The 72,089-nt window shown below is 37.4% G+C and overlaps 3 protein-coding genes across 3 annotated transcripts; all 3 read left to right on the forward strand.

Moving 5' to 3' along the window:
* Positions 1 to 13,127: 13,127 nt before the first annotated feature.
* On the forward strand, positions 13,128 to 19,658 carry SPON2 (spondin 2). Its single transcript, XM_054633450.2, has 6 exons — positions 13,128 to 13,642; positions 14,446 to 14,671; positions 15,032 to 15,255; positions 15,524 to 15,715; positions 16,677 to 16,851; positions 18,854 to 19,658. The coding sequence occupies exons 2-6, from the start codon at positions 14,449 to 14,451 to the stop codon at positions 19,030 to 19,032; spliced, it is 993 nt and encodes a 330-aa protein (XP_054489425.2). The 5' UTR covers positions 13,128 to 13,642; positions 14,446 to 14,448; the 3' UTR covers positions 19,033 to 19,658.
* A 2,106-nt stretch (positions 19,659 to 21,764) lies between these two features.
* Positions 21,765 to 30,743, forward strand: LOC129120999 (transmembrane emp24 domain-containing protein 11-like). The gene is made up of 5 exons (XM_077176606.1): positions 21,765 to 24,251; positions 25,110 to 25,210; positions 25,921 to 26,046; positions 28,139 to 28,285; positions 29,157 to 30,743. Exons 1-5 carry the CDS (start codon positions 24,122 to 24,124, stop codon positions 29,304 to 29,306), a joined length of 654 nt encoding a protein of 217 aa, XP_077032721.1. The 5' UTR covers positions 21,765 to 24,121; the 3' UTR covers positions 29,307 to 30,743.
* A 1,217-nt stretch (positions 30,744 to 31,960) lies between these two features.
* On the forward strand, positions 31,961 to 48,771 carry RNF212 (ring finger protein 212). Its single transcript, XM_054633941.2, has 12 exons — positions 31,961 to 32,072; positions 33,510 to 33,571; positions 36,187 to 36,261; positions 38,999 to 39,055; positions 41,631 to 41,689; positions 43,093 to 43,154; positions 43,248 to 43,317; positions 44,128 to 44,173; positions 44,918 to 44,981; positions 46,534 to 46,606; positions 47,330 to 47,520; positions 48,734 to 48,771. The coding sequence occupies exons 1-12, from the start codon at positions 31,961 to 31,963 to the stop codon at positions 48,769 to 48,771; spliced, it is 909 nt and encodes a 302-aa protein (XP_054489916.2).
* The last annotated feature ends 23,318 nt before the right edge of the window (positions 48,772 to 72,089 follow it).

Genomic DNA, 72,089 nt, shown 5'->3' on the forward strand with positions numbered 1-72,089 from the left:
GCCAAGTTTATGAGAGAAAGCAATAATTTTCCATCTACTGCACTGCTCTCACACTTTAATGAATTTTCCATATTATGAGAAAATGGAAGAAGAAATGCATCATTTCAATGTTATTAAGTATATCAGTAAAACAAAATTAAACTTTCATGCAATAAGATGAAAGGAGATTAATATTTCAAAGAAAAAAAATGATTGAGAGCTTCATTCATTCTTTTGACTAAATTAATTTTGTGACTCTTACACATTCCAGAGGAATATCATGGGCATATGAGAGGTGCTCTGTAACTGGATATTTCTAACTTAAATATTTTATTTTTTCCAAAATATGAGATGTTGTGCCTGTATATGCAAAAAAAACCCCCAAAAACAAACAAACCATAGCAAACAGTTCTTTTGGCAACTGCATATGAGCAGCATTTCCTAAGCTATAGAGATCTCCTCCCTTCTTGTGCTTTGGTAAGGCTGACATACTTAAATAATAAACACACATGAGCAATACTCAAGAGGGGTCAGCAAAAGGATGCTGGAAAAGAAGGAAAGTTCATTGTTACCACAATGGCCTTTTCATGCTCTGAAATATTACATCAGAGTTAAAAATGCAGGATGTAAACAACAGCTATTGAAAACACCCAAATGAACTGAATAGGGTCAGATGCTAGTAACTCAATATAAAAATCTATAAGACAATAAAAAATACTTCTTTTTATCTGAATTTTATGTACTTATGTGTGCTCTTTTTTTTTTTTTTTTATTTTCTAGGACTCCAGTAATGAGGTAACTACAATAAGTTTCCAGGCTTTTCTTGGCATGTTCCCAAATGAAGAGATGTCTTAATCCACATCCTTTCCCTACCTTTATGTTTGAGTGAAAACGAGAGCCTTCAGGACTTGTACCAAACACTGTGGATGGCTCAAGAGAGTATTTTTTCACTCTAGAAAATGAAGCTCCTTCTAGAGATTTTCCATATGTCACTACCAAAAGGATTTGTGATATCCTAATATGCCTGATCACACTCTTCTAGTCTGATGGATAAATTGAAGGAGGTAGGTTTATAGAACTATACCATTCTCCTTTTCTTTCAGTACTGTGTATGCAGATACCTTGGCTGCCTTTTTAGTATGTCTGTGCTAATAATGCATATTCATGTACATTGTTAGTATAGCTTGGTAGATAATTGACAGGGTCCAAACCTAAAATTCCACATTACTCTGCCTTAAAAAGTACTTTGAAAAAATATATCTGTAGTTTTGATTTAAAACTAGTGAGAATACTCACAGTTTAATTAGCTAATTTTATAAGATTTCCTAGAAATTTTTCTCATGGGGTCTCTTTCCCTCCAGTTTTAAATCTGTGAGGGCTTTCAGACTTGGGGGCAAGATTAAGATATTTTTAACCACAGCTGTTTGATTTCTTTGTGTTGCCTCTGCTGCTATGCAGAAAAGAGGATCTCTAGACATCATGGAAATAGAAGGTCACTTAAAAAGAAAGAAGTTTCCTAGTATGCTGATCTATATACTTGTTATCTTGGAAGCTACTTAAAAATTTAAAATTTTAAAGAGAAAATATAATTTTTTTTATTCTTTTACCACAGGCTTTTATTGTAATTTCTCTAGAGAAATCCTGTCTCCCTTTATTGAATACTAACAGGTGGGACATATTCTATATTCTCCAGTTTGATCTCTGAAGCCTCTGTCTTGGATTTCTCTTGAGGAATGGGAAGACTGGGAAGTGAAATGAACATGTCTACAGATCCTGGAAACATCTACCTATGGAGTTTTAATTTTATTTTTTGATAAAAGATCCTTATCCTCTCAGAAAGGTATGAAGTTTATGAACAGCTGTTAAAAAGCAAAGGGTGGATTTGGAAATCTGTTTCATTAAAGGCTGATAGAAGCTGATAAATATCCTAAATGCTCTCAATGGCTCCAGAATGGCAGTACCACAGTGGGTTTTAGTGAAAAATCACACATGTGGCATATGGAAATTCTCTGTAGAAAAATACATTAATCTTTGACATTTTGGGCATGAATGACTTGGTGTCTGCCAAGATATTTGCTACAATGGATTAAAAATACTAGGTCTGAATGGATCTTAAAGGTCAGTTCAGAAAGAATTTACAATGTACCTGAAGGAAACATGAACAAGGAAAAAACCCTTTCCACCAGAAAGGCTGTAAAGACATGATGTGTCTGCTTTGTGTGTTGAGTGCCTAAGATAACAACAGACAGGAACCTGAAGCAGTGAGGAGTAGGGATGGACCAGCTTCACTCAGGCCATGGTGAATCCCAGCACAGGAAAGATCTCTCATGTTAATCAAAGCTGAAGCTGATAAACTACAGAAAATGGGATTTGGAATTCCTCAGTTTTGTGCAGATTATCCTAACTGATACAGTTCTGGAAATCTTACAGAGACCATGGAGGCTTTTGAGCTTACAAAAAAGATAAGGGATGCTTATATAACAGAGCCATTCTTATTACCAAAAGGCTTCAACTCCTGTTCTTTTTCATTTTCTCTCCCAACATCCAACAAATTTTTCTGGCACATCCCAGACATTGTTCCTGCTGCAGGTGAGAACTTTAACTCAAAATTCCTTCATTCCTTCAAAATGCTATACATTTGGTAATAGCCACCTCTTTCACTGAGTTTTTCTGAAGTAGAAACTTTCTGAAGTTTGTTTTCCATGTGCACAGATTAGACTCAATCTCGTATTTCATTATTTTAGGAGGCAGTCAGATGCCATGACAACAGGTAGTGCCTTGAGCTGGACAGAAAATTAGTCAATAGCTGTGAGAGGTGACTAAAAGATCAGACAAGAGGTAGGCATATTTTAATTATTTTGTAAGATCTATCCATCTGCTCTTTTCTGTACTGCCTAATACCAATTGTCATATCCTTATTCTGGACTATGACAGTGCAATCCACACTCTGAAAGATGAGGATGAGCAGAAGCCTGAACCACTCTGGCTCCTGTATTTGCATCCTGTCTCCCCAGAAAGCAGGGCCTAGGGAGGGTTCATCAATCCAGGTCTCACCTCAGGTCTTACTCAAGGTAGGAAAATGAAAAGGATGCACATCTGAGCCAGAGAACCAGGAAAGACTTTGCAGTTTGGGTGGAAGCACTATAGACTGCCTCCAATTTTGACTGCTTTTTGCTTGATAGATGAAAAAAATGAGGTTTTTTTTTCTTTTCTTTCTTCTTTGTGGTTGTTGGGGTTTTTTTTCTTCTTGCTTTGTTTGAAAGGGTGTGACAGAACAGCAGAAGGGCTGCCTCTGCTTTTCCTGGCTGTGGCAGCTTGGGTCAGGTGGACTGTGGGGAGGAACAGGAGGAGATTACAGTGTCTGCACACACATGGAAAGACTCCTGACAAAGCACATGTCTTGCCTGTTGCAAAGGAGCAGATCCAGGGCCAAGCCCCAGAGGTCAAGGAGAGGATACATTCCTAGAGACCCAGAGGGAGACTCTGAAGGTTGCTGCAACCCAGGAAGCAGTGCAAGCTGCTGGGCTCCAGAGCATCTGGAAGGAGAGCTCATTCTGAAAGGAAATGGAATGCAGGGGGAAGATTTGTTTTCCCAACTTTTGTTTATTGCATCATAAGACCTGCATTTGGTGTATTTATTAATGGGATGTCTGTGCTGTAACAAAACATCAAAGTTAGAATTACTTTAGTGGTTTGGGGGTGTTCATTCTGCAGATAAAATTGGTCCTACCTCAAGGTTCAGACCTCCTCAGAGTCCCATCAAAACCCCATCACGGCAAAAGTTTTTATATTTGCTTTCTGGGACTGAGGGCCTCTCTTCCTAATTCAGAAAAGACTAAAGAAACATTAGTAAATTACGGCTGGTGTAATTTATTTGGCCAGTCCTGCTGGTAGAAGGAGACAAATAGCTGTTATAATGGACTAGACACCATGGAAAAATAAGCTTGGTGTTTAATCTCTTGAAGCTGATCTAATTAGTGATGACAATTTGTCTTAGCTAGTACAAGAGATTTAAGAGCTGTGTGTAATGCTGGTTTTGTTTCCTTCAATTTTTGACTGCTTTTCTATCTCTAGATGCTGAATTCAAACATTTCAGTTTTCCTAAAAAGCATTTATCATATAATACACACTGTAAACAACATATATTTTCTATTCTATTTAAAATGTAATTTATCAATAAAATATGTGGTTCAAAATTCCAAACTCAAGGATATGTGGGGTCCCATACAGTTAACCAAGTTCTCTGCTGTCCTATATATCCTCAAGCTATCCTAGTGCAATCCAGGAAGATAAATGCATAAACTATAGGACCAAACCATCAACAAAAAATATGATCCCCCTGTAAACTGAGCATAAAGAATTATGCTTTTTTTTTACCCTCTTGATTTCCTGTTTTGGTATAATTTTAGTGTCACTGAACGTGACTTGAAATCCAAATATCAAATACTTTGTACAAGCAAACCTAAATCCTGTCTGCATCACCTTTATAGAGCAAATCTTAACCATACTTTGCTTTGGTTATATCTGTTGGATTACATTATCTAGCTGAGGAGCTAATGGATTGGGGTAAGAGATTAATGGTTGGCAACAAGTATAACTCCAAGGGCCTGATTTGCTGTATGTGATGGGACTTTCTTGATATATTCAACCAAGAAGGTGTGCAAAGAATTTGATACTGTGAAATGATGGGATTCCTGTGATAATAATCTGAGATTTGTGATGTAATGTGCATATAACATAACATTACCTTCAGAAATCACTATGAATTTTGGAGAAGATTTTACAAACTATTGTTTTGAGAAATATATTATATTATTTTATTTTATTTTATTTTATTTTATTTTATTTTATTTTATTTTATTTTATTATTGTGGGGAAAAGCCATGCACTGCTTTTACCATTGCAAACATTTGTAAAAGTAGCACCTCATAATAAGAATCAGGAAAGATCTACTTGCCTGCAGATGCAATGAAATGACTGCTTGTATTTATATCAGTTCTTATAAGACTGGGATAATTATTAAAGGAAAAATATCTGTATTTTTTCTGGGGATGATCAAAGTCTTCCAAATAGTGAACATGAAAATGAGGAGATGTGACAGAAAAGAAATATGCTAAACAGAGTATTGGTAACTATCAAAGTCTGGTTGAAAGAAATCATAGAGAAAGAATTCAGGACTTTGGGAAAAGGCAGAGGATCCACACTTGAAAAAGGTAAAAGCCTTTTCTTTATATCATAACTACAGAGTGCTATAAACATATTGCACTTGATGAAACAGGGTGCTGTTGGCAAATTTCTGACAATATTTACTCTGGAGTGGCCAACAAGGCAAACAAGGACTCGGTACTGGCAGGTGATGTAGGGGGTGGGAAGAGCCATGGATGCACCTTGGGAGGTGCAGACTGCCAAGGAGGAAGAGTCCAGCATGGAATGTGGTGTGGCACTGGAGCTGGTTACCCAGGGAGCTGGTGGCAACCTCCACCCTTGGTGCTTTCCATGAGCTGCAAAGCCCTGACCCAGCCAGACACAGGCTCAGCTGGCCTGCCCCACTTAGGTGACAGCTCTGCTTTGCATAAGAGCCTGCACAACAGATCCCAGAGGTCCCTACCAACAGGTGTTTCTACAGTTCTAGAAAAGAAATTGATCTATATTATTGAATATGTGTTGAATGGAATTCAATGCATATTCAATAATATAAAATATTCACAAAATATTTAGGAATCAATTCACTCCTTACGGAGTATTGGGCCTGATGTTTAGCTGAGTAAATCAATGCTTTTAGTTTTCTGGTTTTGATTCTTCTCGCTTTTTCTATTTCAGCAATTCTAGAGAAAGTTAGGAATATGAAAAGTGTTGTATAGGGCTATTACTGCACATATAGAACACTAAATGTGAGGGCTGGGAAAGAAAAGTGTGAAGAAGATTGCTGAAGTCCTTCCCCAGTTCTGTGCTAGTTTACCCTTAGTTTTAATGGAAACTGTAACATTTTAATGTATTTTCCCCTTTTTTCTAATCATCCATTTTATTCATAATTATGAAATGTTGTCCAAACAACTCCTAGAACAGTTCCTTAGAATCCATAACTAATAATATATCAGCAAACTGCACTGTCACTTTGAAGGACAGCTTAGGACAAGAAGTGAAGAATAATATCTTTCCTTAATTGAATCTGTAAAGGGAATTCATTGTGGTTAATTAAAATGTGGTCTGGGCAATGACTTTTCTGTTGACAAAAGGAATTACAATATGAGCTTTACATCTTTTAAAAGAATAGGTCAGATGCAGATTATGTTCACATTGACATAATTGTAGAGCATTTCTATTGATGCTAATTCATATTTATACCAGTGCTTCAGGATTAAAAATCCATTCAAGCACTTCTAGCAATACAGTGTGTCCTAGAATGGTGCTTGACACTGATTTAGTTTTAGGAGCAAAAGAAGTAAATGAGCAGCAAAGCTTCCTGAGATATAAATTGATATCAATTTATCCCAAATTTGCAGTTAAGGCAGAATACAATGGAGAAAACTTAAACTTATCATCTTGTTGTAAAGTACATTTTTCATGGTAATAATTGATAAATAAAATTCACACTCAGGCAATTAGAATAATTAATAATGCAGAGATTTGAAACAGCAGTAAAAATTGCAAGAAATCATAACCCATCATTTAACCAGATGCTTTCTTCAGTTTCAAAACAGCAAACTCTTTTTTTTTTTTTAATATAATTTCACTTTCTTCAGTTCTGGCAAAATACTGATTTAGAAAATATTTGTTCTTACAGTTTGTGTTCCCCTGAGTTTTGTTGAGAACCAAAGGGCAAATAGAACATTTTATTTCGTTCAATATTTCTGGGGAAGAGCAAGTTTTTGGTTGTAGACAAGTGATATTGGCCTGTGGTAAGAAGCAATAATGTCTTACATTTAATAGTCTTGCTTCTTCTGCTCTGCAATACTTTTAATACTTTTTGTGCTCTTGGGTATGTATGCCCTGAAAGCTGCTTCTTTCCTGTTAGAGTTGGTAATTCTTTTGAAAGTTTCTTTCTGTGCATTGGGGCATATGTATAGACAAGTAAAAAACCCATTTCTATATGCAGTACAATGTATCTATGAAAACCTCCCAGCCCAAAGGGTTTACATGAGGATGGCTGGCAGCATAATGATAGGAGGATTGTTAATTAAGAACATCCATTTGATATGAATTGGTTTCACACCATTTATAAAAGATTGAAATAAACCAGCCTGGTTACTTTTTGTGAGGAGGTCACAAAAGACTTGAGGTTTCCCATAATAAACTTGTGCTTTGGCATGCATTTAGTTCTCTACACTCATATTTGTGCTTCAGCCAGAGACCCTCCACAAGCACATCATCACCTCTATGGAAGCTGCTGTCATAGAACAATGTGCATACGAAGGGGTTTTCCCCGGAACCCAAAGAAACACAAGTGTGTTTTATCACCCTGTTTGTGAATGCAAATATACCACTTCTCAGTCAATTAATTCTCTCCATATTCTCCATGCTCATTTAACTTCAGTATGTTGAGTATTGGTTTGTTCTACTTCAGGGAATTCTGCACTGTCACAGTCATATTTTCTGGAAAAATCCCTTTGCCCAGGATTCTTCTCCTGGAAAGCTGAGAAGCCTCAGAGAAAAAAAGAAAACAATAATTATCTGATTTGCTTCTCCTGTGTTTGCTCCTTTGGAATGTGTTTGGAGATTGTTTACCAACAGGTGGTTGTTTCATTGGTTTCATGTGAATTGTTTTGACCAATCAGTGCCAAGCTGTGTTGAGACTCTGGAAAGAGTCTCGAGTTTTCATTATTATATTTTTAGCCTTCTGTAAGTATCCTTTCTGTATTCTTTAGTATAGTTTAGTATAGTATTCTCTAATATAATATAGTATAATAAAATAATAAATTAGCCTTCTAAGAACATGGAGTCAGATTCATCATTCCTTCCTGCCACGGGGCACCCTGCAAATACAATACTGCACTGAATTCCATTCTGTGGGGTAGAGAATCCCTATCATCAGCCCTACATCCTCTTCCTTTACAAACCTTAGTTTTACAATTACATTCTCTTTATTAGGAAAGATAAATCTCATATGTGGAGAGAACCTTTGAAATTATTAGACAGGTGAGAATTTCTTGCCACTACCTGAAGCATTGAAGTGATATCAGAAAGAAATTTTCTTCAAAATATAAGATCATAGGATAGTTCAGGTTACAAGGGACTTCAGGAGGTGTCTCATCCAATCTCCTGCTCAAAGCAGGGTCAGCTTTGAGACTCGATCAGGCTGCTCATGGCTTTGTCCTGTCCCACCTTAAAGCCCCCAAGGAGGGAGACTGCCCTGCATCCTTGGGCCAACTGCTCCACCACTTGACCGCTTGATGTTACAATGGTGAAAACATTTTTCCTTACATCCAGTTTGAACCTCTCTTGCCTCAATATATGCCAATTGTCCCTTAGCCTCCCAATGTCCACCACTGTGAAGCATCCAGGCAGCAACTGACAGTACAAGAGGACACAGCCTTAGGCTGTGAAAAGGGAAATTTAGGTTGAATGTTAGGAAAAAGTTTTTACTGAAAGAGTGATAAAGTACTGGAATTGTCTACCCAGTGAGATGGTGGAGTCACCATCCCTGGAAGTTTTTAAAAAAAGATTGGATGTGGCACTCACTAAATGTTTTAGTTGAGGTGTTAGGACATGGGTTGGATTCAATGATCTTAAAGGTCTCTTCCAGTGATTCTGTGATCGTGATGACCTCCTTAGAGGCACTGGGAGGCTACTATCAGGCTGCCTTGATCACCTCTTCTCCAGGCTGAATAAAATTTCCTGTGAGCTGACTCGAGTTTATCAATATCTGTCTTGTCTGGAGGTTAGGTGAGGTCACAAAACAGGATAAAACACTCTAGATGAGGTCTCATGCAACACTGCAAATGCTTGCAGTCTCTACTATAAGATATTCTAATGCCCTTGAATGACATAACCTATTATATACAAGCTGTCATTAAATTGGAAATTCCTAGTTTTTCTTAGTGTCATTAGATCCTATTCATAACCAAGCTAAGGAATGAAGACAGAATTATACATGTAAGCAGAAGGTTTTACTGATTTTCCTATACAATTTCCATGGCAGAAGGTAAATTATTACACCTTGGTCCCAAAAATATGGTACCACTCTGACAGTGGATACAACTCCTCATTCCAATGCCACCCTTATTCTGCACTGACTCCTCACAAGTCTTGGGGTGGGAAAAAGATACTGTGCTGTGGTGGCAATTAATGGATCTTTTACTGAACTAGACCTGTGTGCAAACTGTGATGTATAGATGAGTTCCCAGAAAAGACCAATTCATTTTATTCAGTACCCCATTATTCATATGAATTAAAGATGTAACCCTAATAACTCCACAGCTATCATTCAGTAGAGTTAAGATCTTTGAAAAAAAAATACGAGATAAATCATCAAAACTGACTGTGAAGCAGGACATACTATAAGAAAGAGTGGCATTGATGGTGGTTACTTTAGAAATATAATTTGGTGGCCTTCTACAATATTGCTACAGAGATAAAACACTGACATTTCTACAAGTCAAAGAAAGCATCAAATTGGTCTTAGAAGGTCAACACCTTGAAAAGTAGCTTTGTAAGGTTTAAATATTTTTCCAGTGGAAATTCAACAGCAAACAAGAAGTGCAAATGTTAATGGCACAAGCTCATTTCGCTTTAGAAATGAATTGAAAGATAATAGGATTGGACTTGCTGGAAGATGTAATCCACATTTTTCACAAAATGAGAATTAATTTTTATTATTTTGATTATGCTGCTGTAGTTTTGCCCTGTTCTCCATAGCCAGTTTTCAGTTCTCTTAAACCTTTGCATTTACAGCTCCTATTTAATGCTTTCTTTTGTAAAAGCTCCCAAACACCACAATTTCTCCATCATAAAACATTCTGCTGCTTGCCACTCTGCTCCTGAGGTTTTACAACTTAGAGCTCAGAGGGTTTTGACTGAATGCAAACCTTTGGCATTGCTGAGTGTCCATAATTATATGTGTCTCCATGGTAACCACAGGAGAGAAAGTATAGCTGTATAATCCTTCTTAAGTAATACACTGTTATGTTTTTCTTGGTAGACAAAGAGATTCTAGCTAGTCATAAGCATGTTAAGCAGTCTGTGAATATCAAAGTTGCACATATATTCCTTATCAGCAGAATGGAAATTGTTTTAGCAAAACTGTGAAATGTGTGTTGATACCTTAGGAATATAAGCACAAAATTTTAGGAGCTTCTGTTTTGAGTAAATCTGGGCAAACTAACTTCAGATTAATCATTTTGGTAAATTTTCCTTCCTCCTAATCTCATAGTTTAATAGAAAAGTCATAACTAATCATGGCAATCTGGTTGCTTGCCAGAAAAGGGGCTAAATTATTCCCTGACTAATCAAAATGGAATTTACATTCTTTTAATGTGCTATATTCCTGTGTGATAGCCTGAACTTGCTCATTTAAATGTTTCAGTACAGTGTAAATGATTCCAGAGCCAACATGAAATTGATGATACTGCTTTATTTTTAAGTAGTTTTTTTTTTTGTTTCTCATTTCTTTAATTATTTTTGGTTAAAAAAAATACAGACTATTTTGGACAACGTAATGACTGACATTTAAAAACCAAAAGTATCTAAACACCATTTTTGTTTTATACTTTCCAGCTTTCATCCTCTGAAACTGGGTAAAGACCGCAGGAACTGTAAAACTGTTGTCATATTGACAAGAAACAGCAGAAGTTGCACACTTCTGCAAGCAAAATTTAACCCAAGGCACACTTTGGAACTAATAATAAAATGCTTAAATAAAACAAGTTTTGTATGACTAATCCCTCCAGCATTCAGGGTCTGTAGAGGTACCTATGTGGATAGAAAATAGGTGTACCAGAAGAGACACAAACTTGAAGAAAAATAGATATTTTGTTGAAAAAGAAAAGAACACATTTATGATACAGGCAATTTTTTTCTAAAGGGAAACTCTTTTTCCAGTTTTCCATGAGTTCTCAGCATATTCCTAATGGAACATAAAAACTGAAGAAGGAATGCAAGCATAGGTTATGATCCCACAGCATTTTTTTCTCCTACTGCTGGCCCACAGAAATTTTTCATCTGTGGTTCCCAGCCATGAAAGTAATCCATTGAGTGGAAATTTTCTTTTTTTCTGTTCTTTGTTTTCCTTCCCATCTATGAGACACATTTGGTGTTTTGATGTCCTTCACAATGTCAGAGACTGATTATGCTTAGCACAGTTTCTATTTAAAAAAATAGGACAGTGAGTCTTCAAGTTAGGATTTTCTGACAACATTACTCTGCATGTTTTTTTCTTCTTTTTTTTCCTCTCTTCACTCAGCCTTAGGGGGTGGGGGGTAGGGAGACAAGATAATTAAATAAATTAACAGTATTTTCCCCAATGATTTCATTATGAATTCAACAAGGATAAGAATGAGGCTCTAGGTCCTGAAGAACTTAATCATGAGAAATCTGTCATACTAAAACTCTCATTGTAAACAGGGAAAGGTCCAGTGCCAAGTTCTGCAGCCTGCAAGTATTGTCCCATTCCTGGGTACATTCACAACACGTAGTCATGGAACCAGAATAATCTAGGCTGTGATGTGCCTTTTGCCAGCAATTTATCTTTGGAAGGAAGAGGCTATTTTGATAAATTAAATATTGCTGTGCCAGACGCAGAGCTAGTTGCTTTGTTCTCATTTTGTGTTGTCCTGGCAGTGCCACAGTAGGTTTCAGTATGTGAACTTCACTGGCTCAGTAATTGTGATGACAGACAACAAAACCTACTGAAGTTTAAGGCTATTTAATAATAAATAGCAAGCCTTGAGTAGTTTTAACAATACACTTAGCAATATACTTTCAAATTTGTGGGAAATTTGTGCAGTTCTAGCAGGCTGCATGGGCTGGATGTCATTAAATTAAAATCTCTAAGAAACCTGTGGATCTGGAATTCTGTGCGTAGGAGGGAGTGAGCTGGATGTAATTCAAGTATCATTCTTCAACAAATACTCAAAGAACGTGTACAAAAGTATCTATGAAGGCTCTGTGCTCTTTTTCTTAGTGGAGTCTAGCTCCTGGAAGAGAAATCAAGTATGGAAAACACACCATTAACATAGGATGGAGGAAGAGACCTTGGGAATAAAGGGCATGTCCATGCCCAGATGCCTTAACCTGCTACAGGATTCCCACATCTACCCAGACACAGAAGAATTGTGGCTATGGGTGCTGTAGCCATCTATGCTGAAACTTGCAATAGATTCCATGTTTTCAGCAGAATAATTGATAGAAATTCCATCCAGACATCCCAGTTTATTCACCTCCTGGCTTGGATTTACCACGGGGTGGGAGGGAAGTTTCCAGTTAAAGTGCCACAAAGCTCAGACATGTTTGGTGGACAAGAGTGTGTCACTAGAGCTGTGTGGTGTGTGCTTAACCTGTGATGCCCTGGGAGCTGCATCTGGAAAATAACTGGGTTTGTTTGGGTCTTTTCCCATATGCTGCACCATCATGTTAGAGATCTGGGGAAGTACTTAAGTGACATTCCTCACAATTTCTAAAGAAAACTCTATGAAATATTATTTTCATGGTTCACTGTAAGATTTACAATTGCTGATTAGCCATAATAGCATTTGTTAACATTACAGGTTTGGCACAAAGCCCTCTGTTTTCCCTTATTTGAAAAGTGGCTGGGAAAGTAAATAAAGATTAAACATTATTTTTTAATTGGGTCACTCTATGATGCTTATTTTTTCATAAACAATTTAAAAGTTTTTAATGATGTAGGTATATGTACTGTACTATAGAGGATGTATGATCTAACTGTAATAATGAGATTTTTATTTGGGGTTTTTTACTCTGAAGACAGCTAAGAAAAATCTCCGAGCTTCCCAAAACCACTCTTTCCAAAGAAACCACAATGTTACAGAGCCCTTTCATCATCCAGCATACAGTACTGTACACACAAAAATATACACTGTACTACTTTAAATTAATTCATATTTGCAGGAGACACAGTCTGTGTGAGTATGTGCAATTATGAAATGTAACTTTTTTTTCCTCTTGACATTTTTAGCTGCCTCACCCCTTTTATTTGAACACATACATATGGTGTGTGAGAGTGAGCAAGCTCTCTGTAAATGTTTGGAAGGAGCATCTGTCAGACAATAAAACTTACAAGAAAACATGTTTCTCATTTAAAGAGTATTCACTAGAACTATTTCAGTGTTGGAATCAGTTCATTTGTATAGCTTGGAGGCATTAATAAGAGCAAAGAACTGCAAAGGCACCAGAAAACTCAAACTGTTACTAAGAATCCAAGGTATTTTTAAAAAGCATTTTGTCTTTTTGGCATCTCTGTCTTCTGATAAGGAATCTGAACCAGCTGACAGACAGGAAACCTCTGCTAGTCCATCCAGAGGGATTGCAAACAAGAAGATGGCACGATTTTTGCAAACCTGGAAAGTCTAAAGATTGCAATAATTGTTGGACCGAAGGGACCCTCTTCAGGCATAAATAGCAAGACTCCTACTGTCTTCTCTTGCAGACCAACTCAGCTGCCAGCAAAAGCAGGTGCTCTCCCCCTACCAGTGCTCCAGAGGAATATTTAGTGAGTATTCAGAGATATTTTTACAAACTAATGTATTACTAGTGATTTACTTAAGATTGTATAGTTTTCTCAAAGGACAAAGACATTTAAAAATAAGTTTTAAGGCTGTTATTTTAAACAATTGGTGGAGTTCAACAGTCTGATGCAATTACTATGTTAATTTAAAAACAAAATTTGCACAACCTATGACAGTAACTGTAAAAAAAAACCTGATTTTTTAAAACTGTGTAGTTTAAACAATCTAAAGGAATTACAATGTTTTGTATTGACATTATGACAGCAAAGTAATTTATATAAATATGAAATCTATTTGACTTTAAATGTTATGCTATAAAACAGCCTTTGTAGAACACAAATTTAAAATAAATCATTTCTTTTGGCAAAGTAACCTGCAATTTAATCTTTAGAAGAATAAATATACCACTAATGTTTTCCACAGAAACAGTTGCTACTCTAATTAAATCAAGATGTGACTCTAATCAGATTTCAAAAGAAAATCAGAAACAGATTTTTCTCTGAGGTAGTACTATGGACAAGGATAAGATATTTTTATTTTCATTTTCATTAGAAACAATTGTCCCAGGTAAAGTTACAGGTTTGTAGTATATACCATGGAAATAACAAATCTGAAAGCATTATAGTAATGTTTTCAGAAGCATAGCAATTTTTAGTGTTCCAGATATCTGCTTTCTCTTTGGCTACAACTTATGCCACATTACATTTTATTAGGTAACTGCTATTAATTTTTGAGTTTAGAGTGACTAATATGGCTAACACTTTTTTTCTTTCTTTTCGTGTGGAAGGGAATGGAAAACCTGATGTTTGTCTACTGGTCCTGTAAAGTGATCTGGACAGTTCTTGTAACAATACTGGGCTATGCCAGCAGCCTGCCGGTGGGGGAGGATGCTCTTTGCACAGCAGAGGAACTTGCTAAGTACAGGATAATCTTCACAGGGAAATGGAGTCAGACTGCTTTCCCTAAGCAGTATCCACTCTACAGGCCCCCAGCACAGTGGTCATCCTTGCTAGGTAAGTGAAGTATGCACAGTACTAAGAGCAGATAAACCTCTTGACCTCTGTGGTCTCTTTTTCCTTAATAGTTATGTAAGATAAGTAATGAAAAAGGGAAAAAAAAAAAAAGCCAAAGTTATTAACAATGAAATGCAGATATTGAAGTATCCACAATGTTCTCAAAAATCTCCAACTGTTTTCAATTGACTTCTGTTTTCAATTGGCTGCAGCTGAAAGAAGCAGTGATAAGCCAAATGTTTTAGTGTTCACTCAATTTTATACACATTTTTTTAACCTCAGAAATAAAACAGAGAAAATGAAGAAATAGGGACATTCTAAATCAGACTTTTATGTCATGCCATGTATTCACTCAAATAGGTGTTACTCATAGTTCTGACTACAGCATGTGGAAAAAAAATGAATATGCCAGCAATGGTGTACGTGATTTTGCTGAAAAGGGTGAAGCATGGGCATTAATGAAAGAAATAGAAGAAGCTGGAGAGAAAATTCAGAGTGTACATGGAATCTTCTCTGCTCCTGCAATTTCCAGTGGTACAGGACAAACCTCAACTGAATTAGAAGCGCATCCAAGACATCCCTTAGTAAGTAAATGTACATAGTCATTTCAAAAGTTTATTTTATGCTACCAACAACCAAAATTAAATATTTGAGTTCTCACTTGTAGAAACAATATCATGAAAAAGAATTACTAAAAAGCATGTCAAATTGCAGGGAGCACTGTACAGCTTCTATGAAATAGAAGAGCAAAATGACATTATTTCAGAAACTTTGAGTGAAAATTACTAAAAGCAGGACTGAAGCATTCCAAAGCAAGTGATGCAATCCTGATGGATCATTTTGTTTCATTAGGTTTCATTCGTTGTACGAATTGTTCCCAGCCCTGACTGGTTTGTGGGCATTGACAGCCTAAATCTCTGTGAAGGAGACCACTGGATGGATGAAGTGTCAGTAGATCTATTCCCATATGATGCTGGAACTGACAGTGGATTCACATTTTCCTCCCCAAACTTTGCCACTATTCCACAGGACACAGTTACAGAGGTAGGTGCATGGACATAGTTTAGCACTTCATACTGAAACGTTTTGAGTCTTCCCTTCAAAAGATAACTCATCTAAAATAGTGAAACTGATTTCAGTATTTGAGAGAGCTGATGCTCTCTATATGTGGATTTATTACACAGCTGATAAACCTACTGCTTTTGTTTACATTCTGAATCTTTGAAATTTATTAGGTAAATGTAAATGGTTTATGAGAATTTGTCTTTACATTTTCTGGAAAAGCTGACAATTTTTGTAGATGATATTTAACAATCCTTAAAGTGCCAGGAAAATGAAAATACCAAAGTCCTGACATCACCAAATGTGAATCTAACCAGGAAAATTCTTAGTAGTGAATACTGCTGTGAGGAGGAGTTTTCAGTTGAAAGCACTGCTGAAACCTGAAACTGCAACATTTGAGGGAAAGGACCTAAAGGAAAGCAGAGAACTTCACTGTGGTGACATGGCTTTCAATCTCTATTGCTTATTTCATCCTCTCTATGCCCCATACTTTGCTTTCGCCATTTAAGAGAGGTGGTAAATGAAGGATTTTGATTCAAATTGTTTGAATACTATAAGTATTCATTTAATCCTTTCTTAAAGGTGAGTTTTTCTAGCAACAAATGCTGTGCTGATGAGTAATGAAGAAAGGAAGAGAGAAGCATTTGGCCTCTAATATCCATATGACAGCTCCTGTAGCACACCTAATATTATTGTTTAATACTCATGTATTCTTCTTGTAATAACATCCAGTTCCTTCTGTCAAAACTTTTCACACATTACTGGACCTCCTACCACAGTCCTGTATCCAGTCAAGTACCCTGCATTAAAAATTCTGGGCTGACCAGCATAGTTATGTGAACTATGTGTTCATAGAAACTGGTTGTATGCAAATTGTGATTTACAAACACGATTTTACAGTTACCTTCTTAGTTTTTTTAATGTTCCCCTTTTTATTTCACAGATTACTTGTTCCTCTCCAAGTCACCCAGCAAACTCATTTTATTATCCCAAACTCAAAATTTTGCCACCAATTGCTCAAGTAACAATGGTGAAAATAAAGAAAACCCAGCTAGGTCTTTCTGCACCTTTTATTAATCTTCCAGCTAAAAGCAATGAAATAATAGACACTGTCTCAGGTAAGTGATTAGTAGATGTTCTCAATTCTGTTATTTCCATTCACTCAGAAGTATGTGAAATCTGGCAGGTGATGTGGATGAAACAGGTGATCAGACAGAATATTCTGCTATCTGCATAGGAATAGTTCCAGACTCACAAATGGGAAATAAAACAAGCCAGTCAACATAAAAGAGAATTCCTGAAAGAATAAGTAGGGGATTGCATATTTCAGCTGTGGTTCAAAGGACTGGGCTATATCCAGAGTAAGAGCTACCCAAGCCTTTGTATCAGTGTAGCTCAGTGAATTTTATAAGAAACAAATGACACTCAATCAGAATCAGCATTCCCAAACTCTTTGCAAGTTTGACGTAAATATTCATCCTTAAGGTTTTACATGACAATGAAGCCAAGAACCACTATTGTTGTCTCTTTCTGGGTCAGAGCTTGGCAGTTATGTGCAATAAAATTTATATAATTCGATTTATTTGGACATATTTTCAATAGAAACCTAAATCCTGAAATAAAAAGAAAGTTCTCTCTCATTTTCATTTTCTCAAAAATATTAGCTAATAATCTTGAATAGATAGGAAGACATGCAAACTACTTACTCAAGTCAATCATAAGGGTGATTTTCAAATCTCTGAATTAAAATACATATATTGTTAGCAAAATATTTGCTCCAAGGGACCAATGTATTCCCAAAAGAGTTGCCATGTTCCAGAAGCTTCTCCAGACTGTCTGGAGATGGCACATCTCTAGCACTCTGCTGGTCACCTTACAACCACTAAAATACAGCTTATTCTCTGCTCAGTTCATGTGTTATTTGTAATTTAATAAATGTACTTATCAATTTATAGTGGTTTAATGTATCCCTATTAGTAAACAATACATATGCAAAGTGGGTGTTACACATCTCATTTACAGTTATATGTTCTTCCCAAAAGATTTGAAAGGAATATTTGGCACTATTCATGATATAAATTTAACACTGCCTTTAAACTATAGTATTTAAAATATAATTTTTAATCACAAATCCCACTTTCTTGTGTATGAACCAGTATATTGAACCAGTTTAAAAACTTATTCAATCAAAAGGGCAGATTTAATTACCAGAGGCCAAGCAGTGTCCCTCATTCCCTCTAGAGACATAAGAATGAGTGATGGCAGCAGAACTGGTGAGTTCCCTGTGATGCCAGAAATTTATACCAGGTGTCACACATTTAGTGTGGCATTAAAGGATGGGCTTGTGCACACCTCTTTTACCCACAAATGCTGTAACAGGCAGTTTGGATGAGACTTCCTGTGACAAGCAGTATTTTAATTTTTATGATTTTTACTTTAGATGGAAGCATACATTATGGATAGCACTTCAGAGTTTCTAACTTCTTTTCTTGCACTTAATGAAAATTATATTGAAATGCTTTCAGCATTAGAAAGCTTCTCCTTATTGGCAAAGGGAAGAATAGTGTACATACCAAAAATTAGCAAGATGATTTAATGATAAAAAATGGGACTTTATTTCTGAAGCAAATTGGAACAAAAGTAAAATGGAGTTTGATATGAACAACTCTAGGAACAATAGCTGCCTGCAAAGAAATATAAATATACCTAAATATACCAGAGAAAAGCTTTAATCTCAGTGTTTTAGTTAGTCAAGAAAAGGAAAATTAGTTATAAAAATTGACAGTAATGTTTTTGTAATTCAATGTTTTGAGTACAATCATGTTAAGCATAATTTTATTTTAAGGAATTCTGTATTTTTATTCAAGACATAATATGCTTCAGAACTGATATAATACGTCAGACAGGCTCTAGACTGCAATAACAGTAACACCAATAAGTTTAGGAGCTGAAACCAGATTTTTTTTAAATTTATGAGACAACACTGATTTGATGGATATCACATGTATTTTGCATCAGAAAGGATGCTGTTTGATGATCATTCCTTAATGCTTTTCCAACTGTGTATTTGACTTAAGTACAACTTGATGTAAAGTGCACTCTTTGCTGTGTGTGTTGCAGAAACACCCCTGGACTGTGAGGTTTCACAATGGTCCTCCTGGGGGCTCTGCAGAGGGGTCTGCAGAGAAACAGGGACCAAGATCAGAACTCGTTTTGTACTTCTTCAGCCTGCCAATAATGGAATGCCTTGTCCAAACCTGGATGAAGAAACAGGATGTGAACCAGAAAATTGTGTCTGAAATAAAGAAAAGATAATAATTAAGATAATTTAAAAGTAGGATAAGTTTAAATCTAAACTACATGTCAATCAATGTTCTTTATCATTTGGATACGCTGCACTATTTTGCTGAAAAGCTGCATTAGAGTGGGTTTGAAAGTTATTATTTAATATCAAGATTTTGGGGGGTTAAATTCCTAAGATTTAGTAGGACGACAGTACTGGATAATTTAAAGAACAAAAACCCCCAAATAAATCCTTCCTCCAAATACACTGTAAGTTCTTGGAGTACCCTCTAGTGGCAGAAAAGAAGCAATTTGGAAAGATCGTACTTCACATTTTTACTTCACAGTAAAAATCTTTCAATCACGAAGTCTAAACTAATAACCTCCTTAAATATTGTAATTTGTTTATCTACACCTATTTATACCTAGAAAATAGTTTTTCCTTCTAAATTATGTTTTTATAATTTATTGGCATTTTTGTCATCTTTCTAACCTTGCTTAATGTGCATTTCCTCAGAAACTACTTACAAAAGTCAGAGTGACCAGATGTTTGCAGTGTGGTTAAGACAATAATGGAACTGAGTAAACTTGTCTTGAGACTTTTGAATATATGAAAATGTCTTTTTATTTTTCTTTCTCAAAGAAGAGAGAAGAGAGAAGAATAACTGCCATGAGGACACTCAGCCAACAAAATTACTAGGAAAAAATCTGAAGTGTGGATAGTAGTAGAAAACATCTGAGCTGAATTAAAAGTGTTAGCTGAGATTCAAAAACTGATTGTTGGTGTGTGTCCCTCATTAGACAACTTTAATCTCAAAGTTAGCACTGTTGAGCATAACATAAATTATATAATTAACCTTATATATGCAGTAAATGTGTCCATGTTTCTTTATATGTGTTTGCTGCTATTTGTGTATATATTACCTAAAATTGAGGTATGCACAACTCTAACAAAACACATGTCAGAAACTGTTCCTGACTGCAAGTTTTAATGCTCAAATAACTTATAAAATGAATGCAACATCTGCCTTATGAAGAGCTGTGACTACCAAGTAGGAAAAGAATTTTGGAATAATACTTATTCAATAAAATAAGTTTTAAGTCAGCTCACAAAACTTTTACAGCACACTGCAATTTTACAAATACACAGCACAGGTATTGAACAGGAGAGTTGATTTGAATAGGTTCCTTCTGGAATATACCAAATACAAGATGATTTCTCTTGTCCTTAAAGGAGCACACTGTATTCTCCATAGGGTTAAACATTTCTCTGTATTTTTTTTTCCAGGAGAGATATCTTGCAAAGATACAAATAAATTTGAAACTTTATCAGACTAAACTTCACTGGTCCTGCAAATGCTGATAAATACACAATTGTTAGAACTAACTCTAGGAATTTCTGATCTTCTCTCATTCTTCAGATTCCCACTGTTTGTTCAAAATTGTTCACTTACACAAGTTGTTCAATCACAAAATTGCACACTTGCTATTTTTTTAAGTTCCCTCTATTTCCACTCTATAATGGGAGTACTGTTACTACACTATTCTGTGTTTAGTTAAAGGTTAGTATTTTTCTTTCTTCTTTTTATTAGTTGTAACCATTCTGTGTTTTCTGTTACACTTATTTACTACCTGTTTACACATTTATCATCATATCAGAAAACATAAGCATATATTGTAGTATATATTTAAATATTCTCAGAGGGTAGGAGTTTATTTCAAATTGATCGTCAAGAGACAAATTAAGCTCAATAAAGTTTTTGGGCAGATATCAGATGCAATTCTAAATTATGCCTTAGGAAAAACAAGCTCAAAACCTACAAGGTATCCTTTGAGGTACTTTCCTGGAAATTCTCTAAACACTACAGTTTTTCTTCTTCACATGCCCAGAATAAATACAGGCCCAGACCCAGTAAAAGAATACCTGCATTTGTATTAACACACATGCCATGAACCTGGGATTTCACTCCTACAGGATTTAATTTGAGTGGAGGATTCCCAGTGTTTGCTCAAACTCCTGGAGACCAAAGTTTTCCAAAGTACACTGAAGGAGAAAGGATTAGAAAAGGACAAGGAGGAGAAAGAGAATATGTAACCAGCACACCTCAGAAAACTCCAGTCAGTGATACATAAATTTACTATTTTAGGGTGTTTACATACATGAATATTCACTGCATCTTCCTTCAAGAACAGAAGCTTCCTATGCAGCCAGTTACCTGGATATGGGGATTTTTGTGAGCTGTAAATTCAGGAGACCTTGGTAAATATATTCTTTAAGGATGCCCCTGTGCATTGCTTGGCCATAAATATAATTCCAGGTATTCCCTTTGGAAACCACAGGGATGGAGCCATTACTTGGCAAGACTGTGGATTCAGTGAATGAAATGCATTCTAGTGATGGAGCACATTTCTGATAGCATTTATCTATTAAACTGATTCATGAGGAACATTATCCCTGCACAGATATTGCTAGGACTTCGTAGCTTCAGCAGCCTTGGAATTCCCTTAAAGATTTTGGGACCAGGAAGAAACACAGAGAAGCTCTTCCTTCCTTTTCCCTTGTATCTCATGTTACAGATGGTTGGCAACCAAGATGCTGAGGTCCAAAATACATGAGATTTAAGGAAGGAAATAGGCAAATTAATTTCTGGGTTAAGCTAATCTCAGAAAGCACTTTGGAAAGAAGCTTGAAATGGATTTGTAAAGACAATTCTTTTCAAGAATATCTCACAGAAAAAATCAGCTTTGATGCCTTGGCAGATGTTCTTGCAGAATGAAAGATGTGGTTAATGTTAAAATGTAGCCACAAAAAAGTCACCACAGAATTAAACTGCGGTCCTACAAAAATAAGCAACACGAAATTAAATTCCTATAATGGAATAAGTGTGAAAACAAAGTATCTGAGACTACCTGATGCTATTTAAGGCAAAAAGCTTCATTTCATTATATTCCCAGTCCCATTTAATTGAAGTACATTGGGAATAACTGATCTGTCATGAATGATCCAACATAATAAAGTAACTCAGACTATTCCATGACAATATTTAACACTCCCAAGAAATAAATCTAACACTCAATACAGCAATTCTGGTATCAGCCAGATGTTGTTCAATGGGATTTTTGCAGTATGCAGAAGTTCTGTCTGTGACAATTTACAGAACTTTGAATGCCTGAGACAAATTACAGCATTTTTACAGAATGCCTGAGACAAATTTACAGAACTCTGAATGCCTGAGACAAAAGAAAGCTCTCAGTATGCTGCACAACAACCTGATTACTTGGAGACTAAATTATTTTTGTTTGCTTGAAGTCCAGCAGCCCTACTGGACTGCTGGACTTCAAGCAAACAAAAATAAGTACAGCAAGTACAGAAGCACTAGCCAGCATTCACCAGCCAAAAGTACAGAAGAAATGTGTCCCTTCCAATGGGTGTGGGCAGAGTCAAGGATTAAGTGGTGTCACCTTGTATATCTTGTGTTCTACCACTGGAACTCAGAACTTCAGAAGCCACAAGTACTCAACAAAAAGCTAAAAAGATGATAGGTCAAGTAGCTCACAGCCTACAGACAAACCAATATTTCCTGCAGGTATGAGTATGGCATGGGAATTTATGCAGGTGCATGACAGTCAACACCACCTGTAGTAGAGGGGCAAAAGTCCAATATTATGAGATGAGATCCTGTATAACCAAAAATTATTTCTGATGCATAAGTGCTGAAGTAGTAAAGGAGCCCTAACATCCCCCCTGACATTCCTAAGGATTCAACAGCCATGAGATGCAATTTTTATCCCTCTATCCATATGGGGTCAAAGCAGTAATGTGTAAGGAATCAGTTCTCTTTGCCTGAGAACCTTTCAATATGGGGATGCTGATGGGTGATTTTTGGAAGTGAACTAATACTTGTGCTAAAACTTCCATGAAGATTCTGCATGCTGTGAAATGGAGTGAACCCAGGATGGTCCTAAGCCTGTGCCAGTGCTACACAGACATTCCTTTATTGAGACAACTTCATAGATGGCAGGTGCAGTGAAGGGTAATAAACATGAATCACTCCTCCTTTTGCAGATGTGAAATAACCCAGTAGGAGTTTACCCCAAAATTTTTATTTAGGTTACAGATATTGAAGATGAAGGGTTGTGCACCCTTCTTCCTTGACACAAGAAAAATATGTGCTCTTGTGCAATTGGGATAACATCAATTTTATGAGGAAAGATGGGTCCTCCTGACTGGAAATTATTCCAGAGGTGGGTCCTCCCTGCTGGAAATGACCATTCAGACCCACCTTTCAGCCAGAGTGATCTCCATTTATCGGACAAGGAACGTTTAAGTGATAAATGAGTTTGCCATCAGACATACACATTGGCCAATATTAGTACAAAGAATAAAAATAAGAACCTCAATGACTGTTTGATTTACAGCATAACTTTCTTCAGAGAAGGTATTAGGAAGTATCTAAGAAATAGTCATTCCTATATTAAAAATCTTATTCTGAAAATGTTCATGTTGTTATTTTCCCCTGCAATAACATTTTCACTGATGTTATTTGATTATTTAATGGATTATTTGATTATTCAAGTTCTTTCAACTTCTTTAGAGTTCTCTTATGTAGTGCCAGTCGGTTTTAATCAGGTGCCTACATTTGTACAATGATTTAGGATGGAAATTAAAAGTTTGCTTAATAAAAGAGGAGTGAAGCTCTGGAATAATCACCCAGAATTGATGGGAAATAAAACTTCATTTAAGTGGAAAACGAGCAGTTTATGGAAAGAGGTAGCCAGTGTAGTTGCCTACAGTAATCTAGGGAACTGATCTCAAGCACCTGAGAGGCCCTTTCAGCTTCATGCTCTTCTAAATATATAAAATAAATTTTAATCTAGATGCTGGGAAAGAAGAAAGAATTTTAAAGGTGTCTTTTCTGTGTTATCTCATTCTCCAGAACATGCTGTAGTTATTTATAAATGTGTAACCACCAGCTGCCTTTTCTCACAGTTTTTTTTTCCTCTCAAAAATACTCTGATAAGCAGCAAACAAGGAACAACCACAGGACTACAGGCATTTGTATGTAACTATCTTCAAAAGCAGTACAGCAGGGATATATAAAAAACATGAAAAGCAAATTAATAGGATTTCTTATGAACTTCTGGATTTCTTTTTCACTTGCTTTGTATTTTCACATTGGAGAAAGAGAAGAGAAATGCATAATTGAAGATATTCCCAGTGACACCCTGGTAGTTGGTAGGTACCTGTCAATGCTTTATGATGATCTAACCCAGGCAGTAACAAAGATAACTGGAAATGTAACAGCAATTTCTGTGACTGATGAATATGGTAAAAAACCAGAAAAGGGCACTCTGAAAAGAACTCCCTGCAGCAGGGATTAGGTTTAAAGTCCTCAAACATTGTGTGTATACATCACACAAAGAAAAGCAGGTTTTCAGAGTGCTTTACTGACTAAACAGAGAAAAAGAATGTTTTTTAATTCTACAGCTGTGGAATTGCTGCTTCCATGTGTGCTTCTGCATGTTCTGACTGATGTACTCATTCATATCAGGATTTCTGTAATATGGTTTTCCCCATATGAATGGGAAAGTTACTTTTTTGATAAGTGCTGGTCTGAAAAGAGACAATTCACGATGCACTGAAGTTTCATTTCTCCTCTGATACAAGAAGCACATTAAATTAATCGACAAGACTGTAAATGTAAGATTTCAAGGGGATAGTAAAAAAATAATACAAATGAATCTTTTTTTTTTAAATAATATGATAAGAATGAAAGACAATCCATAAAATGTAATTTGAGTACAGCACATTATGCTTTTGGAGGTCTCAGTGTGCCTTCTAGAGGCTAATCTTCCCAGAGCATTAGGAGTAATTAGAAAGTTTTTCTTGTTAATTAACCCTTTTTTGTAGTACTTTAGAACATTTTCTACTGTAGTAAAAATTTATTGCATTTCACTCTGTTATGAAGTACCCCTGAACAATATTAATCATAAACACATTAAATACATACATACATTTTTCCTGAAAAAGCATCAAAGATGTTTAATGTTAAGCTCTGTTTTACGTAACAGATTTATCTCTGTTTTTATTCAGGGAATCACAAAGTACAACGCTGGGATTTACATATGCGTGACTTTCTTGATTCTGCTCCTGGTTTGGGAATGTTTGTGACTGTCACAAGCCCTACTAGTGAGGTAAAAATGCTTTATGAAAATTTCTCTACAATTTATGACTTGACTTCTGGCACTGGCAGGCAGCACTATCTAAAAATAAAAGACACTTCTGAGGCAGAAGTAAATCTACAATCTACCAGCTAGTTCAGCATTTTGGTGCTGAAAGATAAAAGTAAAAATAATTACAATAGTTGATAAATATGTATAAGGACAATTTTTGAATTACTACCAGATTTGGGAAACAGTGTCAATAAGAAGAATTAGTGACAACTGAGAAAACAAGTTAAATGAAAAATAAAACCCCAAAATTGACTAATGAAGTAAGCTGGTACAGAATCCACGTGAGCAGCAGGAAGGTGTGCTGATGACAAACAAAACCCAAAGTCAAGGTCACCAAGGCTGCTCTAGCCCTCATGCAGAGCAGCTGCCTGAAGTGTGAGCTTTTTCAGCAGTGGACAACTTATTTCCCTGCCTAGGCAAGGTGTCAGTTTTCAGACTTTGAATGCTTTAGAGAGCATTGGCTTTTGTACATTGCAAAATTCTGTATTATTTTCATGTTCACTGTGAGGTAAAATTGTTTCGTTTTCTTTAAATGAGTTCTGAAATTTGGATGAATTTAATGATGTCAGCAGCTTAACTGATTCCTTTTTGCATTCAATTCACAGTACTTTTTTTGATTTATTTATTGGTAGTTATAAGTTACAAACCCAATGCATATATCTAAATTGCAGGTACTGTTGTCAAAACTGTATGGGCCACAAGGGACCTTTACATTTACATCCTTCATCTCTGGGGAGCATATCATCTGTTTCCAGTCTAACTCCACAAGATTTGCAGTGATTGCAGGAAGTAAACTGGTAGGTGTATTTCCTAAACAGTCTTTGTTGTAACAGTATAAATCATTACCAATAGCTGGATTAGAAGTTGGTCTAACTTCTACCAGATAATTCAATGTTTTTTAGAGATTAAGGAAAGCAAACATAGAATTATGCAGATAAAAAGACAAAAAGACTCTTCTCATATTTAAAAAGTCAGCATTTAAGAGGCAGGACTAAGGATAGAGAGATTTAATGTTTGTAATGTGCTTTGAATGCTAAAGATTCTGATCATTAAGAACAACTAATTTGGATCAAAAAGACAAATATGTAAGATTGACTAACACAATCATTTGACATAAAGATATTTCATGTATTCACTAACTTAGATTGGATGGCCAATGAAAATGTGACATTTTAGTTTTTGAAAGATATTCAAATGAAGAATATGTCAGCATATTTGTTATTGTCTACTCCCAGAAAAGTTGGTTTTAATGCAGATTTGTGGGGGAAAAAAAGACATCAGAGGTGATAGCATGGCTCTAAAAATTTTTTTCTTGCAGCAAAATAAAATTTATAAATACTGTTTTGAAATTTTATCAATTTGCTGCTTCCCAAAACCAGGGGAGAATTACTCTCTAGAACAGTTTGGGGCTTTTTCTCTTCAGCTGACAGCAAAAGTGTTAAATAACCAGTTAAATAACCAAATATCATCTTCTAAATGAGTTAAGGTAAGCTAAATCTCATCCTAGCTGTGCACTTCAGAAACATGTAGATAACACAGAAATAACAATACTGGAGTAGGATTATTACACTGGAATAACAAGATGTTCTTACAGACCGATTTATAGAAATTAATGGAAATTTAATCATATACATTGCAAAAGCAATTAGCTCTAATCATCAAAAAAATTGTGGAGCTTATCAACTAGAGAGAGTTAGGGGGATAAAGCTTTGGTTGGTCACAGTTAACTGTGCACCATGAATGTGATTCTGAGGATGTGCAGGTATTTTATCTGGAGTAAATGGGGGTGTATTAGCATTATTTTACATGATACATGCACCATGTAGAGTTCTGACCATCCTATATAAAAGATACCAAGAGATGCAGGGAAGGAGAACATTAATATCACAAATATTAAATAATGTTTGTTTGAGAACACAGAGATAAAAAAGGAACATACTGTCCTTTTTAATTATATCTGGAGGAAAAAAGGTCACAAAAGGAAAAACATTCTTTAGTGAAGATAAATCTTTAACTGTTCTTTGTAAGAATCATATGGTTATCTGAACTCTTTCAAACAAAAGTAAAGAAATTAATGGACCACAAGGTTGTGAGATGGATTTCTACCTTCTTTCAAGACAACTGAAAGAAAATACACTCTTCATTTATGGCTGATCTCTGAGCAGACCTAACTTCTATTATGGTAATATCAGTTTCTAGGGTTTTGAAGATTATTTGTTTGGCTAAAACCTTTTTATTTTCTCTTAGGCATTAACTGGCTTCTAGGAGAAGTTTCCCCCACTAGTTTTAGTAGAATTTTTCATGCATGCCAAAATAAGTTGCATAACATTGCAAATTCCATTCTTCTCTCTTCTTTCCATGGTACTATTGCTTGGCTGGCTTGAGGCATTTTTGCTATACATCATACAACAGCCTGAAGGATATTAGGAGACATTCCAACTTGGATAAATAATGTGAAGAAAACAGTTATGTGAGGGAACCTAGAACTGTATTTGTAAAAAGACTCCAACAGTACTATTAAAAATAGTAATTTCTGCAATATCAGGATGAACAGGATGAAATGTGAAATATAATGAGCAGTCTTTTTTTTTAAACTACTTTGGACAAAGGCAACATTTTAATGCTGGTTGAATCAAAACTAGCATAAAATAGTGCCCGAAAATTAGTAAAGATTGTAAATTTGTATAATTAATTTAAAAATAAAATTAAGAAACACTTCAAATTTTCCACCTGACTCCAAATTTAGGAGGAATTCTAATTTTTATAAGCAATTAAAACTATTTTCCTGCAATGATCTTAAGGGGAAATTTTCCATTGTTTAATTTTTATTCTAAGGAACTTTGAAAAAACAGAAGATACATTAATGAGAACATTTTTTTCTTTTTGCAGCGCATCCATTTGGACATCAGAGTTGGAGAACATTTTTTGGATGAATCTGGTATTCAAGCCAAAGACAAAGTGAATGAAGTTAATATCAGACTAGAGAATCTAATTGAGCAAATTCATCATGTAACCAGAGAACAAGAGTATGAAAGAGTATGTATGTCCCCTAATGTAAATGTTAAAAAATATTGTACATTGGCTTATTGATTTATGAAGTATTATGAGGTTTATTATCCAATTGCAGGGCTGTTTTTAACTAACTCATAAAAATCTATAGATATTTAACCAAAATAGTCTCCATTACCTTGCAAAATATTTTTAAGTGGTTACATAAGACTATTAATCACTGTGGGCTCATGCTTGCAGCAGCAGGTGTTATTTTCTAGCAGCAGGTGTTATTTTAAAGCAGGAATTTCCAAGCAGAGTTTTCTTGGTCAGACTCAGCCACAGCAGCCGAGCTTTTGGTAGGTACCATTGTGGGTGATGCTGTTATTTCCACACTGCCCTGGGCACACAAACTCCATTGAGTGGGAAGGAAATGACTGAGTGTGTATTTATATATCCCCATGAAGTGTACATTTATGTATCCCTTCTTCAAACACGTGTACACCCAGTCACTTTTCTATATGCACACAGATAGACTGAGAAATGTATCAACTCGTTACCCAGTTTGAAATGGATCAACTTGTCACCCAAAACCAGAAATTTGGCTGCAAAAGGGCTCTTGACAGCAAATTATATAAACCTAAACAGGTTAAAATCTGTACTGATGGAACATGTTTAGCACAATGCATCTTCTGTGAACAGGGCAAGCTCTGTTTACCTTCCTGCTTCAGGATGCAGTGTGCCTGCTTCTCAGTTTTGATTTGTGCAATATCCACCATACAGATAAGTACAAACCTTCATTTTTATCCACATGGAAAAATGTTTTTGTTCACCACTATGCAGAAGAGGGATGCCTTTCTGGTTACCATGAAACACAGATGGAAAAAGGTAATAATTATGCTTTTCCTTTATTCTCTAGGAGCGTGAAGAAAAATTTCGGAAAACAAGTGAAGAAACCAACAGCAATATTTTGTGGTGGGCTATAGTACAAACACTAATCCTCATCTCTGTTGGAATCTGGCAAATCAAATCTCTCAGAGATTTCTTCATATCTAAGAAGCTTGTTTAAGTTCTATAAAGTCAATGCACAGATTCAAAAATTGCTCACCATGTTAACACTGAACATCCAAAGAAAAAGAAACCCTGCACCTATGAGAAAATTGCTTGTATAGAACTCTCAACCTTCTTTCATCTTCTGCTCTAACTCTGGTTTCTCCAGCAAGGTCACAACCTCTGGCATCCCCTCACGTTTTGCTCCTTGAATCCCATCTTTTGTCATTTTCTTTCCCCATCTGTGGATGTAAAGCTAAATATAGAAGAGTCAGTGACTAAGGCAGAATTTAAGTTCAGTATTTAATGAAGGATATTTAATTTAGGTTAAATCTAAAAGAAAGTTTCCTAAGATTTTAAATTACTCTGCTTGCTGAGTAATCTTATTTGGCACTACCATGAACAGATCAGCACTTCAGACTGACTAGGATTCAGATAGTAAACAGAGAAATAATTACATCCCTGTGGTGCTTAATTGGGTGAGAGTGTCTTGAACTCAATCTATGTGTGTGTAACACCTAAATATAATTGTGAATGCTTTCTCGTAAAATATTCAGAGTTTGAACCGATCAGTGGTGGCAGCAATTATCATAGAAGAGAGAGACCCAGACAAGCAATTTGGAATTATACTTACTTTTTCTTCCAGAAAAGTCCTTAACATTAGGTTATGGAATTGATGATGATCAGATGCCTCCCACAGTTGTTTATATAAATTACAGTCTTTATGAAATATGCCAAAGAAACCCAAATTATTGGGTTTCTTGGTAAACAATGCCAATTTTATTTTAACTCATTCCTGCACTAAATGTTTCTGTGTTGAGAATTTTTATAATTTTAATTATTTAGCAACTTTATTATGACTGCCTACAGAAATTACCATTTCTTGACTTAATTTTCCATTACTTATTGCAGCTTGGTTGCATATACCTTTATGCCCTAATTTAGCGAGTTTATGTACAAATAGCAGTGTAACTACAGTATCATACAATGACAAGTCAAAGGCTGTGGTTAAAATTCCAGATAATTAGTTTGACAAAGCAGCAGTAGTAGAAGGAGTTGGAGGTGATTACATACAAAGACATGGAAGTTTCTAGAGCACTGTGATAGCAGAATATTGTGGTTTGTTTTCCTACCCATCTTTTCAGACCCTTTGCTGGTTTAAAAGGTAGTGAAAGGTGAAATATCTGTAGACCAGTTACTGTTCTAAAGGCACGGCTTTCTTTCTTTTTTCTATCTTCTCACCTGTTGTTTTCTTTAGCAAGGAAATAACATTTTCCTTTAAGTCTACTTATATTTCCAGCATGGGAGTTAAAAGACAGCTGGTAGTATGTGAAAATCAATAAAATTGATATAAAGTACAGACAAAAAGCAATGTTCCAGGGACCAAATCAATCCAAATAAAATCTCATAAAACTACTCACTGCATTGTGCCCTATATTTAAAAATTTGGATACTTCAGAGGTGCCACTTGGAATGACCAGTAAGTAAGTGTTATTAAATTAACTTCTCTAGAGCACTCACTCACAACATGTCTTGTAATAACATCTCTGGTGGTGGGTAAGAAGGAAATATGTGTTAAAACCATATGGTATATGAAATCCAAGAAGAAAGTAATAAAGTGTTGTGACAAGGTTGTGGTTCAGACTTTAGCTGATATTTAGTGTAAGGCTCCTAACCACATCCCAGTGACAAACATAACTCATTTCACTTACAATACACTCCAGCTGGTAATCCAGGACAAGCAACATTTCAGAATTCATAAAAGAGCTGATCATGTTTCATCATATTAATTAGGTCTATACTAAAAGAGTATAGACTTGGGAGTCTTGAATATAACTTGTGACTGCTTAGTTCTTTACTACTACTATTGGTACTATTATTAAAAATAATAATCATCATCATCATATTATCATCATCATCTTTGCTTTTAGGAAATGTTTTCAGTCTTCTTCAAGATTTTTAATTAACTTCATAACGCACGAGCTGACTCACAGCTCTTTTGGGAAGCACTTTGGGGGCAGAAGCCTTTGTGACATTAAAAGCTTCCTCTGCAGTTTGTGGCTCTGTCATATCCAGAGCTATAGCCTGCACTGCAACTAAGTTAGTAGGGGACTTCCTGCCTAAAATTTTCATCACTGGACACTAGCAATCCATGGGGTCATTTTTGTCTAAGAAATGAACATTAAATCTCCTCCCTTGCTCTTATTCCACAACAGAAGATGCCACGGCAAACCTGTGACAGCGAATTAACAAACTTCTTGGATTCTTGCATTTAAAAGAGTGAAATCCACAATTATTTTCTCTGCTTTTCTTTTTTTCCCCTCCATCCGCTGGCCCGAGAGGAGCGAGCAGGGCGGGGCTCCTGCTGAAGGTCCTGCCCGGAGCTCTGTGGGTGCAGCTCTGTTTCCCACGTCGGGGGACGGGAGGGCGAATCTCTCAGAGCACCGTCTGTTCGGCACCGCTCCACTTTGATAGTGAGAGGCCAGAAAAAACAAATTTTATTGGAGTGCGCGTGAGGACCAAGCTCTGCCGCCCCGAGGCCCCGCGGCGGGAAGGGCGCGGGCCACGCTGCCCTCAGGGCCGCCTCAGCGGGCGGGACATGGTGGGGACGCCCCCGGGGGTCGGCCTGAGGACGAGCGGCGGTGCCGCCGGCCCGTCCCGCCCCGCTGCGCCATGGCCGTGCGCATCTTCTGCAACTCCTGCCTGTGCGAGCCCCGCAGCCCCACGCCGCGGTTCTGCCTCACCAACTGCGGCCACGTTTTCTGTGAGGTTTGCCTGCAGAAAGGTAATAATGGCTGCTGGGGCGCGCCCGGCGGGGCGGGCTGTGCTGCCTGTACGCATCCGCTCAAACATAGCTATTTCTCACCCGCCGTGGAAAAAAAAACCCAAACCCTGAGCACTTCTTCGAATGTTACTGATAAGCCTTTCCAGTCCTTGCTGTTGATTCGCTTTGAGCAGTAATACTGTGTCCACCTCCAGGTGGATGTGGCTTTGAGAGCAAGCCTTGGGCACACGACAGCGATGGAGGCTCTAATAAAACTGGATTCTGGATGCTTATGATCCATAATTTTGTAAAAAAATACCCCCACAAATAGATGGCCTTCTGTTCTGACTCATTTGGGAAAAATAGTGGTTTTTCCTTAATGAAAGAGCAATTGAAAAAACGTAGGATTTGTTTAGGGTAGGTTTTGGAAGTAGTTTTAATAAGTTTTGAGGATCAGTATTGTTCCTGAAGACGTTCAGCAGCATGAGGGAAGATTGGAGATGATGTTTTGAAGCTCTTGTGTTATGTACAATTCCAGAGTTCTATTCTGGGACTCACGTGAAGCTTGGTTTTTGTAAGGGCACATGGAAGAAATGATCAATCTGTATTCCATAACTAAAAGCTTTTGACTAGATGTTTTCACAGTGTTGCTACTAAGGATAGAGGATCATAAACTGCAGCCTTTGCAGCTTGCAGGCCCCTAGAACAGGAACAACATTTTTCCTCTCTGCTCTTAATATTGTTTAGCAGAAAAACATATGAGGGATTGTGTATCTTTTTGCTGTGAATTCAGTAGTAAGGAGGTTTAAAATGTATTTAAAGATGTTTAGAAACACTGATCCTTAGAATCTTCAGAAAGGTAGTAGCTAGTGGAATTATAAATTATAAATATTGAAATAATGTGCATTTGCTATAGATATTTGCTAATATGTTTGCAGATAAAGAGTCTAAAAGTCATAAAGTTTTTTTAAAGTGATTTTATTGTTTTCTCACTGGAGGAATTCAAAAGGCAAAATTACTAATTTCTTGACATTTGGGTTTCACATATTTTGTTGGGACAACCCAACTGTGCCCCAGTCTAAAAAGCCATATATCAGATTGACTGTAAGTCATTAGTGCACTTAAGCATACATTTAATTAAACCAAGCAAGTAGTCCTATTTAAATCAAGGAAACTAAAAGTCACCTGCATTCTGTGACACTAATGATATTCATAAAATCATTTACATGAATGCTTATTTAGAGGAGTAAGACCTGATGACATTCACATATATTTTTCCTGCACAACTCAGTGTAATGGTTATAGAATCAAATTCTTTATTCATGTTTATTCATAATTCTTGTGTAACCTGCAGATTTCTTCCACAAGCTCAAGAGGTTTAGGCATCACATTATATTTACAATGTATTCAATATATTTTCAGTTTGATCTATATTTTAAATGTGTCTTTACCTTACAGGCAAAAAAGATGAATGTCTGGTCTGTAGGAGGGCTTGTCGTACCTTAGTCCTTTCAAAAGAGGTAAATCAAGGTTTACTTTTGTTGCATTACATTAATCTGTGTTTTCCTTAACAGCTAAACTATTTGCATTAAAAAGTGCTTCCTTTTTTGATTTTGCCAATTGTGACATGAATATTTACTGATAATAGGTTGCTAAACTAAGATACTTAGGCACTAGACAGCTCTATTTTTTGTTGTAAACATTCCTGTAAATTAAAGCCTATGGAAACGTTGGTTTTCAGGTACTGCTAGACTGTAAACCATTCTAAACTTCTCAAGAAATATGGCTGGTTACTGTGTAGCATCAGTGACTACTTTCAAAATGGGGAAAAATTGTTATTGATTTTGGCATTCGTACATCACAGAAAATGAACTGTAATGAATTATTTCATGCAATGGACTGAAAGCCTGCCTGATGGCTCAGCTGTGTTTTCAAGTGGATTAGGTTTTTTCCCCATTTTCTCTTAACTGTTTTCCTTGTGGCTGTGTGATTAAGAAATCTTGTTGGGAATTTTGTTATTCACTGGAGAATTAAGAGCTTTTAATTCCCTTTCTTGATTAATCATTAGGAATCTTTAATTTTGCATTTCTCCCAGGAGCAATCTTCTCTTTAGCTGATTTCATAAATAGGTTGTGAAAACATTCATATTTTTGTAGACTGATGCCTACCTAAGAGCCAATGCCTTATAAGGATAAAAGAGAAACACTAAAAACATTTAATAAAATTCAGTACAGCTAAACATGAAGGCCTCCTAGGAATCTTGCACATTGAAGAAGACAATGTTGCTAAGAAAAATTGTAACAAAACAACAAAATGCAATTATAATACAAAGGAACAATGCACACAGTAAACAAATATGAAAAAAAAAGACCAGAAAGCCCTTCATAAAAATTCTAAAGGGCATATTTTAATATGCTTTCAATATCAACATATTCATGCTGCAAACATTGTTATTAATTTCAGTCAAAGAATAATTTAAGTTGTTGAGGACCTCTGAAGGTCATCTTGTTCAACACCTTGCTCCAAACAATGTTGATTTTTAAGTTACATCTGTCTTAAATTGCACCATTTCAGCAGAACTTGATAATTTACTTCAAAAGCACAGAAGGAATATAAAAATGCAATGATTGGGATACTAACAAAAATATTAGATGTTTCATTAGAACCTGCCACTGCTCTGGAGGGCTGGAGGGAAGCAAATTACCATATTCTTTAAAAAAGACATTAATGATGATTGCTTATCCTTGATTAAGAACAGATAAAATGATTGGAATGATAATTAAAGATGCATATAAAAAAGTCATGGCTCTATAATTCAGGAACCTGAGTGGAAATATACCTGGTAAGCTTTATGAGCTTGATGCTATGGAAGAATTCCCAATGAGAGGAGGTCCTATAAATGTGTTAGAAGCCCTAATTAAATTGTATGTTGGGGTAATCAGCATGTACACATTAAATATTCTCATCTTTACAGTAATGCATTCTTGTCACCTTTATGTCTTCCTTCTGTGTCTCATGATCCCCACTTGCTCTTCCCCAGAGGATGGTTAAGTGTTACAATAAATCAGGTTCTGGCTGTTCAGTATTTCAGAATATCAAAGGAACATCTGCTACTCCTCCATGCAGCAGATAAAATATAAACAGAGTTACACAAATCTTTATTTGAAAGAGTTTTTATATCAACATGAAGCTGGTTGGGTTTTATTTTTTTCAAATCTGATAAGTACTTAAACCAAGATCATTGCTTTGATAGAACCCTAAATGGATTGCAAGAGCTTGGTTCCTATGAATGTATTTCATTTAAAGAAGCTGAATATATTTTTATTAATATCTTAAGTTTTCAAGATGGAATATTATTGTATTGCTTATATTTTCTTTACTGAAATACAATAGGTAGATTAACTGTGCTGTCTGCATTTCTCCATCTGTCAGCTGGAAGTTTTTGAATCTTTAGCTACTGTCAACCAAATTCAAAATTACAGAGGAAGTCCCAAATACAATTACTTACCTTCTGTGAGTTCTGTAAGAGTTAGTAGCTGGGGAAAGCAAGAAAAAGCAGTTTTCCTAAAGCATGCACAGCTCTGATTAAAAGACACAAGTCATAAAATATTTTAAAAATTCAACAATTAGGTAAAGGCTCTTTCCTTATTCTGGGATAATATTCTGCTGCCCAGTGGGCAGGGAGAGACAAAGGGATCCCAGTCAGCATTGGAACTCTTCTGAAAAAAGGACTTTGAAACAAAACTGATTGTGGGGTGCATCCCAGGTGGCTGGGAATGGTAAGAGCAAAAAAGCCTGGAAAGGGGCTGCCAGAAACGTGGCTGTTGGTGTGAATGCAATGCCTGTTGCAAGGGCCACAGATCCTCCTTGAATGTCCTCTGGACACTGGTACTATCTTAATCACTATAAGTATATATGTGGGTAATATATTTAAACAAAATCCCAGTGTTTTCCAGATGGTTGATAAGGCCATTAAAGAAAACTAGGCTTATTTTCAATTTCTGCATTATCCTTCTCTAATCTGTCAATTTTTTAATTTATATTCATCAGTCAATTTAAGAAACACTTTACAAAAGACTTTAATATGACTTGCTAATAAAAATGCTAACCTTGGTATATTTTCATTTCTTCATAGACAAGTGCTGATATTCAATCACTGTTCATGCCAGTAGACGTGTTAAGCAAGAAATATTCAAAAGAAATATCACAGGTGAATCTGCCTTTAAACTTTTTAACTCTATAAAATAATCAGCAGCTCCTACTGATTTTTATGTGAATGGGAAAAGTGAATGAGTGAATGCTTGAAAAATTAATGTATGCCCATTACCATCTTTACTTCCTTAATTCCACAGTTTCTGAGTTCTTAAGGAGACATAAATTATTCATTATGGTCACTGCTTATGTTTTCAAACTCTCTCTAAGGACCACTAGTCTGGTTATTTTAATGGTGTAAAATCACTTTCAATGCCATGCAGTGAAAAATTAGATCTTCCAGAAGCTCAAACGTGCCCAGATAGTGTGCCTTAATTATAGCAATAAAAAGTTACACAGTGAAAACCTGAGCTGGACACAGTCCTGAGCTGACTGTGCTCTCTCTCCCTTCTAATTTTTTTTTTTTTTTTGACAAAACACACCTCTTTTTTTTCCTTCCCCAGATAGATGCAGTAAATGATTCCAAGGTCATTTTCATTCCTGCTTTTTGGGAATTCCAGATAGGATTACTTTTGTCAGGCTTAGTTTCAAGTCAAGAACTTCAGTAGCTGTCTGGGTTAAATGAATGCATAAAAATTCCCTTTTTGCCTTAATTTTCTGCATCTCTTCAGCTTGGCTTTGGGACTCTGTGTCCTTGTCCCTCTCCCTGTGCATTTCAGTGGCAGTTTCAGCCTCTCCAGCAGTACATTTGTCCCTGGGCCCAGCCACAGCCCTCGCTGGCTGTTCTCATCTCCTTGGGCTGGGACTTGCTGACCTTTGGGTGATCTTCCTGATCCAGCAGAACAATAACCCAGGGGTTAAACACTAAACAATACAACAATAACCTGCTTTCTTCAGCAATGGTCATGGATTCACATTTGTGCTACCCCAGGCTTCACAGACTTTTCCAAAGCTGAGCTTGGCCATTTCCTGAGCAGTGTTCCTCCTCAGATGTAGAAGGTACACAAGGTAAAGATGAGCCCTTCCTCTGTCCTTCCATACCCACATTTTAACAGCAGGATCAGCAGTTAGTCCATAAACTGAACAAATGCAGGGAACCTGCACACCTCCAATCACATGGGAATGCAAACTTCCATAATGTGCCAAAGGAAGGCAAAAAGAGGGCTCAATCTTTCCAGGCTGAGGTAGGTTTTCTGTAGCCTGAGATAACCTGTTGGGAACATATTGAAGTGTAGTGAAGGCATTGGGGTATGTTCAGAACTTGTCCCAGTATCAAAAGATGTAAGAGCAATTTATCTAATCTCTTATCTAATCTAATATCTTGTCACTTTGGTGGGTGCTAGGAAAGCATGAGAGCAAAGCTGGATGTAGTGATACATCCTCAGAGGAGCCTCCCAGCTTTCCACAAGTCATGGCACAGGGATTTCTCAAAGTGGGATTGGTCTTCTGCGTTCAGAAGCTTTGGTGGATATTTTTCCCCACATAATTGCAAGGTTGTTTCCTGAATTTTAGCATCTACCTCATATTATGGAAGGGTGATCCACAGGTTTTTCACTGGATGATGATTATTTCATTTTTCAGGTTTTAACCTCTTAGTTTCATTTCTTACTCTTGAATTTGATTCTTGAGGAAAAAGTATCCATTCTCATGCACTATGTCTATGCTAATCAGTAGTTTTAGACTGCTGATGCATCCCTTTTTCAACTGTTTTTCAGCCATGAAGATTCATATTCTATGTGGTCATTCTTTTACTGAAGTTCTTGCATACCTCTCATTAATCTGAACTGTTTTCAGACCTACTCTGTCCTTTCTGAGATGTTTAGCAGACTCAGGATATAGGAACATGCATTTTTTAAAGGGGAATGATGATGTCCCCTATTCCATTTTAAACTACTGGTAAGATCTGATTTACTTTTTGACTGGTACTGAGCACTAAACTGACAAATTCAGGTTTCTCCTAGACCCAAGAACTCATTTCTGCATGAGTGGAGACAGCTCAGAGCCATCATTTTCTAAGTGAACATTTCTTCCATCAGTTCTTCCAAAGACACGCTGATCCTTTGATGAGTGTTCATGGGAATCTCCCAGGTCCTTCCACAGGGAATAAAATAACCATTTAACTTGGATACTCCTCTATGGGTTTATATTCTCAGAGTGTTTCTTCTTGGTTGTCTGAATTCCTACAGATTTTCTGGCAGTTTTCTTACATGTGGGAAGAAAGATTTATTAGAAGTTACTGCCTATGTTAATTTGTTCCTCAAGCTCTTGTCTTGCCTACCTTGTCATTTTTACTTTTAACTTGTCATGGTTTATGATCCTCATGTGGACACAAGAAGTGCTTACACATCACCAGACAGTGTGTCTAACAATTATTTTTTAATTAACAGGGTATTTTTACAAGGCATATTATAATTGCCAGTAAGACAGATTACTTTTTATGTTGCCATTAATTTTATGTGTTTGCTTAGCACTGATGAATAAGAAACACTGCAGCTAAACTGGCTTTCTAATGTCTTTACCTTTTTATTGAACATAGTGTTACTTAAGTGAAATAAATCTACCAGCTCTTCTGTAGGTCATATTGGATTAAATTAACTTTATAAGATTTTGTCTATCAGTGATAATAACTTACATTACTTTGGGATTTTTTTTAAAGAGGATTAAAAAAAGATATGTTAACTGCCTATAAAAGACAGAAAACTTTGAATACTGTGAAGTAGTTATTTTCCATCACTTCTTTGCTGAGGTGCATAAATGGATTATGTGCAGCTTGATATAACTGTATTTATTTTTAGGTATCAGAATTTCAAGAAAAATATCGTAAGCGTTTATTAAAACACCAGAAACAAAAGGTAACCCTAATTGTGATTTTCTAGATTTTTGTTTATGTTTGCCTTGTTACTTTGGTTTATTTTTAGAAACAATAGTAATCTATTATGGGAATACTTAGAATAATTTATCAGGATTGACTCATTACTATCATTATAAATGATAGTATATACCAGTTCTTAATTGTTTAAAGTCTGTGAGGACTCTATTAATTCTGCTTACTGTTTCTAATAAAATGTTCTAGTTGTGAGGTGGTTAAGATTAAATGGAGAATCAAAGGACAGGGAGGAAACCAATTCACTGTCTGGAGGGGAAAGTGGAACAGGTGGGGAGAGAGAGGTGCTAGAAGATAAGCACAGAGGAAAAGAAGACTAGGGGTGACAAGATAAATGAGAAGCTTGAGCAATGGGGAACAAGACTAAGGGCTAATACCCTGAATTTGGGATAGCTCAGTGTGAAGGACAGGATTAATTATTCTGTGGAGAGCAGGTACTGTATTTGTGGCTGTGCTTCTTCCTTTGTAGGTTGGAAAGCAGATTCTTTTTCATTTTTCAGCTACTTCTAAATATTTTATTAAATAGTTGGATATTTCTTTTATTTCTAAGGACATGGGATGTTGCTTAAAGCTACTTGGCAGTATTGGTGACTTGACCTGTTAGTGGGTGCCCCATGTATGAAGTGACAGAGAAAAAGCTCATGTAGATGCCCAGCTGGCATTTCATGTGTGAGGAGAGTTTCTGGTATGATTGCCATGGATAGAAAGCTTGGAAATTAGGTGTTCTGTGGCCCATTCTTTCTTCTTCTCCATGAATGCATTTTGGGATCACTCACAGTGTGCTGTGTTTTGTGTAGGTCTTTTAGGGTCCTGTCCTGCTTTCAAAGCCAGACCAGGGAGGAATCCTGATTTCATCCCCCTTCTAATCTATTGTACCAACTTCAGATGGTAAAACTGAAACCTGTAGACAAAGTAAAGCAAATATCTTAATAGAATTCAGCATAAATTGAGATGTTATCTCCAAAGAAGCTGTGGAGAGTTTTGATACTTTGTGATGGTAATTTTTTAAGTTTACTGCTGAGACATTCACTCAGCAGTGTTTGTGAAGTATTCAGGGATGGTGCTTGACCTAAGGAAGGTGTCCAGGTGACAGTACCAAAACAGTTGAAAACACAGTTGGTTGCTGCTTCAATGGCACACTGTTTTGGGTGGGTTTGTTGTTGTTTTGCCCATTCTGTGGATTGTTAGTATGTTAAAACTGCTTGCATTGGATCAGGGTCAGGAGAGGCTGGTTGTATTAAACACCATTCCAGTTTCTCATGCTTGGCTGTCTTGTTGCAGGTCCCTTTCCTTATTTCTAGTTTGTCATCTTTGTCACTGTCAACCAACAAGGTCCCATGGTCTTCATTAATCTGCTTGGCTGTTTCTGTGAGTTGTGCAAGGTATTAGGGTGCAGGTGGTGGTGGCCACTTGCTGTCCATGTTCCTGGCAGGTCGAGATGTCCTGTTATGCTAGGATCCCAAAATACTGAAAATCAAATAGTTGCTCATGTTCTTTAAGGTACTTTGGTCTTAAAATTACCCAGTCCTACAGAGCAACAGAGTAAAGTACATTCTTCCTGACTGGTTCCTTTCTTAATCAAACCTAGCTCTCATTAGGAAGGAAGAAAAAAACAGAATACCAAAAACCAGATCTTACATAAATTACATTTTTTCTCTAATCTGTTTTGCAGAGTTTTTCATCTGCAAAAAGAGCATAATATCTCCCACAAACAGTATGATTTTATAAATCAGGTAATTTTATTAAAGGATTCAAATAATAGTTTGAGAAGCATGAAAAATTAACAAGCAAATTCATAATTTGCCTTCAAATCAAAATATGAACAGTGTGAAGGATTAAGGTCACATAATGGAAATTAGGGATAAAACATAGATGCAGTATTGAGGCTATTGAGTAAATTTTTACATCCTTCATAAAATATAATATATGTTCACATAATGAAAGACTGTAAAAAATACACCTACTAGGGAGCTGCCCTAGTCTTCTTGACCTTAATATTCTTCCATTTTGCCAGCTCATAACATTTTTAATGGAGATATTTCTGGTTGTGTCTCTTAACAGAGTAGAAAAAACTTTTCACTTAGGCTTACTACAAATAGATACTGAAGTGAGCTGAATACATTTTGAATCTGAAATGAGAAATATGAGAACAATGTATTTTGTACATTTATTGGTAGCTTTTTTAGATAACTCTATATTAATCATAACAAAGCTTTTATATCAGATATGAAAAATAGGAAGCAAAAGAAAACTGTTTTTAAGCACTTTTCCTAGTATTCATTTATCCAGTATTACCAGCATACTTAAGAAAAGGTAATCAAACAAAGTCTTTAACTGCCAAAAAAGCAGATCTCTTCCAGACTGACTGTTTAATGGGTCCATAACACAGCCATAACAGCTCCAATAAATCTGAAATTGCAGTGATGTCTTAAGATTAAAACCAATAGAAAGCAGCCTTTCAACACTTTAGAATACTAGCTGGATGAAAATGAAGCTGTATATCACACAAACAGACTTTGTTTAAATCTCTGATTATCTCACAGATAGCAAAGCTGGAAGAGTCTCTCAAGAAAGTAACACAACAAATTCAACAGTTACAATGGTAAGAGGTTTAATGCAGAAAAAGTAAATGTAATCAGACAACAGTAATTTTAATTTATAAAGGAATAAAAATTCATGTTTTGTTTGCCTTCCTCGTGTTTTTACAGAAATAAATGTATAGTGATTTCTGACATCAGATCCATTTTATTCACAGTAATCAATCCTGTCAGGAAGAAATCCTTTTATTTTACAACACAATTCCATAGTTAACTCTAAAAATGAACTTTTATTAAAGTCTGTCATACAGATATTCAGTTTTAATTTTTTATTTGCAGTTACATAACCATGTTTGTGTATTTTGCAATGGACTTAATAGCATCAGCCTGGAAAATACTATGATGCCTTTCCTGGTATCTTAGCCCATTTATAAAGTTACCAGAGTTTTGTAACATGGTTCTCATTGTTTCTATTTCCAGTAAAAATTAAATTCTTGTCTCATCTTGAATTACTCTCTTTTCTCAATGTTTCAAAGTGGTAGCCAAGAGGTCACTCATCCCTCTGCTAAATGACTGATATATCTTCATCTTTTCATCTTACTTACTTCCAACATAAAGCCAAAATTGTTATTTAAATATCCTTAATAAGCCAGTTCCTGAAACCAGCATTTTAGTTACACAGATTTGATCTTTAATTGATCTTTATTCCTTTTCTGTGTTTTTTAGTACAGACTTTTCCTTGACTCTTAAATGCACATAATACTGTATTTTGCTCTCCCAGGCTGCTTGGTGTAATGTAACAAAAAGAAAAAGCCAGTATAAAGGAAACTCTGTATCTGGTGGATTATTGCAGTTTATATATTTTTATTGATTTTATGCCTCCATTTTCTTGTCTGCATCTCAAATGAATAGCATCTTGGTTATATCAATTACAAAGTTCTTACTGAATTTTAGATATTTTTTTTGAGTTCTACCTAGAGAGAAGTGTCCTAGGGCCTCTTTTTGCATGCCTAGTAAACATATTCCTCCTATTTATGATTCTTGCCAAAGGTACCAGATTTGCAAAGTTATTGTTGAATAGCATGAAAATGCCGATATTTCATTTGATAACTAGATTTCTTAAAGTTTGGTAAATACATAATTTCATGAAATTAAATGAATTTTGTGCTTAGTTATAGTTAAGAGTTGTATTTTAACATCTGTTGTTCTCCAAAGTACTCTGCCATAATATTGTGCTAAATTTGATATTGTTGGGTATATAATGAGCACTGCAAATCTTATGATGTAAAGATCAAGTTCATAGATTTACCAAATAAATTCTTACTTTGCTTCATGGCAAATAGTGTCATGTTAAAACCTGCTCCTGATGGATAAATGCTTTGATTTTTTCCTTTATTGACCAGTTAGACATGTTAACTAATCAAACCAGCTTTCAGGTTATATCTGTTGTTTCTTCTTTCCCCTGTAGTATGAAACCTCCTGAAAACACCACAGCACTGCCATTTGCCAGTACGAGCAGAAATCCATCCAGTAAGAAGTGTTGGTTTAAAATGCTAACTATAGAATAGCTGTCACTGGACAGGTATAGCTGTGTTCTAATATTAAATTTCTTAATGACTTCAGTTCCTTCAAGAAAACAGAATGTTTATTCTTCATATTCTCTTCATTCGAGTCGTCCTTCCACTTCTGAAACGTGGGTACAAACTTGTTAATTTTCAATGAAAACCTTAACTAAAATTTATACAGAAAGTAAACTTTTTGTAGTGATTTTAAAATATTTTTTTGATTTTTTTGTGTGTTTTGTTTTTGCAAACTGTTGAAATATGAAAGAACTGAGGAAAGTCTTACATGTTCAAGTGTCCATTACAGTTGTATGGATGGTGGTTACTGGAAAGAAATCTAAGGCATGATGCACCTTATTCCAAAGAACTTTGGGATGCATAGCTACATAGATGAATGCACAAATAGACAGATTAGTGAGACACTCTCCATTTACCATAGAGAAAATCTAAATTTATTGTACAGACACCTATATGTACACTGTAGTGATCTCAGGATAGATGGGATGAGCCACTCCACTAAGGCTCATTTAATTTTAAGTAAAATGAATATACAGTTTGCTGAAGCTAAAATATTTCTCTGCCTTTGACTGTGACTTCCTTTTCTACAAAAAAAACCCAGAGATTCAGACTGCCCTTGTTGTGGATACAAATGAAAAATACATAAATATGCATATTTATTCAGACAAATAGAAGAATAACAATGCTAATCATAAAATAACTTACTCTGTAAATGTCTAAACCAAAGCTCAGAATCAGTGAATAGATTTTTCTTACTGCTAGTGAGTTCTGGAATAAGTCCTAAATACTTATGTGTCTTATGCATTATGTATTATGCTTTTCCATTACTGGTCAAATTTAACATTAGAATCTAACATGATTTCAGTCTTTACAATGAAAATGTTATTTTTATTACAATGTCACACTTTGACCTTTCTTGCAAGGATGGAGGCAATGGAGATTGATCCTGTACCTTCACCAATGAGGAAAGTAAGTGTTTTTTTTTTAAAACTTGTTTATGTATAGTTACACACATATATCCTTTTGATTTCTCTTACTCTGTTAATGCTGCAAAAAATAGGATTCATCCCCCATCCCATTCAAAACCATTCTGATGTGCATGATGATTTCAGATATGCTTGATGCAGGATAGAAATCAGATGCACCCCAAAAGAAACCAAAATCAAATAAATCACAACATTAATTTCTGGAATTATATTCTCCACTAAACTTGTGATGCCAAAGTAAATGGCAAATTCTTAAAATCCCAATATTACACAAATGTCAGTGGTCTGAAAGCACCATTCAGATACCTGAGTACTCTGATACCTGAGTAGGGAATTGCAGGTTTTGAGGATACTGCTAACATGAGAATGAAGGCAGGAGCTTTTCATGGTGTTGATATCCTGGTTAGGAGAGGTAACATCCAGGAGCAGCTGCTAGCTTGCAAATGGAATGTCAGTACAGAAAACAGTGAGAGTGTCTGATAACACTTTTTATCTGAATGTGATAGGTTATATAATAAAGCTAAAATACAAATATTTCCCAACTGCCCATAGATCTTTAAAAATAGTAAAAACCTAATTCTTAGGTTTTGCATTTTAGTGCTATGACCAAAACTGACAGCAGAGAGTTCTGAAATCTGCAGGCTCTGTAGACCTTAAAAATATCTTAAAATGTCTTAGTAATTAATATGCTTATTACACTGTGGTTAATGACTTGCTGTTCATTTAGCTGGAGACACCAACTGGTCCAACAAGATTATCAGTAATAACTCCTCCACAGGGTGGACGTATGGGTGAGTAAAAGTAAACTTTGTAACTGAGTAACATTTCTGTTGTATTAGGAGGATGAATAAATTAAAATCCATACCTTAGCAATTTACTAAAAAAATTTGAATTGTGTTGAGGTGTGAGGAATTTACCATGTGGACTTCAATCCAGCAGCTGGGAAATGGTTAAAATGAAGTATGAAATGTTTTTCTAGTACATACCTCTTCTGCTCAGTAAATAATTACTTGTAACCAAACCAATTTTTGCTGAAACAACAGTTTCAAAGAAAACACTATAACTACATGTGTGATTGAACAGAACAGAAATACTTGCAATATGCATTGTTGACCCTCTGTTAAGCTTCATAATTTTGTCTATTTGGGGTTAACAGAGAGTAACATTGTCCACAATGTCATATTAAATATTACATGAAGAAAAGGGGAGAAACTTAATAGAAGTTAAAAAAATATTTAATAACAGAAGTCAGGTAGTTGAGATCAAGAATTTCTTCAAAAAGGTGATAATTTTTTTCACCTTATCACTGTTACAGGGTATAAGACATTTTACCTGCCACTACTTTTTTCCATTCCTTCATACCTTGAGCTTGGGTAACACTCAGATGTAAATAAGACATGAGTAAAAGCCTACTGGAACTGGTGCAGCCTCTTGAGAACTGTTTACTTGTGGGGACTTCCCCAGAATTCCTGATGCTTTGCAGGCCTACTGTCTGTGTGTCTCTCCCATTTTTGGTTTTACATTCAGCATGTTTCTGCAGCAGTGTGTGCTCAGGCAGGCTTTCACCTGGCTTCAGCAGTTCATAGACTCCATCTGCAGCCACATAAAGAACTTTTAGCACTCTTGTGTTTTTGCATGCTGTAAGTGTCCCAAAACAAAGACAAATGCAATTGCAATGGAAGAGGAAAAATTGCTTTTTCTATGTTATGTCTGATTTATATGCTCAGATCCTTCCTAAATCCATGGTTGCCTATAAATTTAAGCATAACAAGATAAAGAGAGCTGAGGTTAACTGGTTTTTTTTATTGTGTCTAAATATAAATAGATATTTATTAGACAGTAAAATTTTATGTAGAACAGTTATGTGTTCAGCAGATTTCAGAACTTTCACATAAAGTTTTGCAGTGGACAAGGCTGAGGGAATCAAAGTTTATGTGCAAAAGTAAGGGTAAGTGGAAACAATGATTGAATGGTGCACTAAGGAAAGTTTCCTTCTCAGAGGTGGAGGGGGCAAAAAAAGATCAGCTGAAGAACTGGGGCACTTCAGCACAGCTGTCTTGATAGTCTAATAATAGTCTAATAAATGAAAGAAGGTGAAAGAAACCACCATGTGTTTAACTGGAACAAGATTTGCAGGGATGGTGCAATATGATGTTTTTGTGACAGCTGAGCTCTCTCACTGACTATTGTAATTGTGCACCATTTTTAGTTCTTGAATGAATCAATCATGAATTTCTCCCAAATCATGCAATAAAAGTACTAATCTTTGTTTCCAAAGTTATCTCTTTTAAGTAAAATGTGTAATTCATGTTGGTCCTGTTTTCAAAAATCTGATTCCAACAGGGAGTGTATCCTACAGGACTTCTCAGATAGCTCTAATAAAGCCAAGGCAGAGTAGTGGAACAGGATCTACAAGGTAATTCAATACTTTTTCAAGAGGTTACCATCTCCTGCAAGAGAGTGAAATGTCCCCTCTGGCCTTTATTAATCTGTTTGTTCAGAGGTTATATTCTAGATCTGAAGAAGTGTTACTGTGCAGCCTGGCTATCATCTACATGAATGTTTGATTTTGGGGGAAAGTTTTATTTTGAAATCACATTTTTCAAAACTGTGCAGTTATAATCTGTGCTTCTGTAGCTATTGGCATCTGCAGTCATGGTATTCCTATAAAAAGGGGTAATTTTATAATGAAGAAGTTTAACAATGTCTCTGCTGTATCATTCTTATAAAAATCAGAGATGAAAGCACAATATCTGCACAAGGGCTGTTCTCTGAATAACCTGAACTTTTCATGCAGCCTGCAACAGGTGTTTCTGGTTTTTTATTTAAACATTGAAAATGTCTTAAACTGTGAGAATTACTAACATCAATAACTTTAAATTGTTCCAAAAAATTAAACTCTTGTTCTTTATAATCATTAAGCCAAATATATCTTCCTAGCAGAAATTTAAATATGTGTAACAAAGCACTTCTTTTCCACTTCTGATTCTATAATTGTTTTGTCAGTCTGCTTTTTGAAATATGTAAAAATATTCAGTAAGTAAAAATACCTAGACAGCAAATTGAAGTAATTTTGAAATCTTTTGTATTGTTACAGAAGTAGCCTCAAATCACATGCATGAATTAATTTCATTAACAGATCCACCCCTGTGGTGAGATTACCACATAGTTCTTGTCCATCATCATCTGGATCCCAAAGCAGTCAAAGGGGATCGTGGGCTAATTCTGATTTCAGAACCCCTCAGCTGTATCCATTTACATCACCTTCCCCACAGCTGCCTCTGTCCAGGCAGCCAATCACCATCTCTGGACTTCTGCAAAGACAACAAGGCAAGTATATTTATAAACTAGCATTTAATGCTTCCTGAAAAAAATTTTAACATAGCAGCTTAAAGAAATGAACCAAAATAAAAATGGTATTTCAGAATTGGAAATAGGCTTTCAGCAAAATATGAAAGATGTTGGTGTTTATGATTGTATTTTGCCTTGGTTTTATGTGTGGGAGGGTATCTGCTGTGAAAATGTGTTCTTGCTTCCCTTCAGAATTAGATTTTAACAGAGATTTAAATCTGATAATGTCCAAGTTTTCTGTCTCAGCTGCACATTTCTTAAAGATCTGCCTATCAAGACATCCATGTAAATGTCCACAGATCACAGTAAAAAGGGATATAGTCCAGGGTGTTATTGTTGAGTGCAACATAAAACTAGAAAAAGCAGCTGCATAAACATGAGCCCAAGGCGGGGTGGATCTGGGTAGATCACTGGGGCAGATTAATTAATAAAATCACAGAATCAGAATCATGGAATCATAGAACAGCCCTGGTCAGAAGGCACTTTGAATGGTCCAGCCCTTTTTGGGGAAGAGAAACTAGATGAGATCAGGTAGCACCCTGACCAATCACATCTTGCAAACCTAATTCTCCTTATTGTTGAGTTTGCATCACCATTGAAGTATTTTTTTAACTTATATTAAAAAGATAATTCATCTCTAAAGCACCTTTAGTCCATACTAATAAATGTGACCTTCCTACATATCCAAAGTAGTTTTGAGTTCATGAAACCAAAATAAAAATATTTTAAGAAATGAAGGCTTATAGCTTGCAAAAGCTTACATCACAATTGTTTTAATTGTGAGATTTCTGGAGGGTAATACAGTATGTGAAATAATGCATGAACCTGATAGGATCTCTAGATAATCTAGGAGAAATTAATGTTATAAAAAAGTAGCTGTATTGAACATTAGTCATAGATGCCATTTGGCTATATGATTGCAATTAACTTCAGTTCATATACAGAATAATGCTTTGGAGATTCACTTGTGTAGCTAAAATTGGAATATGGCAAAAATGCTTTTATGGAAATCCGGAGGAGCACATTTACATTCATGAAAATGGCAATGGAATAGTTTTCATCAGTTGTGTAGGTTGTTTTTTTAATTTTTGATTTACTTTTCCTTATATAAATTCCCCAAATAATTTACAAGAATGAAGCTTTACTTTAGTTTTACCATTTTTTTTCATTTGTACCTGTATTTTTATTCTAGGATCAACTAATTTAGGAGGACGTTCAGCAGAGAGATGAGCAAATATCTGTGAATTGTTTTGGTTAAGAAGCATTTGGAGAGGCACTGCATAGTCTCTGGATATCAAAGTATTTGTAACTTCCATAATATGTCAAATTGGCATAAACCAGCAAATTGTTTCAGCATGAATACTGTATTTAAAATATCACTGATCTTTCTGATTAATATCTACTGAAATTTTAGATGGGAGTACAAAATTTTCTTGTTTTTTGAAATTCTGACCTCAAATACATTGCATAAATGAAAGTCCTTCATTACCTAAGTGTTAACACAAAATCTGATGATATTTTGAATGAGCATTTTTTGCTGTGAGTGCATTGAGCTGCAGGATAAATAATTGTGCCTGTACAGTATTATAGATAGACTTCAATCCTAAAAAAAAGAAATTTCTTTATGGATTTTTGATTACAGAATTCCAAAGTTTGGTTCATACTCAATGCATCTCCTTTTGTTTGCACTCTTGAAAATGGGTGAGTTTTGAGGGATATAACATTTTAGCTGTGCTAAATGTTATATCCCTCAAAACTGCTGAGCTCAGAACACAGTGTCTGTTCCATGCTTGTGAAAGTTACTTGATTTAGGTAGCAAGGATTTCTTCCCAAAATGGAATTAAGTGGGGGAACTGGAATGAAGAGACAAAACACAGTGAAGACTGCGTTTACTTTTACACAGGAATAGCAACTGGAGACTCTGAATGAAGGGTGCCAGAATTTTCTTTTCTGAGAATAACTCTGAAATTCATATGCCCTCCATATGTGGCACAATTTTGGTTATGACTGAGTCATCAAATTCCTTTGTTTTGTTTTGACCCTAACTTTACCTGGACTATTTTAAGTATAATAAAACTAGAAGCTGGTGTGTTTTTTTGAGATAAAGTTCCCTGAATATATGATAAATTTATTTTGAGTTGAAATGTTTTACTTTTCATATCACAAGTGGATGTGAGAGAGAAAACTTAAAGTTCAGGAGTTGAGATGAGAACTGGAAGAGATCATTCACCAAATACCATCATGGGCAAACCACGTTCAACTTGAGGATATTAATTGAATTTATTACTAAGAAAATCACAGCAGGATAGTGAGAAGTAAAATAAATCTTAAGAAAACTTTTCCCCCCACCCTTCTCTCCTTCCTGAGAAGTGCATGGAATCAGAGATAGGGAGTTACAATCAGTTCATCACAGGTTTCTTCCACTGCTCAGGGAGAAGGGTCCTTGCCCTGCTCCAGCATGGGAATTTTCAATTCACATTTGCCTTATTTCAATGTATAGCTACCTTTACTTTTTTTTTACCATGGGAAACTTGGTGGGTCTTCTCCTTCTCAGTATTCTTATACTTCAGAGTTTAGCTGAGATCTCAAAGTCAACTTCCTTCCAAACAAAGTTCCAGTCAAAAGATTTAATTTTACAGTGCCACAGACATGTTCAAGTAAAGGTGTGTAGTGAAACACTTAAAGAAATTCAACTCTCCTTTAGTTCCAGATGAGCTTCAATAGCTTGAAAAGTGAGACTGATAAAAAATTATTGCAAGATTCAACATTATTTGTGCGCCAGTGGTTTTCTGTTTGTTTGCATCCCAAGAAGGGATTCTCTCTAATCTCTGTTTCCTCACACTGCAGAGTTGTCATCCAAGTCTGTGAAGTCATACTGTAGCTTTTACAATTGCTGGAAGATACATTCTGCAGTCAGGTGGATACTTTGCTTTTATTGGTTTTGTTTCTCTTCCATCCCACTCCACAAAACCTCATTAATTGCAGAATTGAGCTTCATGAAGCTGAAAATTTGTGTGTATAAATGGGCCCTGTCTGAAAGAATTTGTGTAGGAAAGAGTCATATATGCTAGATCTACAACAGTCAATAACAAAGAATCACCCTGTCACTCAGAGATGTGAATATTCATAGAGAACAGAATGATTCTTGTTTCTTGCTCACCACAGTGGTTTCCACTCAAATTCAGTAACCATCTTCATGGTTCAGGTAATCATCAGTTTACCTTTTCTGTGGTGAAAGCTGGATAAAGACAGACTGTGTTTTGTAGCTGTAGGCTGAGAACTTGGAATGTCATATCAATAAAGAAAAGAAATGTAGTATGGAAATAGATATTTATTTTACTGCTGCTTTGAACTACGTGGTAGTGTCTGGTAGTATCTTCTACTTAACATGTATTACCTAATCTATTTGAGCCCAAAGTCTAATCCTGAAGAAAAAAAAATCTAGCAACCTCATTTTCAGAAATATTACAACTTCACAATATTACAATCCTGTATCACTCTCTTAGCATCTCTCTTCACAGACTTTTTCTTGCTTTTGCGAGGAATTGGTCCTTATGTGGAAGGAAATTTGCAGTTCGCTGAGGATACAGCAGAGGGTGCTGGGCTCCCTCTAAAGAAATTCACTCATCACTGCTCTTTGGCTAAGGGGACTGCAATCCAGTCTGTGGCCTTTCCGGGATGGAACTTCCATGGAAAGCTGCAGATGGTGACAGACGGGAAGAGCGAGGCTGTGGTGTAGAGTCCGAATGTGAAACATCGGAAAAGCACCCGGAGTGAACAGCAAATGTGAGGGACTACATAAGGTCACTGGAAGTTAAAACTAGCTCAGATACAGGAGTCTTCAGGGATGTGAAAGGTGAAAATGGAAGCAGGGCTCAGTCATGCTAGGGAGGGTAAGCAGTAGTGGTCTGAAGGAGTAAATTATTTATTAATTTTGTAAATTTCTGAACAGAGGACCTTGGCAATGCACAGTGGATATTCAAGACTTCAGCGTTAAGAAGCAGCAGTTGAAGCTATGCTGTGTAACTTTGAGAAACAGCCTGAACTGACCTCCAGTTCTTAGTTTCTCTCTGCAGCTTTCTGGCCTTAAGGCATAAGAGGGCACTAATTTATCTTTTTCAGTTTTCTGGGAGAGAACACGAGTATATATTTCACTACAAGGGTGTTTTATGCACACACCAACAATAGCAGAGGATTTTATTACGAGACAGAATCGTGCTATTCATGCAATGGGGTCAGCACTCAGGCTGAAGGTATCCTCTTGTTTGCATTATCATTGCCAACTTCAGCTTCATTTCACAGTCATCACATCTCCCTCACAAGGTGATGCTTATGCCATATAAGGCAGCATCATGTCTATTTATTCCTGTGTGACACAAAGGAAGTCTGTTACAGACAAATGCTTGGTCTGTTAGACATAATACCTGATACTTGCCAAGGAGCATTTTCTACAATTGTGCCAATTAAAATGTGAAATTGCTACCACTTATTTTTGAACTCTCTTGTTCTGGCAGTCAGGAAAGAATGCCATAACTCATCAAGATGCAGCACTGTTGGTTTATCTATGATAGCCCTATTTTCCCTCTAGAATTTAACCTGCTCCTGACCTGAGGAAATGCAATTTGATAATTCTCTCCTTCTGTGGTCTCTGTGTCAAAAATGCCAACATGCTTCAGTCTGGAGATCAGCTTTGTGTGCCTTTGGAGCACATGCTGTTTCTCATGGTCCATTGTACCAGAGTCCTTCTGCAAATCTCTTTTGTGCAGATAAAAACTGCTTTGCAAATAGGAGGACACTGCTCATGTCCACTGTAGTGTTTGGGATTCTTCCACATTGTGCCTTTAGGATTGCTGGGTATCCCACCAACTCCAGAAAGACTTAGCACTGCTGTGATCTGCATCACAGGAACCACTGACTGCTACCGCATGTTGCAGGGAAACCTGCCTTTTGTAACAACAGGATTGACTTGCTGAGTGTCTCCATGAGAAGGTTCTGCCCTGAGGATCCTTTGTCTCATGTGTCATGTGAGCTTTGGGCAACTCTTCCCTTGGTTATGTCTAAAGCTCTGATAATCTTTCCCTAGAAGTGGTATTAAATATTTGTCCTGAACTTTAATACTAAAGTAGTGCCAGGGACTAGTGTGCCAGCTGGGTGTCTGGTATCTGGAGGGATGGGGAAAGAACATTTTTGGAACAAAATGGAAAATTTGTGTGGTGACAAGGTGGGGAAGGACATGACTCTGAGTGTGAAATGTGAAAAGCTTTTCAGTGTTAGGAGTCAGTGAGAAATCTCTGTTAGCAAGTCACTCAGTTTGCCACCAGCAAAACAGGAAAAATCTTTCTTTTCTGCAAGTGGAGAGGGTTGCTTTCCTTTTTGACACATGGGACATGGGGAAGGTCCCTTGCAGCCCTCTGACCTTGCTGCCATAGAACTATTCAGAAGCCACCAAATCTAGAAATGATTGACTGTTCTACATCATGGTCCACCTTGAAAAAATCTAAAACTGGTGCTGTCAAGGCCCACATGTAAAAATACTCTGCAGAAATTGAGCAATGCTGAGAGGTTCCAGGTTCCTCCTTGCACTCTGGAGGATCACCCCACACTGGCAATATTTTGTCCTAACCAACCCAGGGCCTCCCAGATAAAGGCACACAACACATTTCTGATCGGGGCAGTCTCCACAACAAGATCAAGGGCTGTCTATCCCCATGTTAAGGCATCTGGAGGAAAAAACACAAAAGAGAGGAGGAAATCAGTCCCACTAGACATTCCTAAAAGCTTTTTCTGGCCCCTGCCTTAACCGAGCACACATTTTAGCCATGTTTCACATCCTTGCCTAGCTCAGTGTTGAGCCAAACAGAAGCTGACTTTGGAGATGGTCTAAGTACATCTGTGTCTTTATGCATTTGGCTGTGCAGAACACGGTAAAACAAATAATATTTCAGCAATCTCCAGCTCCTCTGAGCTCAACCACTTTGAAACAGGCAGGACAGAGCTCCAAGAATTATTGTGGGTGACGACAGGCAAGGCTTGGTGTGATGGGAGTGAGGAACAGATGGGCCATTCGGGATTACCCAGACTAGTTTCAACTATGTTCTTGACCTAGGTCTGCACACAGGACCCAGGCTGGGAGGAGTCAGCTCTTAGGAGGTCACCTCCTGTTATGCTGTCACCTGTAACATGGGAACATTATAAATCAGGATGGTGCAGGGGAGAGGAAGAAAAACCTGGCTAAGAGATGGAGGACAGGATAAAGGAAGGAAGAACAAGAGTAGCCAAGCCAGGAGTATCAAGGAATGTTTTCAATGTAAACTACATCCTTCTAGTCTTGCTCCTTGCGTGTACTCAGATGTTCTTTTGTGTTCTCCTTTTTGCTGTTGCCCATACAATATTAGCAGTAGAAGGTGTTTAAAGCAGAGAGAGACTGGAATGCCTAAATAAGAGTTGTTTAAATGCCCCTGGTCAAGACTTTGTTATTCTGTGTTCTGGTATCATTCTTGGCATAGATATGCAGACCTGGTTTGCCTTACTCATTGCTTTCATTTAAGCTCTGAAATGGGCATTTTTATGTATTTGTGTATCTTTCTATTAGAACCTCTGCAGTTCTAATAGAAACTTCTAATCTTTCTATTAGAACCTCTGCAGTTCCTAGTAATATTAGGTCATTTAGAAATGATGCAGTTTTTCTAAGAAATAAATAGATAAATGAATAAGAAACAAGGCAAATAACCTTTATAATGTAGAGGACTTGAATTTTCCATAAGTGCACTACAGTTACTGTTTCTACTGACAGCATTTCACAGCTTACCAGTAGAGTCTATGGGGTGTGTGGGTAAAAATAACAGAGCCTAGCCATGTTACAGCCCCACACATTAAATCTTTGAATAAAAAAAATAAAAATAGACCTCTAGTTTGCCTGTGTGAAATTACCAAGTTGCATTACTAGCGTGAATGTTAAAAGCTTCTAGCCCAGCATACGGTAAATACATTAGTGCTATATTCCAGAAATCATCATTTTCCCAAGCTATAGTTCTTGCTGACATATGTGGTAGAAAGGCTACTTCTGCCAACTGTCTGCTTCCTTCATATCCTCTGATTTTGGTGCAAGTTTAAAGCAATATTCTTAATAGCTTCAGTGTAGTACTTTGAAAAATTGCAATGCCATCTATCTGTGTGGAAAGTCACATATCAATGACATTTGGTTGGCACAGTGGGTTTGGAGAAAAATGGCAAAGAAAACAGTTGGCACTGAGTTTTGAGGGAAAAAAATCAGAAAATGTGAGTCTGTATGCCATAAACTCAAGTTTTATTTGCTCATATATCACTTTGTCAGGGTTTTCAATGGTTCTTGTGGAAAATGTGTTACTGAAATACAAAGAAGCTTTTACGTATAATAAGGATTTTCCCTTTAACCTAATTGGTGTTTTCCCAACCTATGCCATACCCAATATGCTGGGTAGTACAACATCACCCTCCTAAAAGAACTACATGAGCCCTCAAAAGTAATTTTTTCTGATAAAAAGACCATCCATGCACATTTTGCACAATTGTGTGAGACAGGAGGAGGTATGTTTGCACAGGTTGGATGACTGCTACTCTGCCATGGGTGCACAGGGAGCTGTATCTTCATGTGTTCTTGTCAAAATTGATACCATGGTTGTAGATTTAGGGGAAAGCTGCTGTATATTTCCAGTTTAACTCAACTGGAAACTGGCAAACCACAGTCCCTCCCTTTCACACCATAAATCAGAGACAGCTAATAATAATTTATGCTAAGGCATCAGTCTGCTGAAGCCTTTTTGCACACTGGAAGGGGCAGCAGCCTCTTGGGGTTCAGAAATGAGCTCAGAGTGTCTGCTGGGCTGGAATTGGCAGCTGCTGGCAGCCTCTGTAGGAGGGTGTGGAGGGGACAGAAAGTCGCCTCTGTGCTGACTGGGGAAGCCTCTTTGGAGTCCTTGCACGGTGGTGGCCCTGCAGTTCCCTTGCAGAACACTCAGAGTGGCTTTCCTACAGGCTGTGATTAATCATTGTAACACTTCAGCAGTGAAATCTCTTCCTTGCATCCTGGCTCTGTAGCTCAGACCAAGGAGTGATTTCATAGGTATTTTTCATGTGTGCAAACATTTTATTGCCTCCTTCAAGCCCTTTTTCTTGGAGGCAATCTTGGTTTCAAACTACTGTTCCCTTAAAACTCTTACCTTGGTTGTTGATGATGGGGCTGCAAATATTACCACTAAAGAGAGAAGCTGTAAAATAAATGTCACCAACAGACACAGGCTGTGTGTAAAGCATACACACATTGAAAACCTTCCTGTTGTTTGCAATGGTTAATGCCTGCAGTGTTCCTTGAGAATCAGTTTGAGAAAGATATAAATCAGAAAGTAGCTCCTGACAATATGATGGGGTAAGTGAAAATTTTCAACATGGATTGTTAATATGGCAACAGAATGTTTGAAGGGACAAAAACATGTTTGAGGGAAGGGAATAGCTCCTGTAAGACTCAGCTGTGCCTGTCAGAACGTTAAAAGAGTCTCAGTTTTTGTTAGGCAGTAAACTGGAATCCCCGCTGTGCTTCACTTAGTTTCCAAAATTCATAATTGCAGCCTGTTTCCAAAAAATTAATTAGCTTATGAGTAAGAAAAAAAAAAGCACAGAGATTTGCATGGAATGCTTTAGAGCTTTCTTGGGGTATGCTAATATATGTTTTATTTTACCTAATTGCTGTTCACCAGTTCTGAACTTTTTGAATACACCATATGTGATGGGACATACTGCATAGTCACATTTAATGAAATATTGCTGTACTAGCTATATTTTCCCCAACTTTATGAAGTGTTTAATCCACATTCTTTATACCCTAAGATAGTGAAAACTGTGACTCTCCAGAGAATACAAATATGTTACATCTTTCTTTTAAGCAGTGATAAGCAGATCCTGAAGGAACACATCAAGCACACATAAAGGAACACATCAAGCACACACAGCACACATAAAGCCAGGTCAGTGGGCACAGGGCAGATTTTGTTATCACAGAGCATCCAGCAGTGAATTCACTCCAGCAGAGACAGCAAACAGTTTGTGAGCCACTGGTCTCCCACTCACAGCCCAAAACCACAGCCAAGCAGGGCAGAAGAGACTCGTGAGCCCAACCATCTGAGCCAAGATGGGAATTTTATTTTTTTTAATATTCCCAAGTGGGAATTTTATTCTTTGGGAAGCCTTTTGGGCAGGGGAGCCTTGGATACAACTATTTGCTGCCAACAGTCACTTTTAAAATGGAGAGACAAGTCTCTTTTATACTGAAGGGTGAGAAAACATTTCTGTGGAAGTCAGGCAGGGGTGAAAAGCTGCCAGCCACACTCAGAGTTCCTGCCCACATCCAGGTTTTGGTGATGTAAAAAAAGGGATACATGCACGTGTTTTGCAACACATTTCCTAAGTAGCCAGACTTCTCACAATCAGGTCATTATAACTGGGAAGGCAACAAATACAAAGGTTTTCTCAGCAATTAGTATGGGTTATGTGTGAATTCCTTTCTGTAAACCAGATAGTATTTCTTTGGCAATACCAAATGTATCTTTGACTTCTGATTATTTAACCTAATAATTATTTTTTAAGAGAACAAAAATAATACGACTCACTTTAACGTTACAATTTATTTAGAGAGGTCATACCAAAAATAGGCCATACTAAATATGTGCTATTTGCTAAACTATGTAAATACATAGTAGCTGCATATACCCATTCTTGGGGTCCCAGTTATGCCTTGTTATGCTGCTCTGACATAAATATTTATGTGACGTGTAACTCTGATATTTTTAACAGAGGTCTCCATGATTTTTCAGTAAACATTATGTACAAACTGGGAGGAGAGGAACAGCACTTATTATTTCACCAGTGATGGAGAAACACCAGCTGGATGCAACAGTGTTCAGGCATGTAAAAATCCACACACACCAGTGCAGCTCAGTCATATCAGACCCGCAAGAATCCACTTCACCATCAAGGCTCCTTTGCTGTGAGCGGCCTGAGACCTCTAATTAGCTGTGAACTCTCTCTGAACTTTTCCTTGAGCTTAGTGCTACATTGTGTAGCCTTCCTAGTGTCTAATAAGGGTGAAATCACGCTGCAGCACTAATCTAATTCAGGTAAAAACAAACAAAGCATGAGATGGTCGCCTGCTGGAGGCCAGCCTTTTATTAGTTGCTGTGCTCAAAGTGGTGCTTTGTCCCTTTAATCCAAAATAGCCCTTTTTCTCCAGCACTTGGTTTAAAAACAAGCAGCAAATGATTTGTGGTAGTGATCTGGGACATTAGATGTGTGCAGGCCCCATGCCTAGAACCAGCCCTGCTCCAGAGGGTTTTCAGCAGGAGAACTGGTTTGCAGTGAAAAGAAGTGAGTTTTTCTAAGATTGATGATTTTCTTAACATTCATATCCATTGAAAAATATATAAATATATGTAGGTTTTTATATTTTTTCTTTGTTAAAAAACCCAAAAAACAACAACAAAAAAAACACCAAAAAAACTGTCACAAACCCAAAATGTTTTACCTGAAATAATAGATTCTTATTCAGAGGACAGGTAAATAAGTATCCTTGTTGCCTCCTCTCTTATCCCTTTCTTTGTGGGAGAGCAAGTGGAGCTAAAAGAGCCAGGATGTGACATAGCAAAACCTGGGCAAAGAGCTATTCAGCCTGCTGCAGGGTCCTAAGCAGGGTCAATGCAGGCACACCTGCTCTCCCAGTTTCCAGGGACCTGAGGTGGCATTTTCTCATCTGGTGGAGTTCTCTTTTCCTTCTAAGGATGTTCATATAACATAAATAGGGAAATGGATCCAACCATTTGTTTTCAGAGGCAAAGAAAAACATGTTGCTTCTACATCCAAGAAACCGTGGTAGGATCAAAATAAACCAACATAAGTGAAAAATAAAAATAGGTTTTTATTAATATAAATCTGTTTTCTAGACTAATCTTTATATATAATCAGGTGTTAAACTTACCCAATCCATGGGCCTGTTTCTGTGCACCACAATGTGAGTTCTTAGGATCTGAAGTGGAATAACCAAGGAATTTACTTAATTTTCATTGCTAATGAATGAATGAATGAATAAATGAATGAATGAATGAATGAAATCCTGTGAAACTTCCAATATCCAGTACAGCAGAACAGAACCAGTGTGAAACCAGGTTACCAAAATCCTCCCCAAAATCCTTTACACAGCACAAAAGATGAATGTGTAGCCTGGTGCAAATCTGAATACAGCTTGGAAAGCCTGCAATGAATGGGAACAGCATTTCCTTGTGGCAGTGGGAGAGATAACAGGATTGAGTGGATGTGGAAGCAAAAGGCACTCTGAGTAATGAACTGCTGAATGAGAGTGGAGTCCAGATTGCAGTCCATACCTTATGGCTATCAGCAAGCAATACAGTGAGTGGAAATGGGCTCTGAAAAACATATTCAATCAGGGAAATTGCCCCGCCTGCAGCTCATTAACAGGATTAAGTCCTGATACAAAGTGACAGTCAGTATTATTTGTGTAGGCAAAAAGCTTGCTCCCCTTTGTAGTTTTTGGCATATCCAGCTGGCTTTAACAATATGGATCTGAGACAGCTAGTGTAGCTTTAATGTTAAATTAGCCAGGGTTAAAAGCTTGCCAAGGCCAGGCAGGAACAAAGTGTTCTTTTTTGCAAAGCTGGCACATGGGGCCAGTTTCATTTCAGTAGCACCCAGGTGGTAGCTACTCCATTTCCCACATCCAGCCTTTCTCCAGGTATTGGATGTCATTCTGTCACCAGAGCTCCACATTGCTGCACCATGAGGAAGATCAGGCTCCCTGGGATGAGCAAACCCTGAACCCAAAAAGATCAACTCATTGTCTAGAGCAGACTCACTCTGCTGAAACCTGATGTCTGTTCTGGAGTCTAAACGAGAGATAAAGGCTCAAATCCTCAGCTGGTAAAAATTAGTGCAGCTACTGTGAACTTCTGGAGCTGCTGCAGTTGCATTTCTGGTGAGGCAGCTGGAGCGTGGTTGTTCCAGCTCCCAAGAAACCAGCTCTGGAGAGGCAGCTCATGCCCCAGAGCTTCCTAAATAGGGATGGTGGTCTGGATTTAACTTAAAAAAAAGACTATTACAGCAGTTATTAAATTGCTGTTTTAAAATCAAACAGATTGTGGTTTATCTCGCTTTTTATATTTGGAGGATAAGTCTGTGTTTATGGATGCTAGACAGCAGAGGTTTTGTTAATGTATTTAGGGGAATTATTTGGGCATTCCCATACAGCAGCACAGACTCCAAAGCAGGGGAATGTGCTGTTCCTAGAAATCAGTAGTTTCCTTTCTAAGTGCAACTACTGCATGATGTTCCCTTGCCCTTGTTGCAGGCACCCCACTACCACACTGCCCAAGCCATCATAAACCTCTTCTTCTATTTTCACCAAGAAAATAGTATGAATCTAAAAAAAAAAAAAAAAAAAAAAAAAAAAAAAAAAAAAAAAAAATTAAATTTCCCATTCTCCATAATTATTTGCTATGTTTCTTTTCCAGAGCTCAATCAAATGCCTAGGCCTGGGGAGTTAGGAAGAAATTTTCTCTGGAGTTTACCCTAAATCTGCTCATTTGCACCATTTTTTTCCCTGGCAGCTGGTGTAGGAGCCTGGAGTGCTTCTCTCACAGTGCTTATGCCCTTGGGACCATCCATCCCAGTGATGCTTTAGGTGATCTGGGTTCAAGAAATGCAGTTTACAGTGTTTAAGAGAAACCAACACTAAACCCTATAACATTCTGCCCTGTCAGAACATGACATGCTAATATCTTAAATAAAATGTGAAATACAGTTGGTGATTTAAAATAATTGAAGTACTGTGGACTTTGGCATTAAGGGGGCAGAAAATGATGGAAAAGTTTGCTCATGTCACAGCTTAGTGAAATCTTAATGATTAAGGATCAGGCATGCAAGATAAAAGAAATAGTGTTGAAAAAAGAAGATTGATATATTTAAAAAGTTTGATTGAAAAGCAGAATATGTGGCTCAAGCTGTACCAAAGCTTTACAAAAGAGACTTGTTTGTGCCTATTGTTCTAGCACTGAAAATAAATGGCCAATATAACTGTGTAAGGCACTGGAATCTGTCATCACTTATGGCCAGAACAAGGCTATGGATAATGGACTGTAATGCAATATAAGTAGCACTGCCATGAAACCAGAGTAATTTAATTTAGATCAGAGGATTCAGTTTGTGTGGTATAGACTTATGAATATAATAATTCTTAGCCATGACAGATTATCCTGCCAATGTACTGCAGCACTCTGGGCTTTTACAGAAATGCCAGCCTCAGCTGCACTTTTTTTTTTTTAGTCTTTGCCCAGTGATATGTATTAAATTTGTGGTATATATGAGCCACTAAAGACCAAATTGAAATCCCTAAATCCAGTATAGTCTCAGAGATCATAACATAAGCTGAAAACAACAAGAAAAAATGGTACCATTAACTCAGAGGATGTAGGTGATCATAAGTGGTTTTTTGAACAAGTAAGAAATAAATTTATGAGAGGCCCAAGGAACTGGGAAGAATTATCCCTATTGCAGGACAATGTCTGCATCCAGCCAAGGAAACTAACATCTTGCTTATAGTAAACTATATTTTAAAATGTTGGAGAATAGTGATTCCACACATATTTTTTCTTATGCATGGGAAACAAGCCAGAAACCAGGAAAATTAGTTTCTCCATCCACTAGAAATGTCTTATTCCAGATCTTACAGGTATTAAACAGCCTACAGCTTTTCTTCTTTTGCTTTGCTTAGCTCTGTTTTTTGTTAACATTTTCTTAGAGATTGTCTGTCCATCTCCTTTTGTGTGGGGATGATCTCATACCATCAAAAATGAGATTAAATTATTCATCTTTTTAGGTTCAAATATCCCAAGAGGAAGGGTGTGTGTTGCCAACATGGCAGATAGTGCTGGTTGTTGCTCATGAGCTCACATCATCCCTACCTAAACACTTCCACCTTTGCCTTCCATGATCTTCAGGGAGTTTTGAAGCACAAGATGTGAAGAGCTGTCCTTCATCAGTTGGACTCACTGATCTAAGGGGTCTTTTCCAACCAAACAATTGATTCTAAGATTTTTAGATTACTTTAGGCTGCAGGTCAGCTGTACTTCAATGCACCTCCACAGTCCTGGCTCTGACCAGGGCAGGGATCTTGGTGGATCTTGCTCTGATTCCCTTTCAATCCATGTGACAGCATCCCAAAGGTTAGAAAATGAGGTCCAGCTGAGGGAGGTGGAATTAGGAGGTGGGGAGTGGGAATTTATACCAGCAGAACTGCCTGTATGGGAGCTGAGATGTAACTGGAGCTCAGCCTCAGGATCAGAGCCCAAGAACTGCTGCAGGTTCCTGCAGTTCACTCTCTGCCCTGGTTACTCCAATTGCTCAGTGTGTAAGAGACAGAGACATCACAAAATGCAAGCTGACATTTCTCTGCAGTGGCTTTCTCTGCAGTGTCAAATCAATTAATGATTTTAAGTTTTGCCTTGAAGTAACAGACACCAATGCCCATGTCCATGTTCTATCGTTACAATTGTGCAAGGTTTTATAACTGCATAAAATAAGTGGAAAAAAGGATCCTGAGAGAGAATGCATAGAAAAGAAGCCAGTTGGATTTATTTAGCTACTTCATGTTGGATCATTGAATAGAAACTTGATAGTAGCACAGGAACATAGTAACATCTTTTAACTTGTTTCTATTCCACCTATTTTAAGTTCACAGCAATTCAGAAAACAGACACTGTGACCCACAAGTGTAGTTAGTTTTCAGCTTCTAATGCATATGTGAAGAAAGCATTTGTCTGCTTAGCCAAGGTTCACTTGCATTCATGGCATATGGAGCTGAACCATTCCTGGTTTCTCTTCTGGCCAAAAACACATTGGATCAAACTTATATCTGGTGCAAGAATGCTGATTTCAGTTACTTCAGCAGTGAATAAGACCCATAGCTTATTTTTAGGCCAGATAATGATCCCAGTAAAACAATACTGATGACTGTAAGTTTGGCTCACATTAATAGATTAAATGTGGGTAGATGCAAACAGATGGCATCAGTTGCTTTGTCGCTTCCTGGCAGAACTGGTCTCATTAAAACAGCAATTTTGCTGAAGCTTTTGTGGCTGTGATTAAAGTTGCCAAAACTTTTAAATAGGCAGAGTTTCAAAGTGATAGCTGGGATGGTTTCCAAATGTATCTGGCATAGTACAGCACTCCACATTAGACTTGTAAAGCTGGATGTTTTTGAGGATAAAGGAGATCTTTAATTTACCCAACAGGCTGTTTTATAATTCCATATGTCATCTGCTGTATTTGTAAGAATGTTTGTTTCCCTCCAAAGAAAACATTCGGTGGGATGCAGTGAAGGATTATTTAGTAAACAGTTGCTGGATGGCTGCAGTAGCACTGACACCTCTTCTCTGAGCTTTGTCAGAAAGGGAACAGGGTGAAAACGTTTGCACAAATGATAATTCACAAATGATTGTGGGTGAGGGGAGAGTTTGGAAGCTCAGGTGCCACGTTCTCCACTGCACAGCAAAGGCAGAAGTGACAAATACCAGCTCGTCATACTCAAACTGCAATTTGCTGTTTTGCACTGGGAGGTGGTGCTGCTGGCAGGAAGAGCAGCACTGCTCTGGGGTTGAATTCATGGATATTTGCTAAAGTTTTGGTATCTATTCTCCAAAGGAAGGGTGGCTTTCAGTACTGCTCTGGTGCTACAGGAAATGCCTTATCCACAGAGCTCCAGTACAACCATGAGCAAACCATTCAACCTTTCTATCCCCTATTTTTTTCACTGTCAAGGTGGTTTTTTTTTGGTTTTTTTTTTTTTTTTAATGGGGAAGGAAAAGAATATAAAATTGTCTGAAGATTAATTGCTGAAGAATGCTAAGAAACCTACCTGCTAGTATCTGTCAAAGGGATGGATGTAAGGGAAGGGGAGAGTAGAACTGGTCTGACATTTCTGAGTTGAGGCCAGAGCTGGAAGATATTACATTAGCAGAAAATATTTTGTCTACTTGTAGTTTTCATAGAATTATAGAGTTGTTGAAGTTGGAAAAGACCTTTAAGATCATCAAGTCCACTTGTCAGCCTAGCACCAGCATTAAGCCATGTACTCAAACACCATACCCTCATGCCTTTTGTCACACTTCCAGGGATGGTGACTCCACCAATTCCCTGAGGAGACTGTTCCAATGCTCAACATTTCTGTGAATTTTTTTTTCCTAATATCCAAGGTAAACCTCACCTGCTGCAATCTGAGGCCATTTCCTCTCATTTTGTCACTTGTTACCTGGGAGAAGAGGAGAACAATCCCCACCTGGCTACAAACTCCTGACAGGGCAACCATAAAGTGTCCCCTGAACTGCCTTTTCTCCAGGCAAGTTAAAAAGAAAGGGACTGCTTTTTGCTGGTAATTAGCAGGCTAAAACTTGGATCTAATGGTAGGAGACACTGAACGAAAACTCAGATGAATCTGATGAGTGGAAAACATATATGACATTTGGAAAAATTAACCCAGCATTTTATAGGTCTCAAATATATAGCAATCATTTTAACTCCCCAGGTTCCAAGAATATTACAAACAGGCCACATAGAAAAAACCTGAAGTTTGATATAAAGTATCTGGCTTTGGGAAGGAGATTATGTTTGCACATGTGCTGGTCTATTGTAGTTAATGATATGTGAGAAATGTAGTTTTAATGGGTTCGCATATTATTTATTATGGGAGCAGAACATCATAAATTTGATAACCAGATCCTACTAATTTGCCAAAATATGTAAGAAACACAGTGGCATAATTGTGTTTGTACTGTATTCACTTGTGTGAAGTAGTTTAATTTACATTCATGGGAAATTTCCATTCAAAGGCAAATAATGCAACAGTACGTTCTTCTGTGCATACTTCTACGAGATCTTACACGAATATACAAAATTCTACTACAAAATACGGGTATCTCCTGCAAAAAAAAGGGACTATTTTACAATTACAAATTATAAACTGCTTGTCACTTATTACTTTGGCAAGTCTCTGAAAGAAGAGTTTTGAACATTTTGAACATCAGCAAGTTAACAGGAAAATATTGTCCCAGTAATAAAAGTAGAAATTAACTAAACATCTAATGAAAATCTTTTCCACTGATTGATTAACTCAGGTCCTGGAGAGATAAAGATCAGTCTGTGAGATATAATTCTGTACCATTGCAGTATTTGACTCATCTCTAAGCCAGAAGTCAAGAGCAGCTCAGCATGAGGGAGCTTCTAAGCACTCTGTGAAACTTTCCTGTCTTTTAAAATCAGAGACTGATTCTAACTATACTGTGAAAGGAACCAGTAGTGTTGATGAAAGGTAGATTGCTACTGAAATGACACATTCCCACCACACTGTGTTTTTATTGCAAATACAAAATCCTTCATGATTGGCGAAACCAGTTTTAAAGTGAAAGCAAGAATCCCATTCAAAGTGGTGTAATGAACTGTCAGTAACAGATACTCTCAAGAGATTATTTTTTAGAGATTATTAATTGTATTATTAATTTTTAGAGATTATTATTTTAGCTCTTTTCAGGAGGATCTGGAAGGAGAAGGGGACGGAGGAAGGAAATAAATCAATCTGTGCAAATCTTGTTATTCCACACTTTGAGTGATTCTTCCATCTGACTCCTTCCTACTTTTGCAAAGGAAGTTGAAAATTGTTGGACTTGGACATACAGTTTAAGACAAAACTCTGGTATCTACAGGAAAGACCTCCTGCTCCCCTCAGGAGGGATATTATTTCCTTTCACTCCCTCAAAGCAATGTAACTGGTTTACTGGATGTGAGCTGCACAAAGCAGTGGCATGCAGGGTGTTTTCCCCAGGAGAGGAACACATTTTAATGGGACAGTGCATAATCCCTCTCACTGCTCATGAATCCCCAGCTCTTTTTCCATGACTGATTTTCACGAGCAGCCACAGTGGCTTCCCCTTTTGTCCACACGAGGAATTTGCAGCATTTTCTCCCTGAGGAGGAACTCAGCTAGATTGAGGTGGTTCAGGGAACTCTGGTGTAGGTGCAATCAGCCACTTCCAGGTTCCAAGGAGGTGGGAGAGTTGGTTTTGTTCCTTAAAAACCTGCCTCCAGCAGCAATGCAGCTCTGAGATGTGGCTCCAGCTAACTGGCACAGCAGGAGCTGTGTGAAGCCCTGGGCTCAGTCCCAGAGATGGTGACAGGTTGCAGGGTGGGGATGATCTGCTCATCTTCTCATTGAGCTTTCCTGAAGGTTATGCACTGGATGAAAGCCACACAGAACAATCTGAAGGTTTTTAAGAGATCATAGATGAGACATAATTTCCTTTTTGGCTCCAAAGTCTATGAAAGTTTTGGGGAGCTGATCTGCCATCTCTGAGGGATGCATGGAAAAAAGGATGAGAAACATGGTAAAAATTTCTCAAAAGTCACTGGAAATAGTAAGCCCTGCCACAACATTTGAACACCTGAAGGACTCCTCTGAATATTAAGGCTTAAATCCTTGCTACCCTCTTTGTTCACAAAAATATGGATGTCTATTTCCAGACTTGTGAATGCCAGTTTGTCATGGGTCTTAAACAACTGTAAAGTCTATTCCATGTGAAAGTATGAATTGAGAATTAGTAGAAAGAAGGATTTAGTTCTGCCAATAACTGCAAATAAAAAATAGATCAGAAAGGAGACAAAGAGAAGCTGAAACACCATTTTCAGTGCTCCTCCAGGCCTTAAGAATCCCTCAGTTAAGGAAACCTGTGATTCCCTTAGGCTTTAACAGCAAATGTCCCTTGATCTTAGTGGTGTTTTGTTAAGCTGCTGTTTTAAACATATAGCATTCCAGGAAAAAGAGTGGTCCCATAACCAGGCTTTCTTACATCCTCATTCCTAGAAAACACAATGGTTCATTTGACACATGGTTGTACTTACCAGCTGCTCTTTTACACTGCTTTTATTGACTGCATTTTGAAATGATTGACTTCAGAATAAGCCTCTGTGTTCTTCCTCCTTGCAAACAGAGAAGTTAAAGCCTGTGCAAGTAGATTCAATATTTAAACTCTTTCTTATCTGATTTTGTCCCTCAAAAGCCATATGTCAGCTAATGCTCAATAGGTGATATTGGTTTATCTCAGTAATGGGCTGCCTGGAGTGCAGGGTGGGAGCAGCAGGGACTGCTGCCTGCCAGTGGCCTTTCAGAGCTGTTAACAGACAGTTACAGAAGGGATGGGCTGCGTCTCCTCCTTCCTCTGACCAGGCTAACCCATGGCTTGCCAAACAAACACAAACAAGGCATTGTAGTCTGCCCGAAATAAAAACATTTGCTAATGGGGAAATAGAGCCCTCAGTGGAAAAATGAGACTCAGAAACAGCAGTCAACTGTATAAAAGCTTTAATCCATCACTCTTGTGGTGTGACAGGGTGCCAGGTCAAAGAGACAGGTGGGATATATGTTGTTTGGAAATGCCATCCCTCCAGTGACTTGCTGTTTTCTGCTGAACAAAAACCAACTTTACTTCCCCAAGCCCCCCTGTTTTGTAAGTATATCAGTCAGAAACTTGCATGATTTTTTGACACGGTTTTGCCTTTGAAGAAGAGTGGGGAGTAAAGAAAATTCCATCTTGTAGAGTTACAGCAGTGCAAGTTCTCTTCGCTTCAGCTTAAAATGGAGAGGCAAGCAGTGGCCAACTCAAGGAAGCCACAGCTGGTCCAAATCAGCTCCCACCACTGGTACAGCAAGGGACAGATGCACTGGGCCAGTCCAGCTGCTCTGCACTGCTGTTCCAGGCATCCTAAAGCTTGTATTTTTAAGCTAGCAGAGGTGTTGTGCATCACTGCTGCATTATAAAGCCACTAGTGTGCACCACTGAATAGGAAATCCACCTATTCAAAACACCTAGACACTTAGTTTATTCAGAGAAATCCCTGCCTTGAGCAGTATTTCTCTTTATGAGGATTCCTGACTAGGTGGATTGACTTTCACAGGAAGTGAAACATTTTTTCCAGATCCACTTCCATTTACGTCTGTGCAGGGGAGAGGGAATCCAAAGCAACCTTGCAATAATGTGCACACTGAGCCCTTGTTCTTACAAAGGGCCTTATACATGCTGGGAGGAGTCTGAAGAGCTAGAAATGGATGTAATTCCTCTCCAAATTGCCAGAACTGTGCAAAGGGCCTCCTGAGTGGGAATAAAATTCGGGGCATAGCTGACAAAATTGTGCTTCAAAATGGTCCTTCCCAGAAGCCCTCGTTCCTCTGGAAGCACCAGAACAGGGGAGCTTGGAAGAGAATCAAGAGGGCAAAGAAGGGAGAAGAAAAGAAACATTTTATAGATCAATATCCCTGTCAAAGGCAAATATTTTCTCCTGTTTTGTCTGGCACAGTGAATTTTGGAGGGGATATTTTTAGAATACGCTACATGAATTTTTGATTACCTTAAGAGATTTATTTTCTGCCAAAACAAAGGGATCATATTTCTCTAACCAGAATGTGGCACTTACTCTGAGGACAGCCAAATCTTGCACATAATCATTGAGGTCATATGCAAATAAAAGGCACCATACTTCGTGCAAATTCCCATTTTAGCTATTCTTACAATATTTCTCATTTATAATAGTGTAACTATTTTATGAAAAGCTCTCTGGGACCAGTCTATTAAACTGTAACCAGCCTATTTTCCTTCAGCTCCTGCTGAGGAGCTGCCTTCAAGGAGTATTTTGAGATGTAAAAATTAAGAAAAAGAAATTAAAATGCTTTTTAGCAGCTTGAACTCATCATTTAACTGCAGTAATATCTGTAATATCTTGTTCATTTGCTGCTGCCATGGTCCAGCAGTGATGGTGCCAATGGGGTGGGAAACGTGGGAGGAGGTCCCTGTGCTTATTCTTCTTGTCCTTCAAGTGACCAAACACTATCATGTGCTGCAAAAAATGGGGAGCACAGCCTGCTAATCCCTCAGTACAGCCACTGCATTTCTGTACTCACTGCTTCATCACTCCCATTCCCTCCTTCCTCTCCTCTCCTCTCTCCTGCCCAGGCCTTCATTGAATTTCCCTTTTTTGTCTTTTCTCTGCAGAAAACATTTGCCTGGCAGGATGAAAGGCTCATGGGCACTGTCCCATGTGCTCCTGCCTGAGGAGGCCAAGGCAGGGGCTGCTGCACTATAATATATGTATTATAATATATATATTTCTACATTACTATAATATTTCTCACATGTGACTACTGTAATCAGGGTATGGCATGTAACACCTACAGAATATTCCAAATCCACTGTTGGTCTAAAAGGAATCAATATCAGGTCTGAGGACATTCAGGTTATTGTTCCTGCTGACTTCCTTCTGCAGCCATACATTACAAAGTTGCCCACTGTTCTTCTGAGCTCTCTTGTTCTGGTCACTTACTGACAACATGCAAAGGAAAGTACTGCCATGGGGAAAATAAACCCATCTTCCTTGTATCATTTTAAGCAAATGATTGCCTGTTTTAAACCTGTACCCAAGATCTCTCTCTTTTTTTTTTTTCTTTCTTTTCCTGGACATAATAGGTGAGAGCAGTGGGAAGATTTTGAACACTTGGCCTTGTAGTATGGATGTTCTGTCCCTTCCTTTCTGTGCAAAATCTTGTAAAAGTTTTTAGGCCACCTGCTATCTCTGTTTCACCTTTTAGATGCTATTTCCACCATCCCCACTTTGGAATTATCTTTCCACCTGTACCACTCTGCTGCCTTGGGTCTTGCAAAATTGCAGACTTGTTTAAGACTCACTTTTCTCCCAGAGTTGAACCTGGTCCTTTTTCTTTATCTGAATGACAGAGCTCAGCAAATTATTTTTCATGTCAGCCTGCACAGGCTGCCAGCTGTTCCAGTCATCACTGGCCTTCTGTTTCAACAGAACTGACAATAAAGAAGTTCTGGCTATTCCACTGCAATTGATAAAAATCTTTATTTCATGGGTAACAGTAAGAAAACTGCCAGGTGAAGGCAAACACTTCCAGGAGAGTGATAAGAAGCCCTGAGTGGCTGGAATGACAGACCCACATTCTTCATGAGACAGATAAAACCTGCTGTGCCAGGGCCATCTGGAAACTGCTCAAAATCACCAGCCCTGGTGCAAGACCTTCCTCCCTCATCCCCATCCCTCCTCCCATCACACACACAGTGGTCATGGAGTGTGGCAGGAATTGTTTTGTACAGATGTGGTAAACACTTCTGTCATGCTCTGCGAGCAGTTTGTGGCTTGTTTTCCTGACATGATCTGACAGCAAAGACAGCTGGACCCTCTCCTTGGAGCACACCCTCCATCCCTGATCATGGAATGGAATGGAATGGAATGGAATGGAATGGAATGGAATGGAATGGACTCTTTCCCTTGGAAGGGACATACAATGACCATCTAGTACAACCTCCTGACCTATTCAGGGCTGAGCAAAAGTTTAAGCAAATCATTAAGAGCACTGTCCAAATGCCTCCTAAACACTGACAGTTTCAGGGCATGCACTGTCATTTTCTGTCTCACCCCCTTTCTGTTTTTCTTGCTTCCCAGACAGAGACAGTGTGGAGATCTGAGAGGATCTTTATTACCTTCCCCTAAGTGCAGCCGTTTTGCCCAAGGGACCAGGAGTGAAGGGACAAAGGTTTTCCTTGTGTGCAGCAGCAGACAGCCACATCCTACTGATGGGAGATTACAGATTACCCCTTCCACCCTGGTAATAAATTCTGAGTGTCAGCTGGATGGAGAGAGCACCTGAACATGATAGTGGCACATGGTGCTAGCACAGGGCCCTGGAGCCTCGTGATACACATGTCCAGTGTGTTTGTAGCCATCAGATCCCAAACTTGTGTCACTCACTTACTTTGTGATAAGTATGATAATGGAGGAAATGATAATGAAATGATAATGAAGGAAAAAGACCCTCACCCTGTGCAAGGTTCCTTTCACTCCCTCTCCACATCTGCATGCAGGCACTGCCTGATTTCAGCTTGTAATAGATACCAAATTGTCTAAATGAATCCTCACTACAAAGCCACTCTCTGACTTCTGTTTCTCAAGCATCTCCTTCCTTTACTGACTGCCATCAGAACTGCTCTTTGCCCAAAAGGAAAGAAACAAGAATTGATGTTACACAAGTCAGACACAAGCACTGGCGTAGAAGCAGAACATTATTTACTAACCCAAGGAGTGCAAAATGTTTATGTTTGAACCTGTGGTTAAATTCTTTAGCAAAGTTTGTTACAAAATTACACCCTCAAAGCAGAATGTTTATGTTTTCCACAGAAAGGCTTTAAAACTCTATGGCATTGTGTTGTTTTGCAGTGTCACCATGATATTTTCTGAAAAATCCCTTCACCAGGATTTCTTCTCCTGGGAAGCTGAGAAGCCTCAGAAAAGAATGAAAACAATAATTATCTGATTGTTTGGGAATGTGGTCTGGAGATTGTTTACCAACAGGTGCATCTTTGATTGGTTCCATGTGAATTGTTTTTAATTAATGACCAATCACAGCCAGCTGTGTTGGACTCTGAGGAGTCAGTCACGAGTTTTCATTATCATTCTTGCTAAGCCTTCTGTCTTTCTCTTTCCTTGGTATAGTTTTAGTATAGCATTTCTTTTAATATAATATAACATCATAATATAATAAATCAGCCTTCTGAGAACATGGAGTCAAATTCTCATCTCTCACCTCGTCCTGGGGACCTCACAACATAACATTGCAGAATAATTTCTGTGGAATATTTTCCCTTTTTAGCCCTATTTAGTTCTAAAACTCTTTGGTGTAACTATTAGGACTCCTGAGTGATTCCAGGACTGCTGCTGAGCCTCTTTGAGGCCATGTCAAAGTGGGTCTCTGGATGCAGGTGTCACCGCTCTACCTCAAACGAGATGGGAATATCACAGTGTGGATTCACCTGTGGCTCTTCCTGGGCTGTTTCTAAATACCTGAACATAGATTTTATTCTCTATAGACCTTCACAATGCTACTGCCACAGAAAGGTAACTCTAAACATCACAGATGTCCTCCAAGAAAGAAAACTCTGGTTTTCTCTTCATTTTCTGTGATGTCTCAATGCTGTTTTTTCCTTGAACAGAATGGCTCAAGAGGCTCTAGAAGGATACAAAACACAGCTTTCTGTCCAGCTGATTAGCTATATCTCCTCTTCTTTACAGAGGAGATATAGCTAATAGACAGAGGTAGGGGATTCCTTGGCTTCAAAATAAGCTGATCAAATTCCAGTTTTCAGAATTACAAGCCACTGCAGTATTTCTCTAGAGCATCAAACTCTCATGATCTGAAATAATTAACCCTCCACATTTTGCCAACCTTTCCTTCTAGGAAGAAGAGCTTGACAGGAAGGTGCTAACTCCTCTGTCTCCTTTACAGGATCAGAGTCCATCTCCATTTTCCATTGTCCCTGATGACTTCTCCAGCCTCATACAGCTGACCCAGGCATTTCCAATAAATGTGACTAACAACTAAACTAATTGTCTGAATTTTCTTC

This window comes from Agelaius phoeniceus, chromosome 4 (assembly GCF_051311805.1).
Source record: "Agelaius phoeniceus isolate bAgePho1 chromosome 4, bAgePho1.hap1, whole genome shotgun sequence".
In the NCBI taxonomy this organism is placed as follows: domain Eukaryota; kingdom Metazoa; phylum Chordata; class Aves; order Passeriformes; family Icteridae; genus Agelaius; species Agelaius phoeniceus.

Coding starts and splice junctions, on each gene's coding strand:
- LOC129120999 (XM_077176606.1), top strand. CDS start 24,122: ATGAAAAGCAAATTAATAGGATTTCTTATGAACTTCTGGATTTCTTTT. Junction 24,252..25,109: donor CAGTGACACCCTGGTAGTTG/GTAGGTACCTGT, acceptor GTTTTTATTCAG/GGAATCACAAAGTACAACGC. Junction 28,286..29,156: donor GAGAACAAGAGTATGAAAGA/GTATGTATGTCC, acceptor TTTATTCTCTAG/GAGCGTGAAGAAAAATTTCG.
- RNF212 (XM_054633941.2), top strand. CDS start 31,961: ATGGCCGTGCGCATCTTCTGCAACTCCTGCCTGTGCGAGCCCCGCAGC. Junction 36,262..38,998: donor ATTCAAAAGAAATATCACAG/GTGAATCTGCCT, acceptor ATTTATTTTTAG/GTATCAGAATTTCAAGAAAA. Junction 39,056..41,630: donor TAAAACACCAGAAACAAAAG/GTAACCCTAATT, acceptor ATTATCTCACAG/ATAGCAAAGCTGGAAGAGTC.
- SPON2 (XM_054633450.2), top strand. CDS start 14,449: ATGGAAAACCTGATGTTTGTCTACTGGTCCTGTAAAGTGATCTGGACA. Junction 14,672..15,031: donor ACAGTGGTCATCCTTGCTAG/GTAAGTGAAGTA, acceptor TCACTCAAATAG/GTGTTACTCATAGTTCTGAC. Junction 15,256..15,523: donor CGCATCCAAGACATCCCTTA/GTAAGTAAATGT, acceptor TTGTTTCATTAG/GTTTCATTCGTTGTACGAAT.